Below are 71,842 nucleotides of genomic sequence, written 5' to 3' on the forward strand. Positions count from 1 at the left end.
TGCTTGATGAGTTGTCATTGCCAATCTGGGCTGAGGACCAGTAATGTAGTGGCATATTCAGAAGTGCAGGGTCCCTTCATGATAGTCACAGCCACACCCCTCCCTCTTTTTTTCCTTCTCCCACAACAGCAGACATCTTAAGAGCCAATAAGCATGAAAGAGGAGAGTGTTAACTACTGAAACTCTCACTCTGATTGGCTCCAATGAGCAGGAAAGGACAATGAAGCACATTAGAAGACTCTTCTCAATGGCTAACACACTACCCTTTAGTGTTGATTGGCTCACAGGATGCTAGAGACATAGGGACCATGATGGGACCCTGCTCCCAAAAAAGTAAAGGGTCTAAGGCCCCCCTGAAACCCTAGACGGCTACACCACTGCTGAGGACCCCACCTACTGTAGTGGCTATTCCCCTTCAAGAGGATCCTGGTGTCCCTTGCAAGTTCCACCCATTAGACTCTTCTCCCTTCGGGAACCCAGGCTCCAGCAATTCACTTGCTTTTACTCTTTCCTGGGCAGTTCAGGGAGCGGGACCAGTTGGAGGCCATCTTCCAGTTCTGGCGGAGCCCTGACCCACGGGCTTTTCAGATCAAGCAGCTCTGGGACCTGCGACTCCGGCAGTACTTGGGAACCCGATATGACTCTCGCCGTGGGGTGTGTGACTGGGATCTCACTATGAAGCTGCATGAACACGGAGTGCGTAATTGAAATAAAGGTGGTCCTATCGGTCAAGTGAATCAGTGGCTTAGTTTAGGGTTGCTGGGCTACAGAGATCACAGCAGAGGGGGCTGGAGATTTATGGCCTTTCTACAGTTTTGAAATTTCTCTCTCCTCCTAGGCCAATGTGATAAACTTCCGTGAGTTTTACCACTGGCGGGAAACAGGCATGGCCTTTGAATTGCGAGAAGCCACCTATGACATCCCCAACAAGACCTTGGCATCTGGCCGTCTCCTCAGACATGTGAGCAACATCACTTTCTTGAAACTGCAGCCTGATTGTGCTGGGCCAGGAGTAGCCAACCTGATGTCCAGCAGATATTATTGGACTACAACTTATCATTGTTTACTACTGGCTATACTTGCTGAGGCTGATGGGAGTTGGAGTCCAATGTCTGGAGGGCACCACATTGACAATGGCCTAGGACAGGAGTAGCCAGAGTATGAGGTTTGGGTCTCTGGTTTTTGGGGGGATGGGAGGGAGATACAGGGAGCATAGCCTATGGTCAGACAGGGTACCGCCCCTTCTGTGTGGTCCCTTCTCATTTATTTTTTTATTTGTTACAGTTCATGTCAGCACACATGCTTCGCCTCCTTTATCTTCACAACAACCTTCTGAGGGTAGAATAGGCTGAGAGAGAATGACTGGCTGAGGATTGTGAAGCAAGTTTCATGGCTAAACAGGAATTTGAACCCAAGTATCTCTAGCTAGCCCAAAAGTCTGGCTGCTGCACTACACTGCCTTATGTTACTGCAGTGGCATGGGTGGACCCACACTGCAGCCATTGTTGTGCTTCAGAAATAACATGAAAATGGGGTCCAATCTGCAACTACCCGTTCAGGATTTGTTGAAAGTCTGCTGTGATTTGGTTATTTTAATTTGCTGTTCTAGGTGGGTCTCTGGAGACAAGTTCTAGTGCAGGTGCAGTCATGAACAAAGCTAAGGGAGTAGATCAGTTCTCAGAATGCTCTTTCCTTCCAGCACTGCCATAAAATCTCAGTTTCTAGTCCTCCTGGATTCTATGGGTGCTTGCAGATTGTTGCTATTTTCAGGTGGGATTCAATCTGATACTGAAAAATTCAGGTTGCACAATTATAGTTTATTGGAGTTATTCAGTAACAAACCCACTTCGCCCCCCCCCCACCATTGAACTCTTCGTGATAAGGGACAAGAAAATTTGTTGGAAAGTGTGGGATATCACTCCCTTTGATGGAACATCATCTAATCTCCCTGTGAGCAAATCAGAATGAATGATCATTAAATTGCCAATGTCATCTAATCTCCCTGAAAACAAATCAGGATGAATTCTCAATAAATACAGTGCCTTGCAAAAGTAATCAGATCCCTGACCAATACTCTCATATTACTGAATTACAAATGGTACATTGTAATTTCTTCCACAGCACAGGGGTTGAATACTTATGCAAGCAACATGTTTCAGTTTTTTATGTTTCTTACAAACATTTCCCAACATAAAACCAATGTCACCTTACAATAATTGATTTTGAGTTCCAGTATTTCAAAATAAAATATCATACAGAACAAAATTACAATGCACCATTGGTATATTCAGTAATATGAGAGCATTGGTCAGGGGTCTGATTACTTTTGCAAGGCACTGTAAGATCATCTGGAAGTGCCTTATGGGTGTTTTAAATCTCCTACCCAGTTTGTGAGTGCTCATTATCATCCATGATGAAAAGCCATCCTTAATATTTGCAGATATCCACCTTATAATAAGTGCAGTTGTTCTTGGCGTCCCAGGAAGTCTTCTACCTCTCATCTGCAGTCACCAGTTCTTATGCCATTGAGAGCAGAACTGCACATCGTGAGAGAAACACCATTTTCCCAATCCCTTGTTTGGAAAAGTTAACATAAGGGAGAATTAGTAGATGGGAAGGGGGTGTTTAGCTCTTTTGCCTGTCTGCCAATTCTTTCTACTCCACCCACTACCACCACCACCCCCAGCCGTCTTTGTAATTACTTTTCCACCAGCAGGGCTCTGAGACTGGTAGACTTCCAGCTGTGGGTAAAAGCATTGAGATGACAAAACAAATTTGCTAATCCAGACTTCTCACCTCCCAGAAAGGGGAGGCAATACCAGCTCGGGGATATTGGGGAGACATAGCCACTGGCCCCTACATCACCTTTGGAATTGAGACTGAAGATCCCAGTCTGCTGAAAATGACCAATGGCATCCCCAGTAAGGTGAGTGTGATTGCCTCTTGCTGGGCATCAGAAAAGCAGCTGTGCTTTTGTAGGGAGGAGAGGGTTAATAAGGGGAGGACTACGGCTGAGTTAGACATACCTGAAAATGGGAGCAGATGGAGATCTTTCTGCTACAGTTTGAGCTCTGCCACCTTCAGTCCTCATTGGATACATTTGGAGCCTTCAGATCAAACACTATCTTTTTTGCCTGTTCCCCATGACTCAAGTGGTCTGTCCACTGTTTTTGTATACAAGTATTCTGTGTGTCTATTTGCTTAAATATTTGTTTAATGCATTATTGAGTGTGTGTTTTTTTACAATTTGAAAAGCTTTTAAAATTGTTCCAAGAAGGTGGGGCAATTAGCTTCATGACTGACACAAAAGCTGGCCAATTAGTCCTATGCAAACCCAGCTTCTGTTGGAAACCAGGTTTCTCCTGGGCTTGATTGTGGAGTGTGAGTTGCTCACCTATCCAAAATGCAGACAATGGACTTCCACAGCAGGCTCACTACACAAATTTTGTACTTCCATATGCATTCTGTGTCTGAGGAATGCAGGATCCTTGACCCGTATGGTATAAGGAAGATGTAGAGCAACTAAATAAAGGATAAAATTAGTATTCATGGGACCTACACTCACGGGGGGCAGGGATTTAAATAGAAACACTTGCCAACCTTATCTTCTTTCTCTCTACAGAGTTCCCAGGAAATCTCTTTGCACAATGTCACTGCTCTATTGTATGAACTCAGTTATAACACCCGCTATGACCCATCGGCACCCTCTAACGAGGAGGGCAATGGTTACTACCTGCAGGGTGGTGGTGACTGTTCCAAGCTGGGTGCTACCAGTGGTAAGTAGTAAGTGGGCTGGTTGCACATTGTGCTAAACCATAGTTTAGAGAGACATGCATCAGCTGGAAAGAGCCATAGACGTGCATGCTTCCCCCACGCCCATAGAGTTTGGAGATGTTCCGAAGCTGTTTTTCCTGAATCTTGGCTTGTCATGTCATTTGGACCAAGAATTGTGGTTTCTTAAGGTGACTTGTTAAACCAGGATTTGTTATAAAACACAATCCCTTGCCTGGATGACATGACAAGCTGAGATCCAGGGAAAGTGGAACTAAAAGCTGCTGAAATTTGCTTACAGCTGCATGGGAAGAAGAGAAGGGAGGGGGCATGTGAGCCTGAGGCACGTGGGAGCTTGTCCTTGCTCTTTGTGTGTCTTGCTATAACATAATTTAGTGTGCCATGCAAACTGGCTCAGGCAGTGTTCTCTGTTTAAGAGACTTCAAGGATCTTTTTCATTACTCTCCTGGGCCAGAGGCTTCCAGAATATGCTGATGAGTGAGTGAGTGTTGCTTGTTGGTTTGACTCAATTTAGATCTTTGCTCTGAGAGTTCAGGGCTAGTTTTGATTTATGGTGACCCTGTGAATCAGCAGCCTCCAATAGTTACAAAATGTTTATATGATTTCCTGACCCTTAAAAGCCTTGCAGTCAAGCAACTTAAGAAAAATGGACCCAGGAGACAAAAGTGGGTGAGCAAATAAATTAATATAAACTGTCAAGGGAGATCCTTTCCAGATGTTCCAGCAGCAGGCCTCTTCTACGCCAGTCCTCTTACCAAGAGCAGTTTGAGTGGCTCAACATCCATTGAATTAGAACTTGCCTCTTCCAATTCCTAATGCATCACTCTAAACCACTGGCAAACAGTATACAGCCTCTTCTCATTTTCTGAGGAGGGGGGGTCACAGTTCAGTAGCTGAACGCATGCTTTGCATATGGACATTCCCAAATTCAGTCCCTGGCATCTCCATTTGAAAGGATCTTGGATAGCAGAGTGTATATATATTAGTGTATATATGGTAAGTGCTGGTTGTTTAGAGTATACATGGTAAGTAGTGAAAGAGGAGGGGGAGTGAATGGGCAATAGAATGCTTGATGATTGGCTGAATGTTTAAAATGGCTGACAGTATAAATGAAAGGATGACAGGTAAATCTGGGTGAATGTGAGGTGGTAAATTGTGGAATGGGGAGAAGAGAAAGAGTGGATTGCTTGGTGGGGTTTGAGAGAGTTGTTTGTCAGGAGAGAGTGAAGAAGGAGGGAGGTGGAGTTCGGATTAGTATTGAGTAAAACCATATGCTTATGTGCCTTAAGAAGAAATCCTGTTAATCTTGTTAGTTTTGTTATCTGTAATAAATACTTAATTTGGTTTACCAAAGGCCTGATCCTTGGCTGGGGTTTCACAGACCAGAAGGGAGGGTAAGGTAATGACCAAGGCTGAAGGGGAACTGTAACAAATGGTGGCAGCGGTGAAGAGAATAACAATACCAGTATTCAGAGTCTCTGGGAATACTAGTATTGGGACGTTACTGGTGGTTGCCTAGCAGGGGGATCTGTTGAGATCTGTGCTAGAGCGGGGAGAGAAATCATAAGAGAGAGCGGTCCGGACTGGTGGAGTCCCTGGTGGTGCCTAGAGACAGGCAGTAACCACGAGCAGGTAGGAACCTGACAGGGAGAGCCAGGGAAGGATGCCTCACACAGAGCTAGGAAGGCTTCTCTTAGTTATTGGAGAGCCACTGCCAATCAGAGCTGACAGTGCTGAACGAAGATGAATCAGTTGTCTGACTTGATATAAAGAAAGTTTATAAGTGCCAACACATTTATACACCACTGATTTTTAAAAAATGGAATGTATGCATATGTGTGCGTTGTGTAAGTATGTACATCTTGTCCTTCCCCTCCCTTCTGTTTTGTTGCCCCCGTTGTTCCCCTTCCAAGCACTTTCCCTGTTTCCCTCCTTCACTGTGTGGTGCCTTTCCAATGCCACAGGTTCTCCCTCTGCAGAAGATTCCAGAGTCTGTTTCTTGCCTCTCAACTGCCTCCCTGAGCTCCATCACAAAGGCAAATACCAACAACTCTTCAATCTCATCTTCTTCTCTTGCAGGTAGGGTGAGGGCATGGGACTCCTGGACTGGAGGAATAGGGAAGAGAATATTGCAGGAGCCAGGACTCTTGGCTTTCCTGTCAAGAAAGTGGGGAGTAGTCAGTGGTGCTGGGAGTCAGGACTCCTGGATTATCTAGTAGTGGGGAGGTCAGTCTATCTAGTGATGTCATCAAAGCTTGTAATTACCTTTTGGAATACAAGCCTGTCCAGCTTATAGTGCTTGGCTGCCTGAACGATGGTTCTTCCCCATTTCAAAATATAAGGTGAAATTTTGCAAGAGCTTACGCATCTGTGGTCAGCATTTGGCAGACCAGGCACCTAAAGCCTGCATCTTTGTAGGTGCATGAACAAAGGTTATTAAATGATAACCTTTTATCCTTGATGGAACTCACTGATTTCTGTGAAATGACTAGACCGCACAATCAAACAGCCTTGAGTTTGGTGAGTTTCTTCTGTATTGGGGCCAGCTCTCTTAGTGCACTTCCAGATGACCTGTTTATTAAGCTTCTATCCTGATTCATTTGCAGAGGCACTAAATGACATTGCGTCAAAGCCAGTGTTGTCCCATACTTTCTAGTGCATTTTCCCATCGCTTACTGCAAAAAGCCCAAATGTTTGTAGAAAGGGTTTGTTGTGCAAGACCTCCCAATCAACTATAATTGCGTTACCTGAATTTGTCAGTATGTGATTGAATCCCACCTGAAAATAGCAACCATCTTGAAGTGCACTTAGGCTTTCTCCAAACTGTCAGTAATTTGCAAGAGGGATTCAAGCACATATCAGAACTTTAGGTTCTGCGTTTAAAGTGGATTAAAACACTCTGTTGTCCTAGTGCAACAAATCTACTTTTTTAAAAAATTAGTTTTTGCAATTTGGAAAGTGATGGGAAGATGCACTGAGAAATGCAAGTATGGGATGAACAAATGATTAACGGATGTGTACCCTGCAAGGAAATCAAGATGAATGCAGGCTCACTTTAATATAAGCCCCCCCCCAAACAAATCAGAATGAATGCTCAGTAAAGTCTGAATATAATCTGACCTTCATATAAGCCTTGACCAAGCAAATCAGGATGAATGCTCAATATACAGGTCATCTGGAGGGGCCCTCAAATGTTTCTTTGCAATGTTTTATCTGGTTACTGAGCCCCCCCCATCTACTTTTAAAATCTGCCTGTATATGCATTTTGGCTCTTTGCCAAATTTATATATATCCCCTTTCTGCCAATGTTCAAGGTGGTTTCCAGTGCAAAAGAGTGGCTTGCAGTTTAAGAAACACAATACAAAAGGGAGAAAGGAAAGGAAGGAAAGAGGAAAAGAAGCAAACACCAGATACCAGAGGGGGGAGGGGGTTGAATTTTCAACAACTCTTCATCATGTTTGATGTTGGGAAGTACAGTTTCCAGAGTGCAAAACAAATAAGACACATGCATGCCGCACCATCAGCACAAATACGCTGTCATTATGAGCCAGGAGGGAACTCTTGGAGAAATAGTCAAGTTTATTCTAAGTGCATGCCAAGAAACTCATCATTACTTAGACTGGACAGCAAAGTAGCAAAGTTGACTGATCCTTGGTGTCCTATGTATACTTACCACTTCCACCTTGCTTGTCTTTTGTAGCATGTTGCACTTCCTAAAACCAAATTTGAATCTGATTTCAGCCCCAAAAGCCACTCTCGTTGTTGAGCTGTCAAAGTAAGTGATGTTTTCTGCATTCTGTCTTGGCAGAGCCAAAAGCACAGGAAGTTGCCCCACTGTGGTGCAGTGGTTAGAATCCTAGATTTGAAGTCGGAAACCAAGATTCAGATCCTTCCATGAAGCTCACTCAGTAATAGCTGAGCCATCCTAGCAGTAATTTACTTGAATGATTATTTAGGGTTCTCTTGCCATCTGGCTACGTTCATCTTTAGTTTGCTCAGATTTTTACTGTGCTTCTGGAATAGCTAGATTTCTTCACTATTAAAATTTTTATTTTTAAGAAAATTTATATCCTGTCTTTCTGCTATATAACATCCAATACAGATGCCCTTTTAAAGAAAAGCATGCAAGCAATGCAGGCCATTGAAATTCTTAGGAAAATGGAAAAAGATTAAAATAGGCCAATTTATCTTGGATGAGAGTATGGAGCAGAGCCCACATCTCACTTTACTTTCCGCACTTAGATACAAGTCTGGAAGGCAGAGTCCTGTCCCCCATACAAATCTGCCCATTCTTTGAGATTGTCCATTCGAGGCATCTCTGCCTTTGAAGGTTAGGTGGTTGGGGTAAATGAGAGAGTTGTGGCCTCCTCTGTGGTGGCATGTCAGCTGTGGAATTCCCTCTCCAGGGAGGTTCACCTGCGCCTACCTTGCTGAGTTTTCAGTGCCAGATTAGGGTGGCCAGATGGGAAAAGACAAGAGCTCCTGCACCTTTAATAATTGTGTAGAAGAGGAAATTTCAGCAGATGTAGTGTGTCATAGTATGCCAGTTTAAGCTGGTTTTATTCACCCAGGCTTTTTATGAACAATAATACTGTTTTAGCTGTTACTGCTGCTTTTAGCCTGCTGTTTTAATTACTGCTATTTTATTTAGTGTTTTGTGTTAATGTAGCATTTTGTTTTATCGATTATATGTTTTGTGTTCTTCCTGTTTTATTTATATTTTTTGGAAGCTGCCTAGTAACCTCATTAAATTAAAAAAGGTGGGATACAAATAATTCTAATAAACAGATAAGCTGAGAAGTGATGTCTGAGAAAGAAGCACCTGTTCTGCTTCTGACTTTGAAAAAAAACATATGCGTAATTGTAAACACATGCTCCCTACGCATGGGGCATGTGTGTACTTTGAGGCTGGTTATGTATGCCCAGGTACAAAATGTAAGGTGAGAATATTCCCTTAGATTCTGGGCTACTCAACAGGGTGGGGCTAGCAAATTAGAAGATCAGGATGTACTAAAACAAATTGCTCAGAATAGCCATAGAGATCCATTGATTCCTTGCATCTTGGATTCCTTGAATGGAGCAGGGTGGTTATAGACAAGAGCTAGAACTCTGGTTCTTTGGGAGGTCTGCAGGACCTAATTAAACAGAACAGCTCAACAGATAAACTAGGGCAGTGGTTCCCAAACTTTTTCCCCCATGGACCACTTGAAAATTGCTGATGGTCTTGACGGACTGCTTAATTCCCCCCCCCCCCGTCTGTTGTAGCAATTCTAATGCACTGTACTAGGTGCTGTATGGTTTTTAATTGTATTTTTATTGCTTTTTTCTTTCTTACATTGTATTTTATTGTATTCTAATTTGCTTTCCATAGAATTCAAATCATAATACAATAAAATATAAAAAATGAAAGAAGCAATATGAATACAATTAAAAATCAATATGAATATTTAATGTGGACATCCTACGGACTGCCTAAATGAAGCATGCAGACCATTGGTGGTCCACAGATCACAGTTTGGGAACCCCTGAGCTAGTGTACCGAATGGGATCCAGGACTCCTGGGCTCCCCACACCCCTTACTCTTTTGTCCCCCTGTTCTTTTCACAGCTTCCTGCCTGACCTCCGAAAGGAGCAGGTCTCTGAGTTCTCCTCTCGAATAACCAGCCTGGTGATGGGGGCAGGATTTGTTCCAGTCCAAGCAACAGACAAAAAACGGTTCTCCTTGTTCCAGCTTGGAGACCAGGAGGTTAGAGAGATGTGCAATGAGATACCTCCACCTGAGATGACTGCAGCTGGCCTCTGAGGTTTCCCCTACCTACCCTACTCTCCTTTTTAACCATTATTGTTTTAATATTAATAAAATATTTAACAAAAAGGTTGTTGCTATGAAACGCCAAGGGTGTTTACAGACAGAGGTTTCTTGTGGAATTGGTGCAGCTCATGCATACAAGCTTTTTGCATCATCCGCATGACGACGTGGAAAATCCGATAAGTAAAAATAACCCCTTATGCATCCACAGTCACTGATGTTAGTGCATTACTTTTGTAGTGGGTGGCTTGTTACATGTGTGGTGACATTCCAGTGGTTGGTCTCTGTTGCCGTACCTCTGCTTCCATTTGCTCCTTAGCTGAGCGCAACATAGCCATTTTGTTCCCAGCACCCACCATCACCACACACACATATACACAATACCAAACAAGGTTATTGCCATCATTTGCTGTGTGCTGAAGGGCCTTTAAAAAAAAAATTAAAGGATGTTTTGTGCAAGACCTCTTTATCAGAATTTCAGTATTTCATTGCTGCTACAGTTTTCAAGGGGGGCGGATGCTGAGTTCCAGTGAAAGGGTTCTGCGGGAGATTTAGTGCAGTGAATTTCCATATACATCCATGCAGCTAAAAAGCAGGTTGGGGGTGGTTGAGGCACCCTTTCGTTCTTTTAGGTCTGCAGTTTCTTTTCCTCAAGAGCCCCTTGCCCCGCCTCCTTTTACCTCCTGTCTATTCCTAACGCTCTTGCTTGGAGCGACCTAAAGAATTTGCCTTAGAGAATAACAATGCTTGACTAAAACTTTGCCTGCCTGAGGGAGGGGAACAAGTATTTCTGACACTGGTTCACGATCCACATATTTCCCGTTTGCTTGGATCTGCTGGGGTCCCATTTTTCTAACCCTGGTTTGGTTGGACTGCCTTTATTCTGCAGAAAGCGCCCTAAAACCAGATATTGGAAATATTGTCAAAAGGGACCAGTCCAAGCTGGCAATGCTTCCCTTAAAGTGTAGCAAAACTGTGAAAATAGTGATGCCATCCCTGTCCCTACAGTGTGCCCTGGCCAGGTGCCAAAACTTGCCTGAAAGAGTTAAAAGTGTGGGAGAGATATGGGAATTGAGACTGAATCCCCATGGAAGCTCATTCTAAAAGCTGGAATCGGGTACAAACACTGTCCTCTCCCATTTGGTTATAGTCCCTCACAAACAAGGAAACAAAATAAAATATGTATCCATAAAGACTGAGCGAGGGGGGAGATGTTGGTGTTACTCTGCACCTGTGCAAACAAGAAAAGAGGCAAGAAAAAGATGAACAAAGAGAAATCTGTTTGTAAACCAACCTATTCAACACTGTAGACGGATCTTAGGTTGGCATGCTTATCTGGAAGTAAGTGCTGTTGATCTCCGTGGAGGAGCATGCTCAAAAGGAAGTGTATGGAGAATTTGTAGCCCTGATTCTAGGTGTGTTTCCTCGGGGTAAATTCCACTGAGTTTGCTCAAACTCTCATGTTAATCTGTGCAGGATCACAGCTGTAGGTTGCAATTTGCTTTTGCACTAGGCTTTGGAATTAGTTCCACTCCTCGCAGCCCATCAAGGTGAGGGATGTATGGCAGCGAATAAAGGTTTTCTTTATGGGGAGGGATTGTGATCAGGCGGGGGACAATGTGGAGGGGAGCAGAGGATTTGTTGCCTAATGCAGCTGCTAAGAATTAAATCAGTCTTTGCTAAGTAAGGTATAAGAACATGTGGAAGCTAAGGATGGGCAAATGTGTCAATTTCAGTTTCTCTTTTTTCCAGTCTTAAGTTCAGTTCTCCACATTTCCACATCAGTTTGTGATTTTTTTTAAAGTTCTCATTAGAATTCTTAAGCTTTTTGTGCATATTTATCTACTATACACATTTTATATGTCACTTCCTCTAATACACACTTTTTAATATGTAGTTTCCCCTAATATAATGCATTTTGTGCATTGTTTTCACTGATATATGCATTAACATGCACAATTTATTCAAGCATATGCATTTTTGTACACATAACTTGGCTGCAGAACTGCATTGCAAAACTCAGATAAATGCAAATTTCACCAGATAGTTGTATTTTGGTTTGCATATTGTTTCAGAAAGTGCAAATTAGGTAGGCTTACCTTTAAATGCAAACTGAATTGGATTTCTCCCCCATCCCTAGTGGAAGATTGCAGTTGAAATTATACATCAAATAAAGAGTGTAGGAAAACCATATTCATTTTGTGATGTTTGGCATACTTTTTACTACACATACCGATCATTCTGATATGGATAATTCCTCATCACTGGAGGTTTTTCAGATGTGGACTACTTAACATTTGATTATTGCTGATTGTTTCTCTCTTGCTATTTAGATTGGTAGCTCATATTCTTGTATGATCCTCCTGTAACACTCCTGTACCTTCTTTCAAAGTGGTACAACTTGAAACATACAAATACAGCTGGAGATCTCTTCCTACACTGGTTCCCAAATGTTTGTTGTGTTAATGCTGCACAGCAGCTGCTGACAAAACACCCCTCACTTCTGTTCAGATCATGGCCAGTTGCAGACACTCCCAATATATTCAGTCTTTAACTCCATAATTGTTTTAGATACAGGTAAAACTGTTTCTGTGTTTGCAGACTTGCTCACAAGAGTTCAGATTTGCCATGAGAGTTTATTCACACTCCTACATAAATTGCTCATAGTCAAACTGTTCACAAACCCGGCTCTCTTTGCTGCTCCAGTACATAGATTATATTTGCTGTGTGTGTCATACACACATTGATCATAATTCTACAGCAGGGGTGGGAACCATTTTTTCATACCAAGGGCCACATTTCCTTTGGGGCAACCTTCAGTGGGGAGGGGAATATGCCAGTGGTGGGTGGGGCCAGAGACAAATGAGGGCAGAGCATTAAATGTGAATGTTGTGCCTGTGCAGTAGGCTAGTTGCTACACACACACGCACACCCCTCTCTATCCTCCATCTAGCCAAGCAAGAGGCATTATTATAGTTCAAGGACACATTCCAGCCAGGCAAACACACTGGCCCTTACGGGGTGTAGCCTGGGGAGAGGTGGTGTGGCTGGGGAGGAGGTGCAGCCTGGGAAGAGGACCAGACAGAGATGCCTGAGGTTCCCCTCTCCTGGTGTCCACTATTCTCATAAACAGAAAGGCCTTACAAGAGGCTAGCAGGCTTTGGTTTGATCTGTCTGACATATAGCTATTTTGTTTGTTCCCAGCCTTTGTAGCACAGTGCTCCACAGTGGGAGGGAGGGGTCGATAGCTAGGGTGGGGAACTTTTTTAGCCCAGGTGGCCAAATCTTTATCTGGTCCCACCTGCCTGCCAATCATTTTATGTCAATAATGACATTGTATGATTGACACCTGTCAAAGTCCCTTGCACAGCCCTTCCAAAGCTCCTGAAAACCAGCTGGCTGTCGGGGACTTGGGAACCACTGCACAAGTACCTTTGCCAGCTCTATGCGTGGCACTTGAGAAACACCAAACACAAGGTTTGCAAAGCCCTTGCACAATGCTTCCCAAACTCCTGAAAACCAGCTGGCTGTCAGGCCCTTGGGGAAGCCCTGGGCAAAGCACTTTGCAAACCCTGTGCTCGGCGCTTCCCATGTTTAGAGGATGGGGGAAGGATTGACTATGAGCCAGCCTTTCCATAGGAGACTGTCAAAAGACAACCACAATCGCTTTCTCTGCCCCTTCTCCTATGAGTGCCTTGTGTCACTTCTTATCAGAGGAATGCATTCCATTCTCCTTTTTCCCTAAAAGGCTTAGCTGATGTTGAGCTGTCTTCTTTATAAAAGGCCACCAGCCATTTTGGTGCCTGCCTGTATACTCACTGGGAAGCCGTTCCCCTGCTGTCTGTGCATCATCAGGTTCCCAGAGACACCAGGTAAATGGGGGCAGTTCTGTTGCTTTGGGAAGGAGAAGGGGAACTGAAAACGGATGTGTGTGCATGTGTGCGTATGTGGATATAAGGAATCATTCTGCCAATCTTCTGAGTTTTCATAAAAAGTTCCCCTGTTTTATTGGACAGTGGGAAGGTCAGCGCAGCCTTCTCAAGATACAACAATGCTGTACTCCTACATCCACATATTTGATGTTTTTACTTTTAAAAGATGTCTATGGCACTTTTTATTATAATAGCAATTAATTATAATTATAATTTATTAACAGTAATAAAATATAACAAATCCACTAAAAATAATCATCAACAAAATCGGGGGGAAATCACTGTAGCCAGTTTTAATATTATTAAGAATCAGGGAAAACCCAGGTGAACAGCTGTGTCTTCAACTGGCAGTGGAAGCACCCCACAGTTGATGCTTACCTGATCTTGGTGGGGAGAGCAGTCCACATAATAGACATCACATCAATGAAGGCTTACCTGGAGCAAGCTCCATGGAATTCAGTGGGTCTTCTGTGTGGTTATAGGATTGTTCTGTATTTTGGAGGTGCATCAGGCTTTTTTTTATTTACAAGGTCACTTTTCTAGAGCATCTGAAACTACAGGTTGAGTAGGTATTGCCAGGACACAGAAGAGAGTGAGCACACAGGTAATATAAATTTAGTAGTGATATCTGTTCAGCAGCACCTGTCCCACCCCATCCCATCCCAAAGGACCAAAACTCAGCTAGCTCAGGAAGCCCAACAAATTCTAAAACACATCTTCTAAAACCTCGAATCACTGTTCCAAAGCAGTTGACGTGCAGCTGATATGACCCTTACATATTTAATTCAAGATAAAGAGGCTTTTTATTGGACCATATTCTCATGAACAGCTATTTCAGTTTAGCACTTGCCCTGGAATTTATTTCCTTTTTTCCAAACAGCTTTTCCATCTACATTTAGAACTTCTCAGGGTGGCTAACAATTGAAAAGTGAATACTGTACCATAAAATGTGTCCTTAATAGGTGTATGTAAACAGTGAGAGACATAGCCTCTCCATTTCCAACACCAAAGTACCTAACCCTGTTTGCTTATCTTAACTCTCTTGAATTACAATTGTTTAAATCCTGGTGTTGTTGTTTTTAAAGTTTTCTCTTTAATTGCTGCTGCTCCACTGTTCTCACTGTGTTTTATATTGATTTGTATATTTTATTGTTTTAACTTATTAGTAAGCCACAGAGTCCTTTGGGGTAAAGAAGAAGGCATAAATATCTAAAACATACACATTTTTACTTAATTTTATCAGACTACCAGTTTATCTGCTGGAGCTATTGTACTGTTATGAGGAGAAGGAAAAGATGCCACCTCTTAAAGAAGGCATCTATGAGGCAATCCTTCCTTACCAAGAGACCTGGGTGGCAAAGTCTATGTCAATATGTTGCAAGGGCCGGCTCTACCATTAGGCAGAATGAGAAGGCCACCTCAGGGAGTAACGGGGAGGGCAGCAGTGACAAGATGAGGGAGGGTTCAGCTATGCTTGCCACATGGTCTGCCCTGTACCCTCTAAACTAGCCTCTGTCCTCACATGTGTTGGAGGTGATGTCTGGTTGTTAAGGCTGAAATAAAATCGAGCTTCTAGTCCAGCAAGCTTCTATACATAGCATGGCGGTCGCAATCTTGCCCACCTCAGGCAGCAAAATGACTTGTGGTCACCTTAGCACTAGCTGTCATCGTTGGGCAGGTGCCAAGAACTCAGGGCTTGTCACTGACAACTGCTTCAGGCCCCGTTTTCCTCTGCTGCCGCCAGCTCAATCTGCCACGGCTCATAGGGTGGCCCACCAAGGCCCCCTCAAATCTGAGCCAGCCAAATGTAAACCTAGGCCAATCTTAAACGAGTTATTGGCAGGGCTGTTCTCTCTGTGTAAAAGACAGAAAGACACAGAGCGAAGTGATCTCTTTGAAGAAGCTCAGAAGGAGTGACGGGCCCCTCCTGTTGTATTTCTGACTGTTCCTGGCAGCAGATGTCTCTAGAAAGGGTGCTGATTGCTGAATGGTTGGTTTCACACCTAGCGCTAAGAATAAAGGCGTCCCTTTGCAGCTTGGGCAGCAAAGGGGCGCGACGGGGGGGGGGGGGGAGAGCAAGAGAAGGCTGCCTCTGTATTTTTGCTTGTGAGGTTTCCTCTTATCCACCCCTCCCATTTCTGAGCCAGAGGGAAATGTTTCTTTTTAAGGTAGCCTGTTTTAAATACTGGCCACTTTGCAGGTGTTGTAAATTCATCCCCAACCCCTTCTAAAAATGGTTGCTTTTTCTGACCTGGCTGAGGGGAATCGCTTTTAAAAAGCAACCCTATATCCACACACACATACACATACGTCTATATAAAACGGAGGGAGAGTGAGTGAAGGCAAGGTTGTGACTGAACTGACCCCTTCCCATCTGCCGCTGGTTTTGCGGCGCTCGATCTGCTTTGTGCCTCCCTGTGGAATGGCCTGGCCCTGTTCTAGAAGTGATAAGACAGCATAAATTTAGTTGCTCTGAAGAGCTCCAGTGATAACAGTATATCTTGTATGTGTGGTTCAGGCAAATATGTGGTTCAAAAGGCCAAAGCAGGCCTGGTGGTGCATACTTTTTTCTTTTTGTAACATGGTGGGTGTAACTATTTATATACCAGAGGCTTTTGACCAGGAGATGGCAGAGTTTGGGCTTGTCGAATCTACTTTGGTGTTTTTTGGTTTTGTTTTACTAAACCAAGAGCCACCATACATAAGAACATAAGAAGAGCCTGCTGGATCAGGCCAGTGGCCCATCTAGTCCAGCATCCTGTTCTCACAGTGGCCAACCAGGTGCCCGGGGGAAGCCTGCAAGCAGGACCCGAGTGCAAGAACACTCTCCCCTCCTGAGGCCTCCAGCAACTGGTTTTCAGAAGCATGCTGCCTCTGACTAGGGTGGCACAGCACAGCCATCACAGCTAGTAGCCATTGATAGCCCTGTCCTCCATGAATTTGTCTAATCTTCTTTTAAAGCCATCCAAGCTGGTGGCCATTACTGCATCTTGTGGGAGCAAATTCCATAGTTTAACTATGCGCTGAGTAAAGAAGTACTTCCTTTTGTCTGTCCTGAATCTTCCAACATTCAGCTTCTTTGAATGTCCACGAGTTCTAATATTATGAGAGACGGAGAAGAACTTTTCTCTATCCACTTTCTCAATGCCATGCATAATTTTATACACTTCTATCATGTCTCCTCTGACCCGCCTTTTCTCTAAACTAAGAAGCCCCAAATGCTGCAACCTTTCCTCGTAAGGGAGTCGCTCCATCCCCTTGATCATTCTGGTTGCCCTCTTCTGAACCTTTTCCAACTCTATAAGATCCTTTTTGAGATGAGGCGACCAGAACTGTACACAGTATTCCAAATGCGGCCGCACCATAGATTTATACAACGGCATTATGATATCGGCTGTTTTATTTTCAATACCTTTCCTAATTATCGCTAGCATGGAATTTGCCTTTTTCACAGCTGCCGCACACTGGGTCGACATTTTCATCGTGCTGTCCACTACAACCCCGAGGTCTCTCTCCTGGTCGGTCACCGCCAGTTCAGACCCCATGAGCGTATATGTGAAATTAAGATTTTTTGCTCCAATATGCATAATTTTACACTATATTGAATTGCATTTGCCATTTTTCTGCCCATTGACTCAGTTTGGAGAGGTCTTTTTGGAGCTCTTCGCAATCCCTTTTTGTTTTAACAACCCTGAACAATTTAGTGTCATCAGCAAACTTGGCCACTTCACTGCTCACTCCTAATTCTAGGTCATTAATGAACAAGTTGAAAAGTACAGGTCCCAATACCGATCCTTGAGGGACTCCACTTTCTACAGCCCTCCATTGGGAGAACTGTCCGTTTATTCCTACTCTCTGCTTTCTGCTTCTTAACCAATTCCTTATCCACAAGAGGACCTCTCCTCTTATTCCATGACTGCTAAGCTTCCTCAGAAGCCTTTGGTGAGGTACCTTGTCAAACGCTTTTTGAAAGTCTAAGTACACTATGTCCACTGGATCACCTCTATCTATATGCTTGTTGACACTCTCAAAGAATTCTAATAGGTTACTGAGACAGGACTTTCCCTTGCAGAAGCCATGCTGGCTCTGCTTCAGCAAGGCTTGTTCTTCTATGTGCTTAGTTAATCTAGCTTTAATAATACTTTCTACCAGTTTTCCAGGGACAAGTTAAGCTAACTGGCCTGTAATTTCCGGGATCCCCTCTGGATCCCTTTTTGAAGATTGGCGTTACATTTGCCACTTTCCAGTCCTCAGGCACGGAGGAGGACCCAAGGGACAAGTTACATATTTTAGTTAGCAGATCAGCAATTTCACCTTTGAGTTCTTTGAGAACTCTCGGGTGGATGCCATCCGGGCCTGGTGATTTGTCAGTTTTTATATTGTCCATTAAGCTTAGAACTTCCTCTCTCGTTACCTCTATTTGTCTCAGTTCCTCAGAATCCCTTCCTGCAAATGTTAGTTCAGGTTCAGGGATCTGCCCTATATCTTCCACTGTGAAGACAGATGCAAAGAATTCATTTAGCTTCTCTGCAATCTCCTTATTGTTCTTTAGTACACCTTTGACTCCCTTATCATCCAAGGGTCCAATCGTCTCCCAACCAACCAGAGCCAGGTACAATTCTGGGCCCAGGAATTTGTTTGAAGTACCAGAATTGAACTGAGCTCATCATCCTTCCTAGGGATGGAAGGATCTGTCCATTTCTGTTCTCTCTCATTTTTCCAGTGTTCAGTTCTCCACATTTCTGCAGCAATTTGCAATTTGTTTTAAAAATCCTCATGAAAATTCTTCAGTATTTTAGTGTGAATTTCTAACACACACATTTTTATATGCCTTTTTGACTATATGTATATATGACTATATGTACATATTTTGCAAGCAAGTTTTCCTAATATAATGCATTTTAGTATGTTATTTTTACTAATATCATTTTTAATAGTCAACTCATTTGAAATATGGAGTTGGAGAGCTTTGCACATACCATGGACCGCGAAAAACACAAATAATTGGATGTTAGAACAAATTAAACCAGACCTATCACTAGAAGCAAAAATGTGGATGTTAGAACAAATTAAACCAGAACTATCACTAGAAGCGAAAATGATGAAACTGAGGTTATCATACTTTGGACACATCATGAGAAGACATGATTCACTAGAAAAGACAATAATGCTGGGAAAAATAGAAGGGAGCAGAAAAAGAGGAAGGCCAAACAAGAGATGCGATTGATTCCATAAAGGAAGCCACAGACCTGAACTTGCAAGATCTGAGCAGGGTGGTTCATAGGTGCTCTTGGAGGTCGCTGATTCATAGGGTTGCCATAAGTCGTAATCGACTTGAAAGCACATAACAACAATTAGATTTTTTTAAACACCATAATAATAACAAGAAAAACAAGTAGCATACTCATTTTTATGCACACTTTCCTCTAATAAATGCCTTTTTATAAATGTTGGTCTGAGAACTGCAAATTTGGTTTGATTTGTTGGTTGGATAAGTGCATATTTTGAAGGATGGCTAGTTCTCATATTGTTTCACGAAGTGCCAATTTGATAGATTCAGCTTTAAATGTGAATTTAATCAAATTTCTTCCCCAATCTTAGGCCTTCCACACAAAAATCTACTCCTGATCTTCCTGCCCCCCCTTTTTCATTTCAGCAGTACAGTTTAGTCAGGGAATCATTTTTTGTTGCTGCCATTGTTAAAACAATTGGGAGTCAGGAATTCCTTCTGATGGACTTCAAATCACCCCTGGCCTAAGCTAAGTAGAATTAATCCACAGTGCAATGTGTGAGCAGGCTGATGAGAGGCAATGTAGCCCAATAGACAGATATGGGTTCAGATGCCTGCTTAACTGTGGATAACTCTGTGTGTGTATGCCTTTTCTGGGGGCCACCTTCAGTACAGCATAACCTACCTCACAGGGTTGTTGTGAGGATGAAATGTAGAAGGGAAAGGACCATGTGAACCACCTAGAGCTCCTTGGTGGAAAGGTGAGATATAAATATAATCATCATTATTATCATCCAACAGAAACTATCATACTGGCGCTCTGATGTTAGAAGGGGGAGGGAAAGTCATATTTATTTATTAATGCGCTATACCGTATTTATTTATTTATTAGTTATACAATAGTGTACAGTAGAGCCCCACTCATACGGTGGGTTACGTTCCAGACCTCTGCCTAAAAGCGAAACCGCCGAAAAGTGGAACTCCGTCAATAAAATGGTGCCTGATGCCTGAAAAACGCCATAAAAGCGGAACAAGCGCCGTAGGAGTGGGGCCTTACTCTAATTGAAAGCTGCCGTATTAGCTGAACACCAAAAAGCGGGCCGCCGAAAAGCAGGACCCTACTGTAGTGGCAAATTGAGATGTGCAGGGTTCCTTCATAACAGTCACAGCCACACCACCTCACAGCCTCTTCTAAGATTATACAACCTTCTAAAATGAAAGAATAATCTCGGCTGGCTTGAATACTGCTTTCTGCTCCTCTATCACTGTCACCATTTGACTGTCCTTGCTTGAATTTCTGAAGAGTCTTCTCAGTGGCTGACTCACCTCCTTTCACTCTGATCGGTTCCAATCAGCAGGAAAGGGCAAGGAAGCAAATTAGAAGACTCTTCTCAGTGGCTAACACACTCCCCTTGCATGCTGATTGACTCATAGGACACTGGAGACCAAGGACCCTGCTGGGACCTGGCTCCCCAAAATGTAGGGGGTCTAAGACCCCTTTAGACCCTGGATGACTATGTCCCTGCAGTTATACCCCAGCCTTCCTCCAAAGAATTTGGAGTGGGTTATTATTATTATTAGTGGGGTATTACTATTACTATTTAAATGTATATCCCGCCCTTCTTCCCAGAAGGAATCCAGGGTGGCAAACAAACTAAAAACACTAAAACATCTGTAAAACATATTAAAACAAATCTTTAAAAAATCATAAAAACAAAACATCTTTAAAAAAACCTTTAAACAAATTTCAGCACAGATGTGGACTGGAGTACATGGTTCTCCTCCCCTCCCCTTGAGAAGGTTATACTGAGAGATAGGGGGCTTCCAGATGAAGGCATAATATTGTAAAGTGTCATTCCAATACTGCAAACCAATTGCTGACAACGGGTTTTTTTAAAATGATGTTGGATTTTTCCCAGAAAAGTTAAATCCAGATTAAATGTGGGGGGGAAATACAGGCTGGCATTTTGATGCCAGTGATGTTATGTGGACACTGCAAAAATTTTGCATTCATGAGGAGTGCCCATTCCATTGTAAACACCCATCTGAAAGCACCCATAGCCCAATATCTCCCAGTGAATAGCAGAAAGTGTCACGGAGCATGTGAAAAGTACCTTCCCCTCACCACTGAATCGTCACTTTGCAGCTGCAGATCTAAAATCATGGACCGAATAACCTGGGACAGTTCCTAATCCTCTTCTCCCTTGCATTCCCTGAGGAGGCAATGCTAGAAATAAACTTGTGCCCTGTGGAGGAAAAATGAAGGGCTATACTTCTGCAAAAGGAAATAATAAAATCCTTTTCTTGTTCCCCAGGGTTCTTGAAGTTTGATTTCTCAAAATGGCAGAAGAGTGAGTAATTTCCTTAAAAGAATGTATTAAGTGGAGGGGTGGTGGTGTGTGCATTTTGGTTGTTGATCTGGATTCTTTGAGAGATTAGAGAGTAAGAGCACAGAGGCTGGGATCTAGAACATTCTGTGTTAATCAGAGCTGGATGTGTTGGATACATCTTCTGAAGAAGGAAGGGTGTTTTGAGTTGGGAGGGCTGGGTAGGTCAGGAGAAATCACACTACGAGGTGGACATTGGGAGGGCTGAGGAGGTCAGGAGAAATCACACTACGAGGTGGACATTGGGAAGGCTGGGGAGGTCAGGAGAAATCACACTATGAGGTGGACATTGGTGGACTGTAAGGACAAAAACACTTTAAAATGCAGCTTTAGGTCCTGTCTAAGAGGGTCATATTCAGTCTGACTGACCTGTATCTTTCTATCTTTCACAGGGAAGAGATCACTGTAAGTACCAACAAAGTACTGTAATATCCTCAGACTTGATGGAAAATAAACACTCTTTATTTTAAATTGTGATACTTTCTACTTCCTTCAAAACCCTTTATTTAATATATCAGGGAAACTGTAGTTTTAAGTAGTTTTTGACAACATTATAAAGATGAGTTAAATATGGATTAGTGGAGCACATTACTAAACAGGCTAAATAGATACGATAAAGTCCATCTAAGTTGAGCAATCATGGTACTAGGTTAAGTACTTAAGCAACTAAGTGCTCACAGATCCATACTCAGAATCTCTTGGAAAATAGCCAACACATATTATGATTGACCTACCTATGGATTTTGAATCTTGCCAAACTTTATCTTCTATCTTGTGGCTAGTCAATTTTGTCACTTAAGATAAACTTTGCAAGAGGTTCTCTGCTAGATCAAGCCACACCTTGTCTGTGTGGAAAATGGGTTAAGATAAGCTTTGCAAGATGTCATTAGGGTCAGTTCAAACTAGAAATTAAAAACGGTGCCCCCCTCAAAAAGTTTTTAAGAAAGTTGTCTTTGCTTTTAGTATATTTAGTAAAGTGTTCCACTAGTGCTTAATTTCTAAAAAGAGTTCAAGCACTCTTAGGAAGTCTCATGTTCTGCCCTTAAAACTCCCCTCCTTAATCCCTAATGTGTGAAGGCAAGTTGTGGTCACACCAAAGGAATCACTCTGCATGTGTTCATTGGTGCTGTTTCTTATCATTACTCCTAGGGATAAATCTTGATACTAAAATCAGGGCTGACCATGTGGAGAGGCTGAAAGAACTGGGCAGATTTAGCCTTAGAAGAGAAGACTGAGGGGAGATACGATAGCACTCTTCAAGTACTTGTAAGGTTGTCACACAGAGGAGGGCCGGGATCTCTTATCGATCAGCCCAGAGTGCAGGACATGGAATAATGGGCTTAAGTTATAGGAAGCCAGATTTTGGCTGAACATCAGAAAAAAATTCCTAACTGTTAGAGCGGTACAACAATGGAACCAATTACCTAGGGATGTGGTGGGCTGTCCAACACTGGAGGCATTCAAGAGGCAGCTGGACAGCCACCTGTTGGGTATGCTTTAAGTTGAATTCCAGCAGGGGATTGGACTCAATGGCCTTACAGGCCTCTTCCGACTCTACTATTCTATGATTCTATGACACTAGTCAAGAAGAGAAACAAAAACTTAATTGTTTCTCTTAAAAACAGAATAACTACAAGAAACTCATGATTCTACCCAGACACAACTAAGTTCAGTGCCACCCAATGGCTAAACTACATAATGATACTACATATCTACGCAGAGCTTGAAAGCGAGCGAGGCATAAACTGAGCCCTTTAATTTACTGAAGGAAATATTACAGTGCATACTCATGCTTAACTTTGCTTTGCAACGTAAAATGGGATTTCTGAATAAGGGGGTAGCTCCGGACAGCGGGATGGTGTAAATCTACTCCCAGGTCAGGGAGCTTGTGCCATCAGCTCCCAGTCAGCCTGAGAGGACTCTGTCACTCTGCATTTTTTATGACTTTCTTGTTTTAGTATTTTAAAATTGTAAACTTCCTTGGGTTCCTTGGCAGAAAGGCAATATATAAATACAATGAATAAATAAAACCATCTACAATCCAAAGAATTTAGGTGAATGGGTAACAGAGTTACACCATCTCTCTCTCCGCCCCCCACAAATCCTCTCTAAAAATCAGAAGCCTTTTAAGTGAAACTCCCCCCTTCCGTATGTTCCCTAAACTATAGAATTTCTTAAAGACAATATGCCAGCGAACATATTGAAATTAATACTTTATTTTTGTAGTATGAGGAGGAGGAAGAGGAAGAATATGTGGAGGAGGAAACAGAAGAAACCATAGTTGAGACCAAAAAGGAACCGGAGACCCCCAAGCCTGTGCCCCCCAAACCTGCACCCCCCAAGCCTGCACCCCCACCTCCTGCTACTGTCCCTCCTCTTCGCCGAAAATCTTCTGCTAACTATCGAGCCTATGCTATTGAGCCACATGATAAGGTGAGCTCTTGTGTATTTTGAAGGTGTATTAAAGGAAAATAGGAGGGTAGTATAGGCAGAGCTGAATTTAGGAGCAGCCGGCCCAGGTCACCATGTGGGGTGCCTGGTTTAGTTGCAGGAGGGGCACCTGACATGGGCTTTCTTCTCAACTATTTACTTGACAGCTGGAATAAACTGCCCATATGGCATGAATAAATACAGATTTACAGAGCCTGGTGTGCAGATGTATTATTTGTTATATGATAGGGCGCACCATGTATGCAAATAGTGCATCCAGATAAAGCCATGGATTGGGCTACCACACAAAAACAAGGTATCCAAAAAGTTGAAAAATTGGGAGTGGGGAAGATGCTCCTCTCCAGGTGCACCATTTGGTCTTGGGCTGGCCTTGGCCCCATTTCAAAATCTGGAAAACACACGAAATCCTAATTGTTGAGGATTTCAGTTTTTTCTTGTATGTTTCAAAACCTCATGAGCACAGAGCTCTTTCAGAAACACGGAGGATTGGTAAAAGGCTCCAACTTTCAGAATTTGAAGCATCTGCACCTGCTGGGTCTTTCCCAAATAGCTTCCAGTCAGGAACCCCTTCCCTTCTCTTTACTTGCCCATCTATCTCCCTGCAATGCTTTCATTTGCCGTTTTACCCTCTCTCCCTTTAACTGTACAAAAAATCATGTATTTGTCACACAGATTACATCATAGTGTTGTAGTAATTAGCACGTCAGGGATTAGAAGACCCAGGTTCAAATCCCGTTGAGCCATTCACTATGGGCTCCTCCAGATGAACTCTTTATTGAACATTCTGATTTGCTTTCACAAAGCTAGACTGTATCTGGTCTTTCATTGCATTTGCCTGTCACAAAATAAAAAGTACGTTTCTTTTTAAAAATGGAATTGATCCGCTAAGGTGACAGAATACTTTAATCCACCTCAATTGCGCAAAGTGCGATTGGTGGGGATGCGAGATAGGGCCTTCTTGGTGGCTGCTCCTAGGTTCTGGAACTACCTTCCTAGGGAGGCATGAATGGCCCCTTCCTTGCCATCCTTCCGTTGGCAAGTAAAGACTTTTTTATTCCGACAGGCTTTTGGGATAGAAGGTGTTTAGGATTGGGCTTTACAAGGCTTGTTTTATTGTTTTATATTATTATTTGTATTATTTTAAATTGTTTTTAGATTTTTAAGTGCCTTTCACGGTTTTAAGGTTGTGTATAGTTTAATTGTATTTTAATTGTATGTTTTTCTATGTTTTTAACTACATGTAGTTCTATTTGTAAGCCACCCTGAGTTCCAGTTTGGAAAAAGGGTGGGGTAAAAATAAAGTTTCAATTCAATTCAATTCAAACCTAAATTTCCAAATGTCCTTGAATTCCTCCTGCAAAATACTAACAGCCTGGAGGCTCCCTGAGTCTCAGCTTAACCTACCTCACAAAGTTCCTGTGAGGAGAAGAAGAGGGAAAGAACCATGTACACTGGCTGGTGCTCCTTGGAGGAATGACAGGATAAAAGCATAATAAATAAGACTGGTTTGAAAGTGAACTTTAATGGAAACCGTAAAATTGGGTTGCTTCCAGACAACTTGTTCAATAAGTATTCATCCTTCTTTGTTTGCTTGGAGATTTGGGGCTTGTCCACATTTGAGCATTATTTAGCGGTTCATCCACATTTTTCCTATTAGAACTGGAGTGGAGTAGTTCACACCCATACATATTTGAGTTTGTATGTGAGGAGCCTTCAGTCTTTCCCATTCATACCAGTAAGTGTTCCCCTTTGTATTTGATCCCACCTTCTAATTTGTTGTTTCTATTATTGTTGATTAAGTACGGACAGGGCATGCCCACAGATAACTGTACGCATACCTTGCTTTAAAAAAAACACTTCCCCACCCAAGATGTGTACAAAAGCACACAGTGAGGCAATTGTAAATTTGTTGAGCAGTTTCTGGTTTTGTGCAATACAGGCTGAAAAAGAAATGAAGGCAATTGTAAATTCTCAGCGCACGGTTTTCAGATTGCTACCCAATAGAAATTTTTAATGTGGTTTGCTTATGCAGTTTTATGCAAATGTGGGGAATCAAAAGAAATGAAAAAAATCCTCCTTACAGGAGCGAACCAGAAATAGTTACAAGCACAGCCAGAAAAGAAATGGAAGTATAGTGAGCGTGGAAAGGGGAATAGCTGAAATTGGCAATTGATCCACCCATCCCAAAACACCTAAATCATCTACAACCTTGAGTGGAACCCAATTTCCCCCAACTGATTGGATTATCCCCGTATTGGGTAAACCCAAACTTAAAGGGGAAAAGCATCGAGACTGGTGTTGCCTGAGAGTGACGTCATGAGGACTATGCAAATTAAATGGGAACACAAACAGCTGCAAACACACAGTAAACTCCAGTGTGGACAAGCCCTAGATGACGTTATGTCAAAGCAAGTGTTATTCTACTCTTTCAAGTGTATTTTCCCATCATTGCAAAAAGTCTGAACATTTGAGGAAGTGGGTTTGTTTGTGTAAGACCTCCAAATCAACTATAATTATGCAACCTGCATTTCATGGTATGTGTGATTGAATCCCACCCGAAAATAGCAACAGTCGGAAGCAACCTCAGTCTAGATCCAACCCATTATTATTATTATTTTTTATCATTAATTTTATTCAAATTTTCAAACACAAAACAAAACAAAACAAAAAAGAAACAGATTAAACAATAAAATAAAATGTTGACTTCCGATTTGTCGCAGATCAGTTATAGGTCTATGATATATAACAAACCTGTCTCTTAATATATTACAAAATCACTTTCCTCCAGTAGTTATCTTAATTAATCATCAAATCTCATTAACATCACTTTATTCTTTCCGCAAAAAGTCAAAGAGAGGTTTCCACTCCTTGAGAAATATATCCATCGATTTTTCTCCAAATAAACATGTCAATTAATCCATCTCATCAAGTCTGCTAGGTCCAGTAATTTCAATAGCCATTTTTCCATTATCAGTGTTAATTCCATCTTCCAACTTCCATCCTTGCACCCATAATAATCTTGCTGTCATAGTCATAGTCATATAGTAAGAGTCTGATGGGAATTTCCTTCATCACAAATATTTCCTTGCCGTCAATTCTGAATGTGTTGCTGAAATATTGTTGTAAAGTCATATCTCTGTTCCTCTTTTTTACGAAATGCACTAGCACATCTCTTGAGAGTTTTTCCATTGTCACATATCTGGAATTAATTCTATAAATTTTCTCTTTTTCAAGTTCCATCAAATCATTCCAGTCCAGAAATTCCATCGAAGCATTGATAACTTTATCTCTGATATCTTCATCAATTTCTCCAGGGACAAAGCCGAATTCCAAACAGTAATCTTTATCTCCAGGATCCACAAACTCCAAATATTTTTCCAGTTCCACACTTGATATATCTGTTCCAATCTCCAGGACTTGCATCCTCCCTTTAATTTTTGCCATAAAGTCCAAATCTTTTTCCAATTCCGCATTTAATATATCTGATCCAATCTCCAGAATTTGCTCCTTCCCTTTAATTTCTTTTTCATCTTCTATTGCTTGTCCATCTGCTCCTTTTCTCATATAATCCTTTATTTCTTTCAACTCCTGTTTCACTTTACCAAATTCAGTTGCCATCTCTTGTCCACTCTGTCCCAGTTCTTGTTTCGTTATCTTAATCTCATCCATTATCTTCTGAAACATATCCAGAGGGGAAAACCCTTCCAGGGATACATCCAGGGTCTCTGCCACTTCTTTGATTGTCATTCTTAAAGCCGAAGAAAAAAAACCCTTCAAATTTCCAATATAGCCACAATTCCCAAGCAAAGAGTAATTTGCTTCTTTTTCCAGCAATAAGGGGGTTAATATTCCAGGCCTGTTGACATCATCTGGCCAGCACAGTTCTTATCTCCCGCACGTCCAAGAATGCAAAACAAATTTGGTTCACAACGCCGAACAATTAGTAACATACACAAACAGCAGATTCGTCTAAAGAAAGTAGTCCAAGAAAAAGTAGTCCCAGACATATATCAATCAAATAATCATCTAGATCAGATTTTCTCTTCGGGTAAGTTGCCCCTCATCCGTTTTAATCTTTATAGTTTCCAAATTCAGGCCAGCTTTTTGCCATAAAAAATAAGATAAGCTTTTTAAATTTTCTTTCCTCCTCCTTAATTCCTTGTATAAAAGAGAGAAGTGTAACTCACCCAGGTATCTTGATTTCTGATTCTTAAACAAATCTCTTTTACTGTAGTAATTTAAGCCAAATGATAAGATTAGACAGAAGGAAGCTCGCCCGTTGTGGATCGTTTAAAAGAAAAAACGTCTCGCTTTTTTCAGCCCAGCTTGCTGGAAGTCCTAACTCCGTCCTCGGATGCTAGGTATGCCTTCTTTTCCCAGGGAATTCCTGATCGATTCCAGCCACCGACAGCCTAACGAAGTTTCTGTGGATAATCTTTGGTTCACCCTTGCCTGGGAGAACATTTATACCAGTCAAAGTTCCCTTTTGACTGATTTTAAACTGAAAAAAGCTTCCTCTGAGACAGAGCTCATCTCAGAGGCAGCCACAGGCGGAGCAATCCTTCCGGGAAGCATTAGATCCAACCCATTATAAATAAATAAGTCACCACCAGCCAGAGTAGATGGTATTCATTTTTGTTTAGTATCCCGCTTTTCCTACAAATTGCTCATGGATCTCACTTCAGGACTTTTACCTCTCCATTCTGATGCATATGTAAACCAGGTCTAAGGCAGATCAGGTAAGGTGTATGTTCCTGCCTGATTTCTTTCCTGTAGTACTGTCTGCCTTGCCAGGCTATATTCTGATGTATTTGGGAGAACAGTTATTCTTGTAATTTTAGGAAGCTACCTTGAGACCCCCAGTATTAAATGTATCTTTTTCTTTTATTCCACCACAGAGAAAATCCAAGATAACAGCTTCTCGGAAATTGCAACTCAAGGTAATGTTGGGAAACTAATGTGCAGAGATTGGAATGGGCAAGAAAGTGCAACAGATGCGAAGTAGCTAGTGGAGATGGGGCACACTGGACACAAAGTACCTGACTTCCAAGGGATTGTGCAAGGCAAGCAGGCACACCTGACACAAAGTACCTGGTGGAGAGGACACATGGAACAAGACGGATTGGGCCATGGCATGATAATGGGGTTGGAGAAGAACATGATACTAGATATGCTCAATCACATTATATGTCCTTCCTTCACCCCAGACACTGATGCTCCAGATGGCAAAGCAGGAAATGGAAAAGGAGGAAGAAGAGCGTGCCCAAGAGAAAGAGCGATATCTCTCAGAACACTGCACCCCCTTAGAACTAGCAGGCTTCGGCCTCACAGAACTGCAGGTAAGCATGGGTGGGGGGCTGGAGGGTGGGGTTGGATGCAGTCCCCTAAGTGCAACCAAGGGTTCATCCAAGGATGAAGTCTGGCCAATGCCAACAAGTAGCTCAATACACATTCCTGATTTGTGGGGTGAAATGAGTTTCCTCTTGGCTCAGCAGCTAAAATGACAAACATGTATACCAACAAATCGAATCCGGGCTTAGCTGTCAGCCAAATAGCCTTGCCCCACCAACTACCATTTGCAGGGGAGGTTAAAAGTATAATATTCATGTATTTTTCCATCTGTCACCTTATTAATTTTTTAAAAATAAACTTTTTTCTTGATGACATCATGAAGAGTCAGTACTGTGCTCAGCCAACTTCTGTTTTGAACTACACTGACCACTATGTGTAGGATACAGGGAATAATCAAGGCATATGATGCAGTCACCTTGCTGAAGCCAAGTAGGTCTGGGTCTGGTTGGTGCCTGAATGGGAGGCCCCTGGGACCCCCATATGTATCTCCTTACGTTCCACGGAACAAAAGCAAGATATGGATGAAATAAATCTGTAGAGGATGTATACCACATAATTGACTTTCATGATGTAATAATGTAAAACAATCAAAATTCCATATATTTAGAAAAATTTAAAAAATGATTTCTTGAAAACAATAAGAAGAGATCAGTTCTGTAGCCTTGTGGGTGTCTAGGCCCTGAGAAATAAATACAACCCAGTTTGTTGAGGGATTCTAATACTTCAAAATCCATTTGTAAACATCATTTGAAAAATGCGCTTCTCTTCCCTTAATAAAATCTATGCATCCAGAGAGGTTAATTTCTTAAACATCAAGTTGTCTGGCTTTAAAAACCAAGTTTTCTGGTTTCACATCTGCCAGGCATGGAAGCTCTTTCTTCCTTACCCACTTGAGTTGGGGGTGGAAAAAGGTGGATGTCATTCAATATAACAAGCGATTGGAGGGAGGTGCCCAGAATGACAAAACAAAAAGATAAAAAGTCACAATTTTATTTGAACGCATTACTGACTACTTGTATTCTTTTGAACAAGACCAACGTTATCATCATTTTGAAGAAAATTGAAACAAGCATCCCCTGATGAAGGCTAGATTTGATTAGCCGAAACGCGTTGGGCTTTTTACATATTTTAATTGCATAAATGGAAAAAAATTGTGACTTTTTATCTTTTTGTTTTGTCATTCTGGGCACCTCCCTCCAACTGCTTGTCCACTTGAGTTGGGACAGATTTATTTACACTCAAAAAATGTCAAGTGTGCTTTGCACATGTTCACTTAACATTCTTCCTAATTTTGTTTATTTTAACATTGTTTAAAATCAGCCAGAGGAAACAACAGTTAATAATAATTATACATTTCACCATCCAATTACATATTTTAACTTCTAGCCATTACTTTGACCATTTGCACAATTATCATGTAGTAAAATGTCCATTCATCTCACAAGCCAGTCATCTCAAAAAACAAACATTCATTCTCTATTAGGGATGCCAGAGAATTCCACTAAAAATAGAAACGGAGCAGAAATTGCCAATGCCCGCTTATTTGTCATATGTCTGGAACAGAAATCAGTCCAGCAAATACAATCCATGTTTGCTGCTGTTGTTGCTTTCAGTCCCGAAACAATATGCAATTTGCATTGTGTTTCCTTTGCATTGAAATGAAAGGGATAGAATAATATGACAATGTAATATAATTTACCTAATTATGTAACTTGCGTAATTTCACAAAAGCGACACAAATAATGTCATTTTTGGGGAAATGTAAACGGCAGCAGAATGGAAACAGTGCTGCATGTGACAAATACAGGGCAGAACAGAAAACATTGCCTTCTTATGTCCTTATTCTTTATACACGTTAGAAGAGAAAAGAACACTGTAGTGAGCTTTGCACATGTTCAGTGAACACTCTTCCTTATTATTCACGTTTGTGTCTAAAGTCCTGGCTCAGCTTAGGTCAGAGGGAGCCAACATGGTGCCCTCGAGATGTTGCTGGATGGAGCTGATGGGAGTTGTAGTCTAACAACATCTGGAAGGCATCATGTTGGCTACCCCTTGTTTGACTTATACCCTCTTGCCAATCCACAGGAGTTGTGCCGGCAGTACCATGCACAGGGTGGCAAGGTCGATGAAGAGCGCTATGATATGGAGGCCCGGGTCAACAACAGCATCAATGAGGTGGGCTTGAGACACTTTCATGTGGGACTTGGGATGATGCTAATCTCCTTTGGAGGGGGTGTTGCCCAGTTTTGCAGGGGGGCAACCTGGCATGAAAAGAGGGCAGCATAAAACAATTTGTGCTGTTTGGGGGAGAGGGGAGCAATCTTACAATGATAGCCAATTGGAGACTTTTCAGGTTTGTTTGTTTTTATCTTCTCCCCCCACCCCTTTCCCTCCAGTATTTCCAATTTTGCCAGCAGTTTTGGTGATGCAGCTACACAGAGCATTGGCCATCACCACTATTTAATGCTCTAAAACCAGTGCCTTCTGAAATAATTAAAGAAGAAATCAGACGCACATGCACCCCATTGTAAACCCCTTCCTCTTTCCCCCAAATTGTTCAGGGGTCAAATTGCAACCCCCAAAACAGCACCAAACATCTCCCCCCCAACCCCCCCTGCATTGGGTGGCAAAGTGAGGGCAGATATCTTGGGCACCCCAACTTGAAGCACATTCCCTATAAAGAACAGCCAAAAGCATTTGAGGCTATTTAGTTTAGAAAAAAAGGCAATCAAGGCAGAGGAGGCATGATAGAAGTGTGAAAGTTGATCAGTGATGTACCGTGTGGAGAAAGAGGACAGAGAATTTAATCTGCTTCTCCTGTAAAGTTAGAATTCAGGATCACTGATAAAAAAAGTTGATTAGAAATAGATTCAGGCAAGTAAATTCAGGACAGAAAATAAAATACTTCTCACAATGCATAGTTAAGTTATGGAATTTGCTGCTACAAGATGAGGCTACTGGCTTAGATGGCTTAAAAGGGGAATTTGATAAACAGAAGGAGAGTATTTCTATCTAGGGCCACTGGCCATCATGACAAAATGGAACCTCCATGTTTAGAAGCAGTATACCATTTGCTGGGAAGCAATAGGAAAGTAGACCTGTTTCCTTTGAATCCTGATTCTGAACTTATCAGAGGCTGGGCATTGTGGGAGGCAGGATGCTAGACAAAGTTGATCCTTTAACAATTGCATGAAAGGGAAAATCCTGCCAAGTGCAGCTTCTCCCATGTGGTGAGAAAAGCCACATGTGGTGAAATCCTTCCTTCCGTACAGCCTGTAAAGATACAGGAGTGCTCTCAGGCTCTATAGCTGCCACTGCTAATATCTTATCCAAGCACCTAATGTCCATGACTACTTAAAACACCCCCTTCCCTTTCTGTTTAGAAATTTCCTGTTCCTAGAGGCTAAAACTGGTAATCACATGAAAGAGCTAGTCAAAAAGGGAATGGTGTAGGGTCTTAGTCTCCCTCCACATATACACAAGTGACGCTGAGGGTGTTCTTCATGTCATTAACCTTTCTTTTTAAATAAGCAGTGGGCAATGGGGGGCAAGTCTGACTAGCATTGTTGGGGGGGATAAAACTGCGGAGAGAAGAAGAGTATGCTATCCTGCTGTTCTTAGAAGAAAGTGGGATAAAATAGCTGCTTAAAGGTAGGATACAAATGTTTTAACAAAATAAACATTTAGGTGTCACTCAGTGGTAGAGCACCTATCTTACGTGCAGGACTGGAGACTCTCCTGCCTGAAATGCTGGAGAGCCACTGCCAATCAATATAGACTAGGGATGGGAGGGGGGATGAGCTGCCTTCAAGTCGATTCCAACTTATGGTGACCCTATGAATAGGGTTTTCATGGTAAGTGGTATTCAGAGGGGGTTTCCCATTGCCTTCCTCTGAGGCTGAGAGGCAGTGACTGGCCCACAGTCACCCAGTGAGCTTCATGGCTGTGTGGGGATTCGAACCCTGGTCTCCCAGGTCGTAGTCCAACACTCTAACCACTACGTCCACTGGCTCTCAGGGATGGAAAGTTCCATCAATTTCAGTTCTCTCAGTTTCTCATTTTTCCAATCTTAAATCCAGGTCTCCTTATTTCAGCAGCAATTTGTGAATTTTTGTTTAAATCCTCATAAAAATTATCCAGCATTTTAGTGTGAATTTCTGCTAATAAACACATTTTTGTAGACAGTTTAGTGTACACATTTTTGCAAGCAATTTCTCGTCATATAATGCATATTTGTATGTCATTTTCATTAACATATTCATTTCTATGTACACTTTCCTCTAAAATATGCATTTTTGTAAACACTGTACTGCAATACAAAATTCAGATAAATGCAAATTTCAAAGGATGGCTCTGTTTCGGTTTTCATTGTTTTGGAAAGTGTGGATTTGATAGATTCGGCTTGAAATGCAAACTGAATCGAATTTCTCACCCACCCCTAGTATCGACAATAGTGAGCCAGATGAACAAATGCTCTGACTCTGTATAAGGGAGCTTCCTATGTTTTGGAAAAGGTGAAGTACTGATGATAGCCACTAAGTGTCAGTGCTGACCCAGGTTTTATATTAGCATCATAAGTAAGCACAGAATTTGAAACAGATGAGTGTTGATCCCTGCTACACCTAACCTCCCCTAGGTCCATCGCTGTAGCTATTTTTCTTCCCTTCCAGCTTATTTCGAATTTTCAAGCAGGCATACTGAGTTTAAAAGAGGATTGAACAAATTTATGGAGGATGAGTCTTACAAGTGGCTATTAGTTACTGGTTGAATGTGTCATCCATGCAAACATGGCTGGTCTTTAACAACCCAAAAGTGACCTTTATATTTGCAGAGGCTCATGCATTTCCTTTACAAGGAAAGTTCATGAGAGAATTTGAGAACACCCTGAATCATAGCACAGACCACCCTGCTGGAGCACATACCTCTTCCTAACTGACTTTCCCTGCAACACAGCAAACTCTTTTCTCTATTTTTCAAATGTTAACAGTCTTTCTGTCCCCACTCCAGATCCAGGATTTGAACCAGAAGATTTTTGACCTGCGAGGCAAATTCAAGCGTCCAGCTCTTCGCCGTGTCCGCCTCTCAGCTGATGCCATGATGCAGGCCCTTCTAGGGTCCAAGCACAAGGTCTCCATGGATCTCCGAGCTAATCTCAAGCAGGTCAAAAAAGATGACACAGAGAAGGTGAGGCTCATGAAGTGGGGAGAGAAAGGGAACGAGGAAAATAGAAGAGGAGAGGCCTATGCGCTCTTTAAAAACTACAAGGTGTAGGGCAGGGGTGGGGAACCTCCGGCTTATTGGCCAATTTTGGCCTGCCAGGGAGTCCAATTTGGCTCAGAGTGTATTTTCCCCAATATTCAGGAATACACAATTGTATGGAAGCCCTCTGCAAAACTCTTTCAAGCAGCCCAGCATTACTCTTTGAAGTCCGAACAATGAGGGCTTCAAAGCACAGCATCACCTGACATCTTAGTGATCCTATGAACAGCAACTGTTGGGTCAGTCAGGACACAGGAGTCACAAGTGGGTTGAACCCAAACTCCACCATTATTATTTTTTTTGAGCAGAGAGAAAGATTTTTTTTAAAAAAAATCCTTGTGTAGAATAAATTTTGGCAGATACAGCTTTTTTGACACCTGCATGACAAGCTTTATCTTCAACAATTCCTTTTTCTATATAGTTTTTTCTTTTTAGGGATTCCTTCCCTCCTTTGCATCTGATCAAAGAGAGGAGACAAGTGTATGTGTATGTATGAGAGAGACTATATGTTGCTGGCTTTTCAATCCCTGCCCTATGCACAGTGTGGATTTTGTTAAAAAATGGTTGCTGGCCAGATTTTTAGAATTTGACCTCTATAGAAGGTAACATGTTTTACTTTACGTTCTTCAAACGGTATTATGGGAACTCTTCAGTGGAGGCTAATCTGTTAGGGCAAATGGGGCACTGTCCCACCAACCTCTGCTCTCAACCATCTCCCGCCTGCCTGTCTTCTTACTTACAACCAGTCCAGAGCGTGGCCCTGGCTGCCAGCTTCCTCCTCCTTAGTCTCAGTGTTGTGCTTTTAGAACCCAGCAGGGAGGAGGATGGAGGCAAAACTAGAATTAGTTGGTTCTGCCCGTCATTATTGTTGTTGTTATTATTTATTAGATTCATTAGTCACTTATTACCCGAAGGTCTCCATGAAACTTACAAAACCCATAAACACAAAACAAATATATCATGCTATAAAAATGAAGCAGTAAAACAACAAAACTATAACACTTAACAACAATACCCCTGTACATTGGCTCTGACTCCAGCTATTGTTCTTCTCTCTGCCTTCCACCCTACCAGTCCCAATGGGCACCAGCCACCACTGATTTAGATGGTAATGTGTATTACTTCAAAAGAGATTACTACTCGACCCCCTGGCCCCTGGCCTATGGGGTCCTGCTGGTTTCCATTTTGTCTTTAACATCTATATGAAACCGTTGGGAGAGGTCATCCAGAGATCTGGAGTTCAATGTCATCAATATGCTGATGACATACAACTCTATCTCTCCCTACCACCCGCTTGCAGGGGGGGAGTGCCTCAAGGCTGTGAAGGGCTGGATGTGGGCTAACAAACTGAAACTTAATCCAGACAAGATGAAAGTGTTGCTGGTCAAGGGGAAAACTGTGCCAGGGATAGGGCTGCATTCTGTTCTGACTGGGATCGTGTTCCCCTTGAAGGAGCAGATCTGCAGTTTGGAAGTACTTGTGGATCCTGCCCTGCTGCTTGAATATCAGTTGGCTGCGGTAGCCAGGAGTGCTTTTGGCCTACTCAAACTGGTCTACTATCTGCACCTGTTCCCGGAAGCAATTGACCTGGCCACAGTGGCACATGTATCGGTGACATCAAGGCTTGATTACTGTAACGCACTCTATGTGGGGCTGCCTTTAAAAATGGTTCAGAAATTGCAGTTGGTTCAAAATGTAGCAGCCAGAATGTTAACTGGATCACGGTGCATAAACCCCTGTCCTTTATCGACTCCACTGGCTCCCAATTTGTTTCCAGGCCCAATTCAAAGTGCTGGTTCTGACCTTTAAAGCCCTAAATGGCCTTGGACCAATGTGCCTGAGGGACTGCTTACGCCCATATGTACCTACCTGTGATTTAAGATTGGCTGCCTCTGGTCTCCTCTGCGTGCCTGGAATGAAAGATGTCAGACTGGCAGACAGGCGGGAGAGAGCCTTTTGTGGCCTCCAGGTTCTGGAATATCCTACCCCAAGAAGCCCACTCTGCTCCCTCCCTAATGGGTTTCCAGAGACTTCTGAAAACCATCTTGTTCTGGAGAGCCTTTGGGAGGGACTGTGGGTAGAGCCTGTAACTGATTCCCCCCCTTTTCAGTTTTTACCTCTTTAGTCACTTTTAATATCACTCCCCTATATTTCTTAATTATATTTTATGTATTTTTATCTGTTTTAATGTTTTTGTTATTTTATTGGGCATGATTTTATTGTGAGCTGCCCTAAGTGTCCTATTGTAGGGTAGAAGGACGGGATAGAAATATCTTAAATAAATAAAATAAATAAATATGGTAAGTCAGCTCTGCTGCACTTTGGGCCTCCTGCTCATTCTGTTGAGAACATAAGAAAAGCTCTGCTGATCAGACCAAAGGTCCATCCATACCAGCACCCTGTTCTCACAGTGGCCAGCCAGATGCCTGTGGGAAGCCTGCAAGCAGGATCTGTTACAGAACTCTCCCCATTTGTGATTCTTGGCAACTAGTATACAGAAGCATACCTCCCCACCCTCAAACAAATTTCCTTGAAACAGCTAAACACCTGCACATACCATGGTCTGCGAAAAAGACAAATAATTGGGTATTAGAACAAATTAAACCAGAACTATCACTAGGAGCTAAAATGATGAAACTGAGGTTATCATACTTTGGACACATAATGAGAAGACATGATTCACCAGAAAAGATGATAATGCTGGGTAAAACAGAAGGGAGTAGAAAAAGAGGAAGGCCAAACAAGAGATGGATTGATTCCATAAAGGAAGCCACAGACCTGAACTTACAAGATCTGAACAGGGTGGTTCATGACAGATGGAAATGGAGGTCACTGGTTCATAGGGTCGCCATAAGTCGTAATCAACTTGAAGGCACATAACAACAATTCAGACGCATACTGCCTCCAACATGCTTCAGCATACTGAGGGGAGCCCAAAGTCCTGCTCTGAATTATTAATTGATTGATTGATTTTTGAATCACCGTTCACATATATGTTCCAAGGCGATTTACAGAAATATCCTCTGTATTGACTGAATGCACCCACTGCTTATGTGAAATCATAAGGCACTTACTGCCCCATCAAAGGCTAATATGGGCTCAGTCTCTTTACTCTCAGTGCCCGACTCTCTCAGTTGATCTCTTTCCTCTTGCAGGAGAATCGGGAGGTGGGTGACTGGCGGAAGAACATTGACGCTTTGAGCGGCATGGAGGGGCGCAAGAAGAAATTTGAGACCTCCACTGCAGGGCAAGCCTGAACTCTAAGAGGTGAGAGATATGTGTGTGAAGCAAAGGAGATGATGTGTATATGCAAGGCAGAGTGTGTGTGCTGTGCTGTGGGCAATGTAACGGTCAACATTGCTGTGAAAGGCTGCAGCCAGTGGAGGGGCCTAGCCCCTCGAGGATATTTTAAGGAGCCATTTCCCTCAAAGTTCAGCTATCATTAAAAAAAAATGTAGTCTTTAACCATTCTACTGGTGGAGATACAAGGAAAAGTATATAGCAGGATTCTAATGGCTCACTGAGAATTAATACCATTAAGGCTGCAATCCTATACACACCTACCTGGATGGAGGGATAGGGGCATTTGATTCTGTTTGCATTTAAAAGCAAATCTACCCAATTTGCACTTTCCAGAACAATATCAGAACCACAAACACAGCCATCCCTCGAAATTCATACTTTTCTGATTTTGGTAATGCAGTTCTGCAGACAAATAATGTGTACAAAGATGCATATACTGTGTTAGGGTAGAGACAGACTTGCTGTTCTGCCGGTTCTAGTACGTCTCCATCTCTCTTTTCTAAAAATGGAGGGACACAATGCTAGTCAAACTTCGGCCCTTGTACTCTAAAACCTTGTCAAATCAGCTCAAGTGCATTTTTAAAAAATACAGTTTCAGAGAGATTTCACAGCTGATTGGTAGATCAACCCATTTGTCTTCCTGGTTTGGCCAATGGAAACACTTCACTTTAGACTCAGGCAGAGACAGTGACTGGCCCAACCTGGAAGGTCTGAAGTCAGCAGTGGGGAAGGGAGGTGTGGTTGGCAGAGGGCAGAGTTGCTTCAAACCATAGCCAGAAAAACCATTCTCTCGGCTTTTGAAGCTAGTAGTGTGCCCACAGCCTCATAATATACATAAAAATTCACATATTAATGAAAATAACATACAAAATGTGTTATATTAGGGGAAATTGCTTTGCAAAAAGTATATATTAGTCAAAATTATTATTATTATTATTATTATTATTATTATTGCATTTAAATACCACCCCATAGCCAAAGCTCTCTGGGCGGTTTACAATTAAAAATTGCATACAAACATGTATACTGGAAGAAATGCACACTAAAATGCTGATAAATTTTAACCACTTTTTAATTTAAAAAAATTACAAACTGGAAGTATGGAGAACTAAGCTTAAGACTGGGAAAATGAAAAACTGAGAAAAACCAAAACTGACAGACTTGACCATCCCTTCCTGGGAGTAAGCCTCTTTGAATTTAGTGGGTCTTTCTATTGAGCAGACAAGTATTACAGGTATTTATACTCTGGATGTGCTGCAATGATTTCTATGTTTCAGCTCCCTTAGGTCCCCTCACCATAAAATGTCTGGCTATGCTCCACTACTGCAGCAAATAAGTTCTGTCTGTAGGGAAAAGGACGATATGCAAAAATGGTTAAATGTAATATATCCATGTTGTTCATTCAAGCTCAAATACTACTCTTCCATTTAGAATAGATAGTATTCTCTAATTTCAACCCTAGAAACCTGCACTTGCAAACCAGAGGGTAGCTGTCCTCAAATGCATGACCATAACAGGCTTGGTCAAAATGCAGAGGAGCAAGGGATTCTGAATGATCTCCCCCCCCCCAGCAAAAAAAGAGAAAATTGCACTTTGGGGCAACCTGTTCATTGAGTATTCCACCTGATTTGTTTGCAGAGGGATTAAATATCATTGGCTTTTTAATGAGCATTATTTCTGATTTGTTTGTGGGGGATTAGATGAAGTTGTGTCAAAACACTCCAGTTCATTTTCCTGTCACTTCCTTAGTGAAAATGTCTGATCTTTGCGGGTTTACTGTGCAAGACCTCCCAATCAACTGCAAACTTAATTTGCCAGCATGTGATGGAATCCCACCCCAAAATAGTGACAGTTTAGAAGTGCCCAGTGAATGTGTTTGTACAAAAATCAGCTTTAAAACAAGCAGACATACACACACAACTTAGAAGGCTCCAGAAGAAGGAGAGATGAAACAGTGGCAAAGAATGGGAACCTCATGTGACATTTGTCCTGGTTAATCGCAATGAAAAAGTGTTGCATCCCTTTCAAAGAGAGACTGAATTTTGGGTGGAAAAACCAGGAAGCAGAACACGAATCAGTGACAGATCCCCCCCTTTTTTTTTTAAAAAGAGGAATCTTGTGGGACTTTAAAAACTAAGCATGTACACACTTAGTGTTTCTAGCACAAAACTATAGTTTTTTTCCAATTCAGAATAATTAATGTTTGTCCTCAACATGCTGCTTTCCATCTAGATTGATGGAAGATTCTGCTATCTAGACGGGTGGGTGTGGTTATTTGATACGTGTTTGAAAGCCCTTCCCTTCTGATATTGATATATATGCACACCGGGGGTGTAGTTGTCCAGGGTCGCGGTTACTGGGAACAAGATCCCAGCCAGGTCCCTATGAATGAGCCAATTAGCATGAACAGGGAGCATATCAGCCATTGGTTAGTGTTCTTGTCCTTTCATGCTGATTGGACTCTTCTCAGTAGCTAACACACAGCCTCCCTTTTCATGCTGATTGACTCATGGGGCATCTGTTGTAGTGAAGTGCGGGCTTGGAAGACAACAGGGAGAGCGTGGGAAATGAGGAAAAGTGGAAAGGGGGGCGTGACTATGAGGGGTCATGGCTGTGACTATCATGAAGGGACCCTGCATTTCTGAATTTGCTACTACACTACTGATGCCCATCCACAATATCATTGGGGAGGTGTGGAAATCCTCCCCCACCCAATTGCTGGGACTGCCTACATTTATTTCCAAATTGACACACTGCAGGGTAATGCAGAATCAATCCACAATGAGCTTTTGTTTTCAGAATGAAACCAGTTTGTGAAGAAGCACCTTTCAGGAGCAAAAAATACGCAGTAGGTCTAGTTTGTGTGTGAACTTGGTAGAAGAAACAAGAGCTCAGTCTCCATTGATTCTAAATTAAAATGTTGTGTGTAATAGAGATGTAGTTCGCAGTTTGGTGCCGGTTCCGTTGTCATTTTGATGAACTGCAGCTGGTTATGGTCCTTTGTAAGTAGCGCTTTGTTATTTTCTGCTTTTTCGAATTTGACCTTTTCTATTGCCAAAAGAAATAATATTATTGTTTTCATTTTTTCCAATGATGGCCTGCAATATTTTTTAATTAAAATGTAAATGAGCCAGGTAATTGCCCATAAAGTAGGCCTCCTGCCTCAGGGTTATTGTCAGTCTGAGGAGACAAAAAGGTCCCCCCCACACACACTATTAAATAAGGCTTGTCTAGTTGATTTTCCCCCCAGTTCAGCTATGAAATGTAATTTTGAAAGTTGACAACTGAACCCAATTTATCTTTAAGCCTTGAGTGCTGCTGTCTGCTGAGTTCTTGACCTTACAGTTAGTCTGTTTGAACTTGACCAACTTATTATGCTTACTTCCCACCCCGTCTCCACATCATGGTCAGTTTTTCAGTGCCTGAGGCAACAGACTCACCAAATTCACAGTTCTTTACTAAAGTCACAGAGATTAAAAAAAAAACAGATAGAAGGGGGAGGAGATAGGTTATGAATCAAACAATGATTGTTAATGGCTACCATCATCACTTCACTGACACAGAAGGGAATTCAAATTTCAGCAGTTCTGATCAAAGCTACTATTGATAAAAATGTCATATTTACTGCTGTTGTTTTGTTTAAAAAAATCTGGTAGCAGGAAAAGCGGCAGAAGCACAAAGCAAACAAGATCAGTTTGCAAAGACAGAGAACCTATGAACTGCAGGTCCAATGTACAGTTTGCTTTATATTGAATTTCTCACCCGTCCCTAGTGTGTACGCAGCCTGACAGATTTATTGTGGCATAAACTTTTGTGGATTGAAGCCCACTCCACATGAGGATAATGGTTCATTCATCTGATGAGGTGGTCTTAGGGCCCTATTAAAGCTTCTGCCAAAGCAATATGTTAGATTTATAAGGTCCCACAAGACTCCTGCCATAACAGACAAATATAGCTATCCCTCTTAGGATGGGATGCAGGATGCACAAGGCTTATCTCACTATTTTCAGGCGCAGATCTTGTGAACATGACCTGGTGCAGAAATGCCCTGTAATTAAGATAATAGTAATACTCAGCATCTGAACAGCACTGACAAGTGTTCAAAACACTTCACATCAAGCATTGTCTAAACCTTCCAACAATCCTGTAACGTAGGTCAGTATTATTTCCCATTATAGCTGTTGAAGAGGAATGGGGCTGAGAGAGTGGCCTTGCCTAAGGTCTCATAGTGAGTTCATGGGAGATAAGTGGTTCAAACCAGGGTCATCGTGACTTGTAGTTCCATCTCTTAGCCACTACACGACATCAGCTCAAAAAGTAAATTTATTTATTTATTTATTTTATTTTATTTATATACCGCCCTAAGCCCGAAGGCTCTCTGGGTGGTGTAGCCAGACACTAATTTCTGGATAGCCTTCTGGATTTTCTCTCTTCTCTTTTTCAGATGGGTTCCCTCTGATCCCCTGATCTTTAGATGCTATTGAGCATATTATGCTCCCTACATGATCCCTACAAGAAGACTGTCATCCCTGACTGCATGAGCATTCTCTGTGGTGTGAATTCCTGTAGCAAAAAGTAGAAAAGTGCACTGTGGTGTCTTGTTCTCCAACCTACTTCCCCTTTTCTTGACTTTTGCGAGAATCCAGATTATGCCATTCTCCATAAAAATGATCCATTTTAAACTGGTTGTGCATATACCCAAATTGGTTATAGGGAAGGAATGGGCTGAAAGGAGGGTGGGGGTAGAAAAAACTATAACAGAACACTTTCCCATTCCATGCCCTGATGTGCCCAGAACCTACAATGCCCTGTATGTTCAGCAGAGGCTGAAGTGAATTAAAGAAGGATCCAACAGCCTCTAGCAAGGTCAAGGTCTTCTTCTGACTTCCTTTCCACACAGAATGAGTGATCATATGAATGACAGAAGGGTCCAGTCTGAAGCCAGTTGAAATCAGTGTGTTTGCATACATCTAACTCTGTGTTGAATTCTGGCCAGTGACTATCTGTGACCCAAAAGAGGTAGCAAAGACAGCTCTTATTGGCACTGCCAGTCTAAAATTAAATTGATTGTTCTTCACATTAACTTTGAATGCAAAGAAGACATAGTTTTCACCACAGAGAAATTCCCTTGTATACACAGTTATTTAAGGTGCAGGAGTCTTCTGCTCTTTTGCATTTGATCTTCCTCGTATAGGGATGCCAAGGGATGGAACAGGGCTTGGGAACCTCAGAACCAGAGGCCAAATGTGGCTTTCCAGACTTCTGCATGTGGACCCCAGGACTCTTCCCAGGCCACACACCCTTTACTGGACCTGCTTCTCACCCTCCTCGACTGTTTTTGCCTGGCTGAAATGTGTCCTTGAACTCTGATCCTGCATGTACAAATTAGCCTTTTGCACAAAAGTAAAATTTATATTCATTGGTCTGCTCTCTTTTGCCTCTAACCCTGCCCACCACTGGCACGTTGGCCCTCAGAAGATTGCCCAGAAGGAAATGTGGCCCTTGGGCTGAAAAAGGTTCTCTTCATCCTGACCAAGCAATGCCACTTTATGCCCATTTAGAATCAGTAGCCAATGGCAGCTTTCCCACCCCAAAAAAAGTTCAGAAGGCTGTGTGTCATTCTAGTCTTTTTCCAACTTTGTGCCTTATTTCTTGATGGAGACAGGCCACCAGAACCTGTTCTTGCTCCACTGAGTGCCTCTCTATTTGCTTGTAAGGAGCACTAATTGGTCTGGGCCTGGTTAAAGATTACCTCTCCCCATTACATACACTTCCCTGTTCTTTTCAGATCACTTGGGGAGGCTCTGCTTTGGAGTGAAGATCAATGAGTGTTGGCTGCAGGGCATGTCTTGTAGTGACACCACAGCTATGGAATAGCTTCCCTTAGGAAGCCCATTGGGCATCTTCACTACTTAGCTTTTAATGACATTTCTTAGATGGTTGAGATCATTTTAGCTTTTATTTAGTTATCACCAAATACTCATTTTTATTAAATATTTTATTGATGATCATGTCAAAAGTTTGTAGCTCACACTTAGCCACAATTATACTATGACACAGTTTGGTATCAAAATACAGGGAACCAAATAGTAACAAGGGAAGAAAAGCTGATGATTAAAAATATTTAAATCATGTTGGCCAATCACAGTGCTGCAAAACTACTGAAAAGCTACTTTGAAATCTGTGCACTGACATATTCTGCCATAAAGCACAATTGTTGAAAAAAGTACAGTAAAGTCTCAACATTTTTAATGAAAAGGTGGTTAGAAAAGTTTAATAAATAAATAAATAAAAATAACCAACAAGAACTACTCTGTACATGAACTGCTTCCAAGAACTGCTTCCTACATTAAATGGAGCCTATAGGGGATGGGGTTCTGCTGGTGGGGGTAAGGAACTACCACATCTCTAAAAGAACATGCGCTGGGAACCCACTCTATATCAATCTCTTTAATATCTGATCAAGCTCACAGTCACTTTTTTATATTTCTACTGGGGGAAAGACATAAGACTGCAGGTTCTTATATTGTACATGGGCACCAGCAACTTCACAGACAATGAACAATGAAAACAGGGCTCAGAATTCTATGATTAGTTGCTGTGGCCTGTCTGATCTACAGAACTCCACTGTCATGACCTCCTTTCTCCATAGCTCTGCTCCTTTCTCAGTGTTCTTCTAAAAGGAAAAAGGAGGAACAGGCTAAGCACTGGAGATGTAAGGCACAAGTTTGTCATGAGCATATATCTACACTACTCTCGTTAACTGTCATTCCTTCCCCTAAAAGGAAAATAAATATGCAAAAAACACAATATACATACATACATATCTCTAAATAAATAACAATATTTAAATTATTTGCCAGCAAGAAAACTTTCTCATGATTTCTCATGTATTTTACTGCATTTTAATGTGTACGTCGCCTAGAGTGGCTTCGGCCAGATAGGCGACACAAAAATTAAATTTATTATTATTATGTATTTATTTATTTATTTCATTCCATTTCTATACCGCCCTTAGCCTCTCTTGTCTGCATCCCAACTCTTTCTAGCCTCCTTCAATAAATTAACCTGACATATAATAAATAAGTTATTTAAATAGGTAAGAAAAATACAAATAAAACCCTGAAAAAACTGGCAAGATTAACAATAACAGGTTGAAAAAGCAAGCAATCTTAGTCCAACAAAATGAGATTTTTGCCTCCATTGCTGCTGGATTTTCCTTATGTGCTTGAAAACATCATTTACACAGCTGTCCGCAAGTGGGATGCAACCTTGTCCAGGATACGCTGGAAAGTCACTCATTGAGAATCTGTGCCAAGCACTATCGGTTAACTTTTCTTTCTGCTCCTCTTCCAAACGTTGAATTGCTCCATCAAATTTTACATGGCAAGAAAAACCACTTGTCCAGAAACCTCCCAAGGAATCAGGGTCCCAAGTGATCAGAAAACATAGCTTGGGCTGATGATGCCACGGTTTTGGCCCATCATGCTGAGGGGGTCGGCTGACTCAACATTAAGTTCCTGTTCATAGAAGTCATAGTCCACGAACATGGGTTCAAGGGGAATCTTGTTGACCAAGGGCAGGAACTGGGAGAAGGGGGGGAGCTGGTGACTCCGAGCCAGGTTCCCTGTGGAGCTGAGACTGACAGGGATATTGTAGGTTTCAGAGTAGTACAGATTGTAGCCATCACGGAGAACCATCTCCCGGAAGTTGCATGCCTCCTCAGAATAGGATAACTATGGAAGGAAGAAACAAAAGATGTGATTTAGTGTACAATTATGTGCACAAAATCTAACATCCACTGTAGCAGGTGTGGGGAATCTGTGGCCCTCAGGATGTTGCTGGACTACAGATCCCATCATTCCCAGCCATTTGCCATGCTTGCTGGCGCTGATGGGAACTGTAGTTCATCAACATCTGGAGGGCCAAAGGTTGCCCACCTCTGCTATATGGCATGCCTTTGTCCCCCTAAACTGCCAGCTGCCTCATATGTTGTGGAGGATACTCTCCCATCACCAGCATTGAATGAAGATTCAATTGCCAGCTCAGCTAACTTCTGTATGTGAAACGGGGAGTGGGGTCCCATCTTGTCCTTTGTCTTAGGCAGCAAAATGCTTTGGGCTGGGCCCTGAGTTTGGCCTCCAGATATCTACATCTAACCTACTAAACTCCCATTGTGACCAAGCAGACAGAAATATACTGTGCTAGAAGAAAACACTTGACTTATTTGAACTTTGAGAATGAGGGCCGCCTCACACATCATCATATTGGTTCTGGTGTTGCTGTATTTGAGACTTTTTACGTGTAAATTTAGAAAAGTAATGTGTGAATGAGAAAGATCCACATTTGGAAATAGAAGTACTCTATCAGAGAGAGGCAGAATTGGTTGCAGCTTCCCGTTGAGTGTACGCTCAATGTCACAGGCAGTTTTGCCATCACAGAATGTGCAGAATGGCCCCAAGTAACATACAGCTTTAAGGTGTATAGCCCAATGTCCAGACAGATGGCCCAACTTCTCCGATCTATGGCTGCATAACTACTATACATTTAAAGCACACACATACACACACACAAAGAATCCTGAGAACTGTAGTTTACCCCTCACAGAGCTACAATCCCCAGCACCCTGAACAAACAACAGTTCCCAGGATTTGAGGGGGGTGCTTTAAATGTATGGTGTGTATGCAGTTCCTTCTCACTGCCTGTTCCCCAAACACACAGAGGCAACTTAACTTACTGAGCCATAGAGGTGTCCATTGGGCTTCATACAGAGAAACCTCGAGGTCTTCTTGGCCAGCATGCGAATTATTCCTGGCTTCACAGCTTTGATTTCCATCAAACCTGAAACAAACCCAGCAGAGGACAGGTGATGAGAGGACAGGTGGTGAACAATGAGAACCCAGGAATCCTGGACCCAAAGCCTATTTTGTCTACCCTTTCAGCCTCTTCCGATCCAACATTAATCCCAATGTGAAATATCTCCAGGTTCAAATTCAGATAGCGTTTAAAATCTCTTGGTGTAGTGGAAGAGAAGGCAGCTGCGAGTTCCCAGCCCTGCCCTCTTGGCCACCCTTTCCCATTTGCTTAGCTTTTAAATATACATGGCCACATGCAAAGGCAAACAAAGTGCCCCTCCAGATGACCTGTTTATTGAGCATTCATCCTGATTTGCTTGCACAAAGCTTAGGTTAGATTATATCTGGTCTTTAATGAGCATTCCTTTACGGATTACTTATAGGACAACAGTAAGCATTCGTTCTGCATTCATTCTGATTTGTTTGTGGGGTGTCCTGTTCACACGTCATCCTGTTAATCATTTATTCATCCCCCACTCTTCAATGCACTTCCCTGTCACTTTCCTAATGGCAAAAGGTGTGTGTGTGTGTCTGTGTTTAAAGACATTTGTTGCACTAGGACTAGAAGGTTCTTTCATCCACTTTAATTGTGCAAACCTAAAGTTCCATTATGCGCTTGAATCCCTCCCGCAAAATAGTGACACTCTAGAGACACCCAAGGTCTATTCTTGCATAGAAGAGGGAATTTCAGAGGATGTGTGTAGCTCATTTCAAAAGAGTGTCAGAAGCAGCACCTGATGAAATCCCCTCTTCCACACAATTATTTTATCCTCTTGCACCTGATCCTTCCCAAGCAACTCAGGTGTCCTGCCCATCCAGCCCCATATAGACCCTCAAATCCATTCATTGGAATGGGAGGTGCCATATGTACACCCAAGGGTTTCCCCAAATACTTACTGAATGGGTTCTGGTATCTGGAGCCACGCACCGCACCATCTGGCATGATCTCTAGGTGGAGTTGTGTCTGGTCATCCGCTGTATAGAGGTGGCGAAGACGGACTTGCCCATCAAACTGGTAGAGGGGGCTAGAATTTGGCAGGGGGAAAGCAGGAGCTGTAGGGGCCAAGGCAGCCCAGAAAATCAAGCTGATGAGAAGAACGTGACCAAACTTGCATGGGAGAGGGGCAGAAATGGCCAACATGGCTGAAGGCAGCGCAGCCCAAAACAAGGAAAGCAGAACGGCAAAGACAGTGGCGGAAGAAAACTGAGAGCAAAAACTCAAGATTCTAGTTCTCAGCCTGTGGTCTGGCAGCTCAGGCCCTAATTCTTCCTTGGAAGACCCCAAGACCCCTGGATTTCTGCCCCACCAGCTTCAACTTATTGGACTCACGTCTTGGTGTCACCCAGGAACCACTTGGAACCCAGATGTCCAGAGAGTCCAAAATAAAATGCAATTCAGTGAAAACTGTTCAGTGGTTCCCTGGTTTTGTTTTTGTTGTTTAAGAAAAATCTCAATCACCCAGTCAACTGAAATGTTCAAAATAAGGGAGGGAGGTGAAGAACTCTTTCTTCCCTCCTACAGCTGTCTCACTTCAGGTTTGCTCCCGGCTAGAAGGCACAGTGCTATATATACACACCAGTGCAGAGATAGATGCCCTTCCCCTTGGCTTTCACTCTACCCACATCCTCTCCCACCCCCGCACCACTTTCCCCACACACTCCCCGAGTCTGAGTATGAGTCACGGGATGCCTATCACCGGCTGCTGCTGCCCCTAACGTGGGGTCACAAGGATGCCAAAGTCTAAATATTATCATTCCACAGCTGCTTTCATGCTGCCGACAGGAAATAATGATGTAACTCTGGGAATACACGAGTTAGAAAGAGGAGGGGGAGGAAGAAGGGAAAGGGAGGCAGCATGGGGAGGGGGGAATGGGTGTGGTTGCCTGAGCATCCTGGCAACTGTCTAGCAACTCATCCAACGCAACCTGAGCTGGCTGTGCATCCATTTGTCTTTCCAAACACACACACTGTCCTGCACCCATGGCATCCATCATACCCTGTACTCATGCATGTACCCAACACACTTACATCAGTACACATTTGTTGCCTTGCTCTCCATGTACCTCCCACATAGTTTAGTGGTGGAGCTCGTGCTTTTCATTCAGAAGGTCTCAGGTTCAATCTCCAGATAGGGTTGGGAAAGACTTCCATCTCAAAACTGTAGAAATATGCTGCTAGTTAGGGCTGGCCCTACCATCGGGCAGAGTGAGGCAATTGCCTCAAGCAGCTGATTTGGGGTGTCATGAAAAGGCAGCCAATTGATGGTTATATAATTGACTGCTGTTTTATTTTTACTGCCAGGGGTCACATTAATCAGACTAAGTGATGGTTTAAATTATTCCAATTGACTTATTCATTAAACTGCAGTAAATTTGCAGATTAATAGCGCAATCCAAACCCAGGATCTGTCAGAAGGAGAGAGTTTGGACTGCGTGGAACTTGAACTTTCCCAGCTGAGCTGGGGCTATGCTGGCATAAATCCCTCACCCCAGCTGAGCCGGAGATACATTGGCATAAGTCCTTCACCTTGGCTCAGTTGGGACTCAGCCGGAGCTGAGCCAGTGTAACTTATGCCAGTGTAAATCCTGAAAAAGGTGCATTCTGGAGGAGTGATGGGGCCTGATGGGCAAGGAGAGACCCTAGTTATATAGTATTGTTCTTTGATTTTCATCAAGAAGACAAAACAACACACTCTAAAACCAGAAACTCTCTGGTGGAATATGGTCATCCCTTCCATTTGCTATTTATACAAATACAAGAATAAATCATTAAATAAATCATTAACTTAAAGCAGTTTCTGCAGCACTGTTAACTCATCAGCATACATGCCCTTCTATTGACTCTAGGCCAGCCATAAAGATAGTTTTGCATATAACATTTTGTAATGTTCAAAGCATACATTCAGGTATGTTATCTCAATTATCTTTACAATAATCCTGTAAGATAGGGACTAAAATCTAGAGCAGGATGTAAGGCAAATTTAGGCATCTTTGGGTAGAAAGGAATGTCTAAGGGCTGTAATATAACTATTAACTGTAATATGACTGTATATTATTATATTGCTGTAACGGTAACCCATCATGGGGCCTTATGGTGAAGGGAGTGGAGAAATCTCATAAATAAATAACACAAAGGCCTGATGGGCTGCAGGAAGGACCAAGGATGCAATGAGGCAGGAATTTCTGTCCTTTCTGTGTCTGCTTCTGTTCCGCTATAGTTCGGCTTCTGCTAAAACTGATGTTATTTGTCTTGCTATCTGCTATGGCCAAATGATGATGATGAACTGCCTTCCAGTCGATTCCGACTTATGGGCGACTCAATGAATAGGGTTTTCATGGTAAGCGGTATTCAGAGGTGGTTTACCATTGCCTTCCTCTGAGGCTGAGAGGCAGTGACTGGCCCAAGGTCACCCAGTGAGCTTCATGGCTGTGTGGGGATTCAAACCCTGGTCTCCCAGGTTGTAGTCCAACACTCTAACCACTAGGCCACACTGGCTCCCGCTGTGGCCAAAAGTAACAATTATTTCCGTAACACTATGTACGACAAAACAACAATAGCGAATAATGCTTGTATTCGCTTGCATGGTTTCTGTTCCTGACCTCAGATGAACAAGTGAATTGTGGCAATTTCTGCTCCCATTTCTGACAGAATTCTATGACATCTCTAGGAAAGACGGCCTGGCCCTACTGTTAGGCACAGTGCATCAGCCACTCGTAAGCAGCAAGTGCTGCAGTGGGGGCAGTCCCCCTGGCTGTTCCCACATAACCTCCCCAATCCCAATCCTTTCCCCTCTGTTGAAGGACACAGCTGTGCATGCCCCATGTGACCTGCCTTGTGCCCACTAAGCTAGCCTGCTGGCCGCAGGTGCGTTGCAGAACAGAGGCACTGTCCCATTGACAGTGTTGAAGGAAGTAAGATTCAACTACTAATCTGGCTGACTTCCATACAGGGAATTGAAGCAGTGCTATCTTGTTCTTTGTCTCAAGCAGCAAAAGGTTTGGGCCAACCCTGTTTGGGCCCCTCCAGATGGTTGGACGTGGGGCAAGAGCAACTCCTGTTTGGTTTTTTGGTTATGTTCCAGAAGGGAGATAGAGTTAGAGTCCTCCAGATGGCTAGGCTTGACTACCTTTACCTGTTAATGCTCTGACTGACTTCCTTCCGTCACAGACTGATATGCTTAGGAGAGCTTATCTGCCCCTCCTCCTTCCACCCTTTCCTGTCTTCTCTTCTTCGACTGTCCGAGAGAGAGGAGACATCTTTGTCTTTGCTCTCTCTCTTGAGCCATGAGGGCAATACCCACATCCGGGCATTGAGCCTCCAACTTAGTTAGTTAGAACTAGGTATGCCTTTCCTATCTACTATGTATTTCTATACATAAAGTAGCTTTTCTTATTTTACTAAGAAGTCTCAGTGATCTAAATGCAGGGTAAAAGCCTGCTACTTAGGTAAATGCACACACTGGCACACACGCATCTCAGACCATGGATGATCTCTGCTCATTTATACAAATTTACATAACACAGATATATTTTTTATTGCACACTCATGATGATTTGTGCTCATCCAGTTTCTATACTGTTTGCTCCTGCAATGTTTTGGGGTGGTCGTCCCGCTTCATTTCCAGGCAGTGCATATCCTATAACTTCTGCCAAAATCCCATAACTTTTTATACCACAAATATTCTGGTTTATTTTTGTCCTGCTTTTTTGTTTCGACTTATGCAGCAATAATGTGGTAGCACTGGGGAAGCATCCCAGAACAAACTACCGCAGAATAACCCACCACTAATCAGAGCTTGGAAAAGTTACTTTTTTGAACTACAGCTCCCATCAGCCCAATCCAGTGGCCATGCTGGCTGGGGCTGATGGGAGTTGTAGTTCAAAAAAGTAACTTTTCCAAGCTCTGCCACTAATGCAGTATTGTTGCGACAGGAACATGTTGCAAAATACACCCACAATAAAACGCCAGTCTGGAGGGGCCCTTAGGTTCCCTACTTTAAAAAAAGGAGAAGCTGGACTTTGCAAGAAGCTGGCCGAGTGTAAAATGGTGCCTAAGTGCTGAGATTAGCAGGGGAGTTCCCAGAGATAGGGACATGCTGTTCCTAGGATGCTCTGATGTAATCTCATAAAGCAGCCCTCAAACGCCTGGATGGGGTACACCTGCCACTTCTGACTATGTCATGCACACATACGCACACACATCCGCTTGTAGACGGCACCTGCAAACAATTTTCCTTTTTGACCTCAGGCAAACCATTATAATTCAAGGATTTATTTTGGGAGTGGATGGGTTGGGGTTGAAGGCTGACCTACTTAGCTACATCCTCGGATTACAAACATTTCTCAGCTGGAGGCCATAAAATATCTGAGTTTGAAGCAAAGATTATCAGAGAGAGACAGGACAGGAGGACTCTTGGTTGGAAACCCCATAATTCTCTCCTCCCTTGTTTCCTTTCTCTCCATGCTTTTCCAAGGTGGTGGTGATATACGTCAGTGTCTTTGGGATTAGCCAGGGTGGTATAGTGGTTAGAATGCTAGACTAGGACTGGGCCTAGGGAGATTCCAGCTGAAATCCTTACTCAGCTACAAAGGATTCTCTCTCTCTCTCTCTCTCTCTCTCTCTCTCTCTCTCTCTCAGTCAACTGCACTGTGGTTTACTGTGTGTTTGGTGCTACTCATATCTCCTTTTAATTTGTATGGTTCACATGACATTACTGGCAAACAGAGCTACAGTATCATACATTTTTCCTCCTGTAAATCCTTACTAACCCAATCCACTGATAATACGAAAAGGGAAATAAAAAAGTCTTAACTCTGTAACTCTAGTGCTAACAGACAATTTGCTCCAAAGCTATTAGGTGGGTGTGTCAATCGTTCCCTCTCCATGCTCACTTTCTCCTCCTCCCTTCTTTCATTTCGTTTCCTGTGGGCTGAGATTCCAGCTGCTCTCCTCTGTTCTGCTGGCCTTTTTTATGTTGCTGCAAACAGTGCCATTATTTTTCTTTTCCCCCTAACATATGTGCCAGTGAAAATACAAATACAAATAATCACACTTCCGGGTTGTTCATTTATTTATTTATTTATTGTTGTTTTTTAAATGGAACCTACTGCAGCTAGTACAATAAACTGAGCATGCTCAATTGCCAAGCAACCAGAGGGAGTGGAAATGTTAAATTAGAGGGTGTGGTCAATAGGAAACTTTGTGATTGATCCTTCCCCTCAGTGTGAATAGATAACACCATGTTTGCAGCTGGCACTGAACCCTTACTGTGGACGGTGCAAATAGAAAATGGAGGTAAAAACAGCATCTTTAGTACAAAGTAATGCTCCCGTGTGGATAAGCCCCTACTCTAAAGCATTGTTGTGAGGATAAAATGGAGGGGGACCATAATTGTTTGGTTTGGCTCTAAGCTAAGGGCCAAACTGCATCTTATATTCAATGAGTGATTGCATTTTACTGGTCAGATTTTTTAAATAAAGAGAAGCCTCTAGGAGCCCAATCAGCTAGATCAGGATTGCAGCATGTGGTGGTGGTGTTCATATAACCAAAAATGCACAGATCTCACACACACATGCCAAGGTAACTATTTGCTGCAGGAATCTTGGTGCCAACAACAGTTTCCCGCCCATAGCAAATAGTATCATGCGTGTGATTTTTTTCATCAGGATTAACCCTGCTCATGCCTGGAGAGGTCAGAAAATTCTGATGAAAGTGGAAAAGGAAGCAGAAATTGCTGCAGTTCACATGTTCTTCTGTGGTCACCAATGGAAATTAGTCAAGCAAATATGATGGGTATTCATTCGCTTCATTGTTTTTAAGTTCACAAATGATAATTGATGACTTTTTAATATTGTTTTGATGTTTTCTTTATGTAGAAATACATTACTTGCATAACGTACATTACTTATGTACCTTACATTACATAATAGACAGCAAGACAAATGGAGGAAAATGAACTGCAGTGAAAAGGAAACAGTGCTGATTGTGATGAATTCAGGTCAGAAGAGAAATCACTGCTGCCTAGTTGCCTAGGAGCAAGCAGCAAGCACCCAGATGCTCAGATACTCACTCCCAGGGCAGGTCTTCTTCAGTCCCCCCAGTGCCGCAGCTGTTCCCCAGCTGGGAATAACTTTAACCATGGGTAGAAGCCAGAGCTCGTGTTCTCCAACAGGAGGAGAAAGCCTATAGCAATCTTCCCCAGCCTGCTACTTTCCAGATGTTGTGGACTACAACTCCCATGATCTATGGCCAAGGATGAGCTGCGGCTCATGCAGCTTCAAGTCCGAAACATCCAGAAGACATCACGCTGGCAGGGCTTACCTATAGACAGTGACAGTTTTTGTGACAGTTCTCACCAGTATGGAGTTCTTTTTTTACTGCCCATAGCAACCATTGTGTGCTGGCACCCGTAGCACTTTTATCAAGTTATGAGTACTGGCACCTCATTTTTAACCAAAAATAGCACTGCCTATGGGACACAGAAGCTGAGAACAGCCATAGTTAGCTGTCATTATGTACAGGAGCTGCCACCTTTCCAAATTCCAGGAGGGTCCTCAAAGATGTTTAATGGAATGTTTAATGGAAAATCAACTATTATGAATTCTTTTCTCTTTTTAGTGTCTCTTAATCACTAGTGTCAGAAACGTACATGCCAAATAAAGAAAGATTATTTTTCAGTTCAGATGTCTCGGCCTACTTACAACGAACACCTTCCCTAAACAAAGAAATTCCATGTGGCAAAAAAGAGGAGGGGTTTATGTCAGTTATACGAAGGCCAAGCGTAATGGAAATTGACTTGCAAATACTCAGAACTAATTGATTAGTACATGTCATGTTTCCATGGCATGAACTATGTTTAACAGTGGACAACGAATAAGGGTTGCCAAAAGGTGTAAAATAATCAAAACTGTTTATATTGAATGTAGGAAGTGGGGGGAAATAAGCTATGGGACAATATTTTCTCAATTTTAATTCTTTGTTGCATATCAATGTAAAAAGAAAAGAAAAGTCAAATAAGTATACAGTTCACCATGCACAAATTCATTATGGAAAATTGAGGTCACATCCATATCATACATTTAAAGCAGAGATACATTTAATCAACATCATACATTTAAAGAATCCTGAGAAATGTAGTTTGTTAAGGGTGCTGGGAATTGTAGCCCTGTGAGGGGTAAACTACAGTTCCCAGGATTCTTTGGGGGGAGCGAGCCATGTGATTTAAATGCATAGTGTGTGTGCAGCCTAAGACAATCAGTGCACTTCTTTGAAAGGGAGCAACACTAACCAACCCACCCCGGCCTTGATTCACACACCTGCCTCATTCACATGAAAAGCGGAGAGGTGAAGGGGTTTCATATACTCCAGCTAGCCTTACTTGCTGGCTCGCAATCCAGGGCCAGCTCTAGGTGTGAGGCCAGCCTGCCCCAGCTGAAATCCCCTCTTCTGTTCAGTTATTAAAGGTGCAGGAGCCCTTTCCCCCTTTTTTTCACTAGTCACCATATTAGTGATAGCAGCAGAGAAGGGAGGGAATCTCCCATTCAGCCACATTGGTTTCTTCCACACTACAGCTGCTTTGTGCTCCTGATGAGGCATTGCTTTTCTGCCAACATCTGGAAGGAGAATTGCTGGTTCCACTGTAGGCAGTTAATATAGAATAGAGATAAGTCTATAACTGGGTTTTCTTCAGTACCCTGAACTGATACAGGATTTGCATTTGGAACTGTTGGTTTTTCCTTGTTGTGTGATGATGGTTGCACCTGTCCAAGGATGGCTTCTTAATGTTGCTAACACTAGGTGCTTGGGAGGGTCCTTTCTTTCACTCTGCAAATCATCTCATCAGCAGTCTGCATTCTGCATCGCGCCTGGGTGCCCACTCTTTAACTAAAGCCAAGGGGAAGACATCATGAGGTAACACCCACCCACACACCTGCATAGAGCTTCCTTTTTTTTCAGATCAGGAAGTGCGGGCAGCTGGCAAGGCCACAGAGTGCTAGAGAAATGTTTTCTGGAAATAAATACATACCCACCGCCCTTGGCCACCTCGCAATGAAAAGGCAAGCACAAAACTTTGCATCCACCAAAATTCTAGAGAAATTCTAAAGTGTCCTGAGAACTGAGGCAGAAAAAATGGCAGCCTCTTTGTCAGGGGAAAAAACTTGTGAAAAATTGGAAGAGAGATTTTGGCCCAGCACTAGTTCTCCGCGACACTTAATATAGGACCATATTATCCAGTAATGCCCATCCCCATGGACCAGATCCTTCTATAATGTTTACTCAGAAGTATAAGTGCCATTCAGCAAAGGTCCTCTGCAGACTTTAACTGACATTTCTAAATTTAATTATAATCTTCCTCCATCCTCTCTAATTGTTTCCCATTCAGTGCACTTGGGGAATGACTGATAAATTTCCCTTTAATTAGTCAGTTCCTGTTTCCAACTTGGAGGTGGGGAGAGGGGAGTGCTTTAATTACTCTTTGCCTCTCATTCTTTTTTGTGCAATTGTGCTATTTTGCACACACACAAAAAGAGTAATGCAATAAACTAAATTACAGTGGAATTCTAACCAGGTCTTCTCAGAATTAAGTTGGATTCAATGGGGCTTACTCACACGTGGGGGGGTAGAACTGCAGCCTTAATGACAGGAAAGCAATTATTAGGGATGCTTCCAGATGGCCTGTTTATTGGGCATTAGCAGTAGGTCATTCACCCTGATTTGTTTGCAGGGAGATTAAACAATGCTAGGTGTTTAAGGAGCATTCATTCTGATTTGTTTGTGGGGAGATTAGACAATGTTATCACAGCAAGCGTTATCCCACACTTTCCATTGCGCGCAGGACACTTTTTAAATATAGCATAGTTTCTACAAGGTTAATTACAAGCTTCCTTCTTCACCTTCTACCTCTGTTTCCTGTTCATCATTGCTGGGAAATTACCTCTACATTTCTATTGAACTAATCAGTTCCTGTTTCCCACTTTATGGGAATTAAATACTGTTTCCCTCTAATGCTTTTCTTTATTGTGAAATGGTGCTATTTCACAATAAAAAGACAATGCGTTAATGAGAGGAAACCAATAAACAGGAGGACAGTGCTGGAAAACACCGGAGGGCAATGAGGGGGCAATGACATAACAGCCTCCTTAAAAGGTAAATGGATTGGTGGATGTAAATTTTAGCCTAAATGGCAATTGTGGAAGCAGCCTTGTCTAATAGGATACTTAAGGAGGATGAAATCCTTACCTGGCTGGGAGTAGGGATGGGGGAGAATATCCACTAAATCAGACTTAGTACTGGATTCTGACTGACTTCGATAGTCCGCTGTCTTTTTGGACTGGCACTGATTCCTTGCGTCAGGCTGCAGCTATAATTGGCACAGGCTTTTTTCAATTCCCCCCTCCAATTTTACATAATTATCTTCGTAATTTCCTCTAAGTTGATGCATTCATAACAGTGTGTAGGTGTGATAAATAGGAAAAAATAAGTGGAACTCTGTGATCATTTACCTTAAAAATTACACAATTTTTTTTCTGTAACCAAAAAAATCAACAAGTGGGAACAAAAAAAGGGCGGATCGGGATCCACTGACGGACTATCAGAATACAAGCGGATTGGAAGTAGGCAGCGAGCCCCATCCCCAGGTGGGAGTAACCCCACTGAATTCAGTTGGACTTATTTCTGAGTAGGCATACATGTTTTAAATGTGTATATTGTATGCTTTATTTTTACCATAAACCATTTTGAAACATAGGTCCCATCCACATCATACATTTACATCATATTTAAAGCACGTCTCCCCCTAAAGATTCCTGGGAACTCACAGAGCTTCAGTTTCAAGCACACTTAGCCAAACTGCACTTCCTAGGATTCTTTGGGGAAAGCCATGTGCTTAAAATGTGTTTTAAATGCTTTAAAAGAAATGGGGGGTGCCACAGCATCTGATTGTTCTGATGCGCAACCTATACTCTGGACAAGAGGCTAGTGTTCCCCAACGGAAAGGGTGTAAGACAGGGGTGTATTCTATCACCTTATTTATTTAATCTGTATGCAGAACATATCATAAGGACAGCAGGACTGGACCAAGATGAAGGAGGTTTGAAAATTGGAGGGAGAAATATCAATAATTTAAGATAGGCAGACGATACCATACTACCAGCAGAAACCAGTAACGATTTGAAATGAATGCTGAGGAAAGTGAAAGAGGAAAGCACAAAAGCAGGACTACAGCTGAATGTCAAAAAGACTAAAGTAATGACAACAGAAGGTTTATGTAACTTTGAAGTTGACAATGAGGACATTGAATTTGTCAAGAATTATCAATACCTTGGCACAGTCATTAACCAAAAGGGAGACAATAGTCAAGAAATCAGAAGAAGGTTAGGACGGGGGAGGGTTGCCATGACAGAACTAGAAATGGTCCTCAAATGCAAAGATGTATCACTGAACACTAAAGTCAGGATCATTCAGACCATGGTATTTCCGATCTCTATGTATGGATGTGAAAGTTGGACAATGAAAAAAGCGGATAAGAGAAAAATTAACTCATTTCAAATGTGGTGTTGGAGGAGACCTTTGAGTATACCATGGACTGTGAAAAAGACAAATAATTGGGTGTTAGAACACATTAAAGCAGAACTATCACTAGAAGCTAAAATGATGAAACTGAGGTTATCTATCCTACTTTGGACACATAATAAGAAGACATGATTCACTAGAGAAGACAAGAATGCTGGGGAAAATAGAAGGGAGTAGAAAAAGAGGAAGGTCAAAGAAGAGATGGATTGATTCCATAAAGGAAGCCACAGACCTGAACTTACAAGATCTGAACAGGGTAGTTCATGACAGATGCTCTTGGAGGTCGCTGATTCATAGGGTCGCCATAAGTCATGATCGACTTGAAGGCACATAACACACATTAATGTACTTTAAATGGTGTTTTGTTGTAGATGTGACCCAATAGTGGAGAGTGGGGTATAGAATCCTTAAATAAATAAAATATATATCATTGGACGGTTAGGGCAGTTAAGAGGAAATTAAAGTGAGGAAATTAAAGTGCACATTTTTTTCAAGTTGCCGCTTGCCCCTTTTAAGCCCTTTAACAATCCATTTTTATATTATTAATTGATAAATTAAATATTTATCCCATCACTTCCTTCCAAAGGAGCCCAGGGCAGCAAACAACAAAACAGCGAACAAAAACAATACGGTTTTTAAACAATTCCACATATTTCATGAAATGTTTTTAAAACACTGGGTTTTTTTAAATTATCATATAGGTTAAGGATTTTTTAAAAAATTATAATTAGCTGTGAAATAGATGGTGGTCATGACAAAACAATTCCTTGATCAGTATATCCAGGTTTTGTTGCTTTTTACTTAGGTACCATGTCTGGTGGCTAATTTGGTTGAAGAACACAGTACAAGGAAAGGAGTATTTAAAAAGAAACAAAAGAAGGGGCAATGCCTCAAAGCAGTGGTGGCTGGGGGAACCACGCTAGTGGGGCAGTGACATCCACTCTGGGTTTAGTCCAACCTTTGATCTTTTAGTCCTTGAAAGTTTGGAGTAAAACCTAGAGTGGATTCTACTGCCTGACTGTCATGAGCCATGCAGGGAGGGAGCGAATAGACGAGGGCAAAGCAGAGGATGAGGACTTGGACTGGGAGCCTGGGGAGAGGGCAGACAGTGGGGTGGACTCACAGGGCACCCAGCCCCTGTCTTTGACAGCTCAGCCCTCTCAGCTCCTGACACCCCCCCCGTGGAAGCGCCACTTGGCACATCTGACACTCTCCAACTGGGCATGCTGCCACCGCCCCCAGAGATTCAATGTGGCACATCAGATGTTTCCCAGCTGAGCTCTGCCCAGCTTCCCACACCTGAACTGACAGTTAGCAGCCCCCCTCTGCAGCAGGGGGAAGCTGAGATCAAACCACCTTTGCCTCATGCTCAGAGGTGCTTGAGGCGGGAAGTTCAACAGACCAAGCAGAGGCGGAGCGTTTGCGAGTGAGATGCAAGCCTAAATTTTCAGAGCTTGGAAAAGTTACTTTTTTGAACTACAACTCCCATCAGCCCCAGCCAGTGCCATGCTGGCTGGGGCTGATGGGAGTTGTAGTTCAAAAAAAGTAACTTTTCCAAGCTCTGAGCCTACTTAATGGGACTGGGGGGTGGGGAACCCAGTTGATGAGTCAACATCTTGGAGTTGTGGTCATGCTTAGTTAGAGCAGAGCTGAGTTCCTAGAAAGGGTAGTTAGGTTAATGAAGCGAACTGCTTTGGATGTATCTATTACTTTAATAAAAAGAAAAAGTCACAGCTGAGCCTGAGTCTGAATCCCTCAACGTTGGGCAGGACGCTGACATGGAGCTACCAGCTGCCACTGCCTCAAAATGATGTTCAAAAATCGCTCTGGTGTGTTATCTGGGCAACATGTTCTGACTAGCTGTCTGCTTCTTCAACAAACAGGGGAGGAAAATAAAATGAAACGGTCCCAAAAAGTTGCCTGGAAGTCCCATCTCCAGCAAACAGAATTGTAACTTAGGGAAGGGCCACACCTCAGTGTCAGAGCATCTGCTTTGCATGCAGAAGGTCCCAGTTTCACCCTGGCATCTCCAGGTAGGGCTGGGAGAGACTTTGGCCTGAAACCATGGAGGGCTGCTGCCAGTCAGTGTAGATAAAACTAAGCTAGATGGACCTCAGTGTAAAGCAGCTGCCTATGAATCCTCCAGACACCCTTATTCAGCATTCATCCTGATTTGCTTCCACAAAGCTTATGCATTGATTAGACGTGGTCCAGTCATTATTGAATATTCATTCTGATTTATTTATGGGGTAGTGATACTACACTATTTGTCCTGCATTCATTCTGATTTGTTTGTGGGGTGTTTATGTTTTCCTGTTAATCGTTCATTCAACCACAGTTTTCAGTATATTTCTGTCACTTCCCAAACTGCAAAAAGTATGTTGTTGCTTTTTAAGTGCATTTGTTGCACTCGGGTAGCAGAGCACTTTAATCCAATTTAAATGCATAAACCTGTAGTTCTGGTATGTGCTTGACTCCCTCCCACAAAATACTGACAGACTGCAGGTGCCCTCTGCATGGCCAAGTGAAACACACACACACACACGACAAGGCTCCTGTACCTTTAATAGCAAGGCAATCACAGCAGGTATAGCTTGTTTTGTCCAACTCTATGAACAGAACAGAATGGTCATTACTTCTGCACTACCTTGAAAATACCAGAAACTGAAGAGAAACATTACCAGAGTAAAAACACCTTTATCCTAATTCAATCCTGCTTCCTCAAGCGAAACAAAATTGGGAAACTGGAATTCCCATAGCCTTAGCTCAGGTTCTCCCTAACCATTAGACCATGCTTCCTTTGACCCACAAGGGCATTTATGCTTAGGAAAACTCATCTCTAAGGTCCTGACTGTTGAGGAACAGGCTGATCTCACCTTCATGGCATCCCAATGACTTCAGATTTGGGGTAGGGAGACCATGTCACATGAAGAACTGTGTTATGTTTTCACCCAGGAGAGTATTCAAACACTGCATCAGAGATTAACAATAATAAACTTACCAGCCAGACCGAGAAGAACGGCATACTTGTGACACAGTCTGTGTTGCAGTACTTAAACTACATGAATATGCCACTAGTCACCTCTAAGAAACATCTGGTCCAATCTGGAAAATTTATGTCTCAGGCGGACATCAAGGGATGGGGTTTGGAAGTCTTTCCTTTCTGGGAAGTGCTATCTCTGATCCAGGAGAAGAGATGGATGGAGTTGCAAAATGCTAGTTTTCTACTTGTAGGGTTTTGTTTTCTTTTAAATGCAGGGGGTATCCTAAGGTTGCTTCCAGACAACCTGTTTATTGAGCATTCATCCCGATTTGAAGGGAGATTACACAACAGGTGCTTTCAGGCTGTCGCTATTTTCAAGTGGGATTCAATCACATACCATAAAATTCAGTTTGCACAATTGAAGTTGATTAGGAGGTCTCACACAACAAACCCACTCCCCCAAAATATTGGACTTTTTGCAAGAAAGAAAGCAATGGGGAAATGCACTGGGAAGTGTTGTATAAGACTTGCTTTGACAATATGGCGTCTAACCTCCCCATAAACTTTCAGGTACATTTCCCTGTCACTTTCCTTACTGCAAGAAGTCCTATCTCTGAGGGAAGCGGGTTTGTTGTGCTAGGCCTCCCCATCAGCTTTAATTATGCAACCTGAATTTGCCAGTATGTGATTAAATGCCACCAGAAAATAGCGACAGTCTGGAAGGGCCCTGGGCCTGAAGTGATACAACAATCAATTCATCCACCCAGGGCCGGTTCCAAGGGGCGGCCAGGTGGGGCACTGGCCCGAGGGCCCCTGAGGCTACAGGAGCCCCTGAGGGGCCCCTCTGCTCGCCGTCCACGATTCGCAGCAGTATGCTGCTGCAGATCGCATGGCGAGAACTTTGCGGCTCCGCCATTCCCTTCCTTAATTTACCTTTTTCTGCAGTTGCGCACGCAGCGGTGCTCTTAAGAAAGATGGTAGCTGAGGTTTTCCTAAGGGGCTGAAGCCTCTGCCGCCATCTTGCCTGATGGCATGCATGCATGCTGCGCGCTCGCATCCCTGCCATGAACCAAGATGGCAGCAGAGGCTTCAGCTCCTTAGGGAAACCTCAGCCGCCATCTTTCTTAAGGGCACCGCTGCGTGCGCAACTGCAGAACAAGGTAAGTTAAGCAAGGGAATGGCGGAGTCCCAAAGCTCTCACCGTGCACGAATCACGGAAGGGGAGCGCTGGGGCCTGGGGCAGGCTTTTGCCCAAGGGCTCCAGCGTGTCTGGGGCTGGCCCTGGGCATGAGCGCGCGTATATGTGTGCGTTCACACATGCGTGCCAGGGCCCAGGGCAAGCTGGTGCCCAAGGGCCCCGGTATGTCTGGTGCCGGCCCTGCTTCCACCTCTCACTCTACACCTCAGGGCAGATCCACATAGGGTTGCCAGGTTCAGGGCCTGAGACTGATCCTGTATCTTTAGGAGAAGAGAAAGTCAGTCAAGTGCAGGTGTTCTTGCAACCCTGTAATGGGAAAAACCACAAGGTGGAATTCTCTCTTCCTCCTGCACAACTTTTAAAGATACAGAAGACCTCTTGGCCTGGCAACCAAGAGGTCTTCTGTATCTTTAAAAGTTGTGCAGGAGGAAGAGAGAATTCCACCTTGTGGTTTTTCCCATTACAGGGTTGCAAGAACACCTGCACTTGACTGACTTTCTCTTCTCCTAAAGATACAGGATTAGTCTCAGGCCCTGAACCTGGCAACCCTAGATCCACACCATATATTTAAAGCACATCAGTGTGCATTGAAAGGACATGATTTCCCCCAAAGAATCCTGGGAACTGTGGTTTTCACCTCACAAATTCCCACCGCCCTTAACAAACTGTAGTTCCCATGATTCCAGAATTCCAGAAGGGGTAGCCAGGGGTATTGTGTGGCACCTTGAAAACAAACAGCTTTACAAACCAAACCAGCCCAAGACATTTTGCTCCCTGAGATGAAGGGTAAGATTATGCCCTCTTTTCCATTTCTCACTGAGAAACTGATCTGCCTGGTGCTGCCAGGGTGCCAACTCAGGAGGGTAGCAATGGTTTAGGGAAAACCAGCAGAGTAAACTAACGACCGCCCACCCCCTCCAGCCTCCTCACTCTGCCTCAGTGAATGGTGCTGGACTACAGCTCCCATTGTGAACAGACACAATGTTTCTCTGATTGACTCACGAGCTCTTTATTGACGCAATGTTTCTTTGATTGACTCACGAGCTCTTTATTGACACAATGTTTCTTTGATCGACTCACGGGCTAAAAACGAGTCTAGCAACAGGACGAAATTAGTAGAATGTCCTTTGTTATCTTGGGCGAAGAACTGTCTGGAATGGCATAATGTACTCAGCAGCATGTGGGTTTACGCAAAGGAAAGATTAAAATTTTTGTACAAATGAAGTATATAAGGAAGCACTGGAGCAATTTGATGCAGAGAGAGAGTTATACTCGCTTGAGGCTCTCTCCCTCCCTTTGCAAAGGAATAAAACCGGCAATTTTGAACCACTCAATCTCGTCTCCAATACATTGATTGGCGATATAGGTATTGGGGTGAAGGGGGTGAACCCCGCACGGTGTTCGTGCGTCACACCATCATCCCTGACTATTGGCCATGTTGGCTAGGGATGATGAGAATTAGAATGCAACAGGGCCAGCCTAAGCCATTTTGCTTCCTGGGGCGAAGGATAAGATGAGAGTGCCCCTCTCACTTCCACACACAGAAGCCAACCAGACTGGTAGCTGCATCTTACTACAACACTGGTGAAGGGGCGGTGCCATCTAATGCCCCGGAAAGTAGCAGGTTAGCGTAGGGGGCACAGGCCAAGCCATGTGGAACACACAGTTTGTCCTCCAACATCTCTCCATCATTCCCTGCTCCCCTCCCCACATCTGCTGCCTGAGGTGGCTGCCTCAATCTGTCCAACATAGGTAGGGCTGGACCTGGAGTCCAACAACATCTAGATGGCCACAGATTCCTCATCCCTGGCACACTGGTATGGATGATACTGTCTTATGTGGCCTTGAGACTAATTTATCAGATGAGAGAATACACCGTGCAACTGATGAATGAATATCTTCATCCATGAACGTGTATGCCACCATAAATGTGTTAACCTTTAGGCATGCGAGGGGACACATGACTCCTTTTAATTACTCTTAAGAAATGGTTGGCATGGCAGAGGAGTGGGGGCTATTAGATTTGGGAGGAGAAGCTCTGAAGCAGAACTCCTGGGCCTGTTCTTTGGCTGGGTACACACCATATATTTAAAGCTCACTTAAAATACATGACTTTCTCCGACAAGTCCTGGGAACTATAGTTTACCCTTTGCAGAGGTACTTCCTAGAATGCTTAATCCTTCACAGGATTCTTTGGGGGAAGCCACGTGCTTTAAATGTACAATGTGTACACATCCTTTGACCCCCCTCTTCCCAGGCAATAATGCATCTCTCAACCACTGTCTCCTTATTAGCTCCTTCCTTTTCCACAAAAGACTCTCTCACTATTGCTTCATCTTCTAGGCCCTGTGCTTGGATGAGAGGGGGAGCACCATCCTTTTTGTCCAACTGCGTCACCACCCAGACGCTAAATATTTATATCTAGAAGCCAGGACAGGGGGAGCAATGAAACATTCACTGTACGGAGCCAAACACAAAGACACACGTGCCTTTCCGAAAGCTTATGGAAAATAAATACTGAAACTGTAAAACCTCCCGACACAAGGACTTCTGGGGAAAATGTTGCTCAAAGAGAAGCAGAACGTGAGCCAGGGACATAAACAGAGCCAGCTGGAATCTGATAGGCAAGATGGATTGTTGTTGTTGTTAGGAGTTAGATATTACAGTGGTTAAAAATTAGACCTAAGGCCCATGGGATCCACAAGAAAATGTTGCAGTGTGGAGTGCTGCCATTCAGGATTCCAGCCACTCCATTCCCTTCCGCCTGCCTCTGGTTCTCCATCCCTCCTGTCCCACAACAGTCTGTGGAAACTGATCACAATCAATCCTCGCTGGCTTGTTTTGGCAGGGGGCAGGTGGGAGGGTTCAGCCTTCTAGGGGTATTCCCCCCCCAAAAAATATTTTTGTGTACTTTTGCAAACCTTGGGGTTTATTTATTTATTTATTGAATTTGCATCCCACTTTTTCTCCAAGGAGCTCAAGGTGGTGTACATGGTTCTCCCCTTCCTCATTTAATCCCCACAACAATCCTGTGAGGTAGGTTGAGCTAAGAGGCAGTGACTGGCCCAAAGTCTCCCAGTGAGCTTTGCGGCTGAGTGGGGATTCAAACACTGGTCTACCCAGGTCATAGTCCAACACTCTAACTACTATGCCACACTTGGGGTTTTCCCCCACAGTTGCTGATCCATCACTCTTGTGTATACATAGTGCCATTTGGGTTACATAAGCCAACGGCACTCTTCCTGAACATTGGAAATAGAGGAAATGATATATCCCAAGAAAATATTCAATTGGGAACTGTAGTTTACCCCTCACAAAGCCACAATTCCCAGCACCCTTAACAAACTACAGTTCCCAGGACTCTGTGGGAAATCATGTACTTTAAATATGCTTTACTTTGTACACAGCCTCAGCCAAATCTGAGAGCCAGAACTTCTTTTCAATGTATATTTATTTATTACTAAGTTTTCTACCTGTCCTATCAGAGCATCTTAAAAATAAAATATTTCAAAACAGATGGCAAGTCTCAGGATATTAGGGTTGCCAGGTCAGAAGCATCCCAAACTCTGAGATTTCAGGGGTGGGCCACAGTGATGTCATTAAGCATTAACCACAGTTGCTTGGAGCATACCACTCAAACAAAAAAATTCTCTGATTGGAAATTAAGATAGAAATCTTAGCCAAATGAGGGTGTTTCCAGGTCCAGCTGAAGTGACAGGACCTCACCTGCTTAGACAACTTAATCTAGCCTACCTGCTTCTGGCAAGAAGGGTAAAAATGCCCTCAGGCCAGGCCAGTCACCAGAAGGCCATTCTAGGAAGAAAGTCTAGTGTTGTGGAGATGTTAGATGGGAGCACTGAGGACTAAAGATGCATGCCCCTGAAGGCTGCAATTCTAAACACACTTACTAAGGGACTAAGTCCCATAGAACTCAACAGGACTTACTTCTGAGTAGATATTGTTAGGATTGTGCTGTTGGTAAGGCTTGACTAGGAATCCTCTGCAACAATATCCATATCAAAGCAAGGTTGGCAACCCCCTGCCTGGAATGCCCTGCCTGCCTTTTAATGAGGCTGCTCCAAACTTCTTTACAGACTTGACTCTTCACTGCAGAGAGAGGTTTGAGAAATGAGTAAGAGTTAAGAAGATTCTCTACTCTTTCCTGCCTACTCTGTGGGCTGCTATAAACTCACTTTGACAGCCAACCCAATTCCAGTGCAGTGAGTAATAACTGACAGAGAGAAAACATACAGGGTTTGGTCTACCTTCACAGGCAGTAGACAACAGCAATTGAAGCCACACTTCCCAGTATGTGAATTCTCTTTTACCACTATTGGACAAGAAACAAACCATCATGCAAATATCAAGGTGCATCATCAGTGGGTTTAAGGGGGTTGAGCTGACCACATGGAACTACGGTTGTTGCTTCTATGGATGTAAGGGAGTACAGAGGCAAATGAAATGCAAATAGAAAAAAAAAGACAGTGATGATTTCCTAAATGCAATACCATACCAACCACGACAAGATTCCTATGAGTAAGGCAGAAAACTCAGCATCCCGCAACCAGTCAGGATTCTTAACCAAAACTAAAAAAATCCTGGCAGCTAGTCAGCTAAGGTGACAGAAATCCTCTTGCAGTTCAACCTGATCTGGGGGCCGCAGTTAGTGCAGAATGCTGCGGCACAATTGCTGACATGAGTGAGAACCTATTAGCACATACAGTAATACCTCTGTTCTGATATCTGCACTGGTTGCCAATTTGCTACCAGGCAAAGTTCAAGGTGTGCTTTCCATGTTATGGGTTCCACATAGTACTTGTTCTGCTCTTGTAAGCAATCGATCGTTTAGTGGGGCAGGACCTATGCTTTGGAACTCCCGCCTATTGACATTAGGCAGGTGCTTCATTGTATTCATTTTGGCACCTGCTAAAAACAGTTTTGTTTAGGCAAGCCCACCCAAGCATGTAGAAGCTATTATGTTTTTATGTGTACTTAACTCATTGTTGGTTTTATTATTTTGAATATTTTTAAATACTTATCTTTAACTGTTTTTGCCAATAATTTTATTCTTTTAATTCCTTCTATAAACCGCATTGAGGTTTTTTACAATAAAGCATTATATAAATGTTGTAAATAAAATACATAAATAAATCTTGGAGTCACTGTGGCCCTTGGGTCTCTTTCCTCTTTTAGGAACAAAGGAATCTGCCTTATACTGACTCAGGCCATTTGATACCATATAGCTCAGTACTGATGACATGGACTAGCATTGGCTCTCCAGGACTCCAGGCAATTGTCTCATCCAGAGGTTGAATTTTGGGCCTTTGCATGCAAAGCATGTGCCCTACCACTGAGCTACAACCCTACTTAAAAAAGTATATTTTAAAATTGTTCTTTTCAGTTCGCTAATGGATGCTCAGCATACTAGGGCAGATCCACACCATGCATTCAAAGCACATCCAACATACATTTGAAGCACATGAATCCCACCACAGAATCATGGGAGCTGTAGTTTGTTAAGGATGTTGGGAACTTAACTGTGAGGGGGAAACTATACTTCCCAGGATTCTTTGGGGGACTTCATGTGCTTTAAATGTGAGTTTGATGTGCTTTAGATGTATTATGTGGATCTGCATTACTTCATAAACTTTGCCTGCATATGAAAAAATGAAATGGACTGCCTTCAAGTCGATCCCAACTTATGGCTACCCTATGAATAGAGTTTTCATGGTAAGCGGCATTCAGAGGGGGTTTACCATTGCCTCCCTCTGAGACTAGTCTTCCCCAGCTAGGTAGGGCCTGCTCAGCTTGCCACAGCTGCACAAACCAGCCCTTTCCTTGTCCAAAACTGCCAGCTGGGGGGCAACTGAGCTCCTTGGGACTATGCAGCTTGCCCACGGCTGCACCGGTGGCAATGTAACCCCTGAGCCACTCACTGTGGGGGTGATCTTTAGCTGGCCCTTTACACTCAGGAGACACGAGCGGGGATTTGAACTCACAGACTGGACTCCCAGCCAGGCTCTCCTCCCCACTGTGCTGCATATAAATAATTTTAATTACATTTTAAAATGGAAATAAGCTACAAAGTTTACTGGTGATCATGGGCTACACACCATCTCTCAGCTTAATCTACCCCTCAGGGTAAAAACAACAGAAGGGGACCATTCCACACATTTAACCATACTTAGTTCTATTTGGAATTGGGGCGGGCGGGCGGAGGGACATGATTTCCAAGGAAGACTGTCACTCTTATTTTTCTTTCTGAACATAATGTCATTTCTCCTTTGTAGTTTTTGGCTTCAAAACTTCAAACACCCTCCCAGCCCCCCATGATGCCCATATCCCCTCACTCTAAAAGCACAGGCAGATGAATTTGATGCAGCAAATTCTTTGCCAATGAGATCTTGAAAGTGCGGGGAGGGAGAATGCAAGTCACGGTTTCTGGAGGGAGGATTGAACCCTCCAGGAAATGCCAGTGAGGTGTACTGTAAACTGAAGAGAGATTGCATCACGTTTGGCGAGAAAGCCATATTTAATACACCTTCCCCCTCCCAGCAATGATGTTTGCATTGGCCCTCTGCCCTCTTCAAGCTAAATTTCCAGCTTGGACCAGTCTAACAGTGGTGAGATCATGAAAACAAGCCCAGGCAGAGTAACCAGGCAGTGAGTCTGTCTCCTGCCCACATATCACCCAGCCGAAGAGGGAAGGCTACCAGGCTTTGTCCCCAGCACCTGGAACTGAGAACAGAGGCCAGATTTTAGAGCAATGACCTCTCCTGTTCAACCTTGGCCAACTTGGCTGCCTGCAATGGAACGATGTGGCCAGAGCAAATATTTGCCTTGCTGGGATGTTTGGTTGGCAGAACTCTGCAGTTTTGTACAAAAAAACTTGGGAGAGAAACATTCGACAGAGATGTGGGGGATCATGCAGGGGGCAGAAATATGGACTCTGTTTCCCGTCCCTCCTCATCATTTTGCTTTTCATCCTAGGAGAGCCAGGAGTCAGGCCCCACTTCATGAAACTGCCAAGGCCCTACCATTGATGCCTCCCACAGCACACCTCCGTTTACACATTTCTACACAAGGCAGCTGGGTGTGGGAGTTGCCATTTTAATTTACCACCCTGCCCCCTGACATAGTATTGCTCTGGGATACTGAGTGCTTCCAGACAACTGGTTTATTGAGCATTCATCCTGATTGGTTTGCAGGGAGGCCACTTCATAAGAATTCGTTCCGATTTGTTTGTGGGGAGGTTAGATGACGTTGCATCAAAGCAAGTGTTATCCCACTCTTTCCAGTGCATTTTCCATTTACTTTCCTTACTGCAAAAAGTCTGATCTTTTGAGGAAGCAGGTTTGTTGTGCACAAGCTCCAAATCAGCTTTAATTGTGCAACCTGAATTTGCGAGGATGTGATTGAATCCCAGCCAAAAATAGCAACAGTCTGGAAGCACCCTAATATTTATTGAGCATTTGTTCTGATTTGTTTGCAGGGAGCTGATATATCTTCCTGTTGATCATTCATTAATCCTACACTTTTAACTGCACTTCCCTGTCACCTTCCTTCAAAAAAGTCCTTTGGCTTTTTTTTTTTAAGTGGATTCATTGCACCAGGGCAAAAGAGCACTTTAATCAACTTTAATTGTGCAAACCTACATTTCGAATATGCACTGCTGGAACCCCTCCCGTGAAGTAGTGACAGACTGGAAGCAGCCTCTGTTTTTCATCAAGAGCAAACTCCCGCTTGGCTTTTAAATCAATGAAGGATAAGCTACTGCACCTGTATGAGCCTGCCCAAGCACTGAGACCAGTTTCTGAAGCACTGCTCCCAGGTTCCCCAGTAAAAGTGGTTAGGTTGGTGAGTCCCAAGAACAGGGCCTTTTCAGAGGTGGCCCCACACCTGTGCAACTTTCTCTGCAGGGAAATACATATGGTTTTGTCACTGCTGTTTTTAAATAAAATACTGAAGATGGTTTTTATTCCAGTCTGTGTTTGGTTTGTGTAAAAAGAATTATTAGCACCTACCTGTGCAGCCGTTGGCAAGCTGCATAGTCCCAAGGAGCCCAGTTGCCCTCCAGCTGGCATTTGCGGACAACGAAGGGGCTGGCTCGTGCAGCTGTGGCAAGCTGAGCAGGCCCTCGCCAGCTGGGGAGGACTAGCCTCAGAGGGAGGCAACGGTAAACCCCCTCTGAATGCCGCTTACCATGAAAACCCTCTTCATAGGGTTGCCATAAGTTGGGATCGATTTGAAGGCAGTCCATTTCCATTTCCATTTTACTGATTTTAATTTAATGTTGTAGGGTAACAGTATGTTTCTAATTGCGTGTTTTTTAAATTGTCAACTTCTATACAGTGTGTTTTAGAAGGTGGGTTAGAAATTATTTTAATAAAGAAACATTGCTGGGTAAGCTAATGCAGCACACAGGAGGAGTGCTGGGTGCTTCAGCAATGTGTTTCTGGGGAGTCAGGTTGCTCACTGGACAGTGTCTCTTGGCGTATGAAAGGGAGGTGGTACAAGCATGTTGGAATATTTCCTCTACAAGCCCCTACCAGGAACATGGGAAGCTGCTTTATACTGAGTCAGGCCATTGGTCCCTCTCACTCACTATTCTCTACCCTGAGGCTGCATACGCACCATACATTTAAAGCACAAACACAGCACAAATAATCCTGGGAATTGTAGTTTATCTTTCACAGAGCTACAATTCCCAGCACCCTTAAAAACTACAGTTCCCAGGATTTGGGGGGGAGGGGCTTGAAATGTATGGTGTGTATGCAGCCATAGCGGCGGCAGCTCTCCAGGATTTCAGGCAGGGACTCACTCCTAGTCCTCCTTGGAGATGCCAGGCATTGAACCTAGGACCTTCTGCATACAAAACAGATGCTCTGCCACAGCTATGGCCCTTCCTGGGAGGATCTCTTTGCTCCTTCATCTCACTCAAAGGCAAGCATCTTCTCCATCATCTTTTGCTCTCATCAAACCAGACTTTAGGTGCCGACTCCGAGTCCACCCTACTATCCCACTCCCAAATCTGCTAGTCCTCTCAGAGGCCAGGCCAGGATAATGCATATTTTAAGATCTAGGAAAGCTTGAGGAACCAGGAACCCCCCACCCCCACCCACATCCCTCAAGAGGCAGCACAGTTTCAACTGGTCCTGAACAGGCTATGGCCTCCCCGCCTAAATTATCTGTGAGGTCAGCTGTCAGAAAGCCTATGAAATATTTTAATAAGAATTGCTCAAGTGTCTCTGTGTTACTTAACTATTTTCCAGTGCCTGCTTCTGCGTTGCAAGCCCGCACCTCCACCCCAGGCCATATATGGACAGTTTGGTGGAGGTTGGGGAGAGATCTTTCTAGGGACTGTTGGGCCCCTTCTTGTCTATCATATTATTACATTTATATCCCGTCTTTCCTCCAAGAAGCTTAAGGTGACATACATGGGTTCACCCCCACCCCAATTTACCCCACAATAGCTCTGTGAGGCAGGTTACTTTGTCCTGGGGTGGGAAGACAGGAGGGGGCTGATCTCAGTTCCAGGTCTTTCCTCTTTTTGCTCGGAGGCGGGATGGGGATGGCTGGTTTATTTGCTCCCTAGCATACTCCATAAACCTTTATGGGCCACATCCAGACTGTATTTTGCAGAAGGGGGTTATGTTTGGGCTCTTAATGTGGATTAAAGCACTCACAACAAATCCACTTTTTTTTTAAGAAAAGGCCTT

The 71,842-nt window shown here is 43.0% G+C and overlaps 3 protein-coding genes across 3 annotated transcripts in view; 2 read left to right on the plus strand and 1 right to left on the minus strand.

Moving 5' to 3' along the window:
• Window positions 1-10,055, plus strand: part of DNAAF3 (dynein axonemal assembly factor 3) — a 15,711-nt gene extending 5,656 nt beyond the window's left edge. Inside the window, exons 5-11 of the mRNA XM_061589146.1 lie at window positions 520-696; window positions 839-961; window positions 2,804-2,926; window positions 3,623-3,776; window positions 5,757-5,871; window positions 7,493-7,567; window positions 9,400-10,055. Coding sequence (XP_061445130.1) covers window positions 520-696; window positions 839-961; window positions 2,804-2,926; window positions 3,623-3,776; window positions 5,757-5,871; window positions 7,493-7,567; window positions 9,400-9,595 — 963 coding nt within the window. The 3' untranslated portion in view covers window positions 9,596-10,055. The remainder of the gene's footprint in view (window positions 1-519; window positions 697-838; window positions 962-2,803; window positions 2,927-3,622; window positions 3,777-5,756; window positions 5,872-7,492; window positions 7,568-9,399) is intronic.
• Window positions 10,056-12,939: 2,884 nt separating this feature from the next.
• Window positions 12,940-42,948, plus strand: TNNI3 (troponin I3, cardiac type). Its single transcript, XM_061591614.1, has 9 exons — window positions 12,940-13,078; window positions 13,385-13,473; window positions 23,377-23,583; window positions 28,500-28,541; window positions 28,809-28,940; window positions 31,039-31,128; window positions 33,961-34,137; window positions 37,368-37,479; window positions 41,960-42,948. The coding sequence occupies exons 1-8, from the start codon at window positions 12,940-12,942 to the stop codon at window positions 37,467-37,469; spliced, it is 978 nt and encodes a 325-aa protein (XP_061447598.1). The 3' UTR covers window positions 37,470-37,479; window positions 41,960-42,948.
• Window positions 42,949-43,596: 648 nt separating this feature from the next.
• FGF21 (fibroblast growth factor 21) lies at window positions 43,597-47,892 on the minus strand. The gene is made up of 3 exons (XM_061589213.1): window positions 47,268-47,892; window positions 46,253-46,356; window positions 43,597-45,251 (listed from the first exon to the last, which is right to left on the minus strand). Exons 1-3 carry the CDS (start codon window positions 47,509-47,511, stop codon window positions 44,955-44,957), a joined length of 645 nt encoding a protein of 214 aa, XP_061445197.1. The 5' UTR covers window positions 47,512-47,892; the 3' UTR covers window positions 43,597-44,954.
• Between the last annotated feature and the right edge of the window lie 23,950 nt (window positions 47,893-71,842).

Source organism: Rhineura floridana, chromosome 11, assembly GCF_030035675.1.
Source record: "Rhineura floridana isolate rRhiFlo1 chromosome 11, rRhiFlo1.hap2, whole genome shotgun sequence".
Classification (NCBI taxonomy): domain Eukaryota; kingdom Metazoa; phylum Chordata; class Lepidosauria; order Squamata; family Rhineuridae; genus Rhineura; species Rhineura floridana.

Excerpts from the sequence above, each read along its gene's own strand:
- FGF21 (XM_061589213.1), bottom strand. The coding sequence starts at position 47,511 with ATGTTGGCCATTTCTGCCCCTCTCCCATGCAAGTTTGGTCACGTTCTT. Across the intron at positions 46,357-47,267 it reads CAGATACCAGAACCCATTCA|GTTTGATGGAAATCAAAGCT; the intron begins GTAAGTATTTGG and ends GGTTTGTTTCAG. Across the intron at positions 45,252-46,252 it reads ATGGACACCTCTATGGCTCA|TTATCCTATTCTGAGGAGGC; the intron begins GTAAGTTAAGTT and ends TTCCTTCCATAG.
- TNNI3 (XM_061591614.1), top strand. The coding sequence starts at position 12,940 with ATGATTGACACCTGTCAAAGTCCCTTGCACAGCCCTTCCAAAGCTCCT. Across the intron at positions 13,079-13,384 it reads TGAGAAACACCAAACACAAG|GCCACCAGCCATTTTGGTGC; the intron begins GTTTGCAAAGCC and ends TCTTTATAAAAG. Across the intron at positions 13,474-23,376 it reads CAGGTTCCCAGAGACACCAG|TATGAGGAGGAGGAAGAGGA; the intron begins GTAAATGGGGGC and ends TTATTTTTGTAG.